Raw genomic sequence first — 72,089 nt, 5'->3', positions numbered from 1 at the left:
ATACAACAATAAATTCCAACTTACAAAATACAAGCCCCATCTCATTATAAATAATCATATGGGGTTCATAATTACAACATTCATAATTACAAAAACTAAAAAAAAATTACTTATCTAAGCAACAGATTACTCACCTTTCTGGTCTGTTATAGTCCTTAATATCTTGTTCATCTAAGGGTGTTAAAAACTTAACATTCTTTTTAGGCGTAACAAAAACCATGTCTGAAGGTCGCACTTGAGAATCATGGTAGTTGGTTCCAGATTTATTAATTATCAGCATGTTCGCTGATCAAATTCAATAGAAAGTTCACTTGAAGAAGACGATCTGGATGACAAATTATTCGCCGTGGGCGTTTTTTCGATCCATTACGATGTAGTTGAGCCTCCGAAAATGTTTGAATATCTATGTTGTGCTTTGATCAATTCCTCTTCTGTGTGTAAGGTAAAAATAAATTAGAAATTGATCAAACTCTAAAATTCAAGTTCCATTATGAAGGAATCCAATATGAGACAGCTATCCTCTTAATATTCATCGAGCCTTTTTAATGTTTATTCATAAGATACACAATCACATTGTTCCTATTCTCCAGACTACGGGTTTTATCAATTCTTCTTCATCAATTCGGTTCATAGTTATCTTCATCGATTTCATCTTCAATTTTTTGTTACAATTCTGTTTTTTATTTGTTCCAATTTCAAATATGGAGAATAGGTTCCATTTTCGATCTCAAATTAATTTCCAATTCTTCGTTATGATTTCAATTTCAATCACAAATCAATCTTCGATTATTTTCAAGAATATCTTATGATTATTCATATCTGATTCTGTAAGAACCAACCATGAAGGCATTAACCAGCCGGGTACACAGTGATCTCATCTGTTCGATTACATAGAATGCAATCTTACTTAGTCTCAACGAACCCGTATATATTATGTAATTTTTATACTTTTGCATACCGAGATATCCCCATTGCAGATGCTCTAATATGCCAGATTGAAGCACAAAAGAGGTTGCAAGATTCTGTTTGAGGTATGTAACTTTTACACCCTTTGTAGCATAAAAAATGATGTTCTTACTTGATCACAAACGTGTCATATAATAAACGGTTTCAGGCAAAAAAATCGCAAAACCATCTGATCGTGGAATAAATAATAGCAATGCATCAGTGTTATCCATATTATCTCTGTTTGGTGCATAAATTTCATAAAACAGATAAGAGAAATTAAACTAATATCTAGAAATCCCATATAAACACTACAAAAGATACCATTTACAGTTAATAGTTTCTGTTTGTGCAATATACTGACTTACATTGTTATCAGGTTTACATGGTCATCTGACCGTCTCATTGTTCAAGTTCTTGATGACTCCACCAACAGATCTGTGTGTTCCCTTAGACGGCCATCTGACCGTCTCATTGTTCAAGTTGTTGAAGTCTCCATTCACTGACGATCTGTGGTTGTAAAATTTTATCGTTTTTAGTAAATGGGTCAAACAATTTTTAGTGAAGCGGTCAATTATAATTTTAGTAAACGAGCCAAAATTGTCGTTTTAGTGAATGAGTCAAAATAATCATATTATGTTAGAAAATCAATCCCAAAATTGCCTTCGAACTTTAGCTTCGATCTTATTTAAGAGTTCTACAATTCCTCATCTTTTGAATATCATTTTGTAAGAACTAAATACCTAGGTTATAACTTTTCCTAGATATTCATCATGATTTAAGGGTATAGTTAAGATGAATACAGAATTTAATTGATGAACAAATACCTAGAGAGATTTTCTTCTGAAATCCTATGAACAGTCACCGATCGTTCTTCAATACCCTGCATGATGTTAACAGGTCATAGTCATGAAAGATAAATCCGAAAGACTGGAATTTAATTATAACAAAACCACTTTCTAAAACAACTTAAAAGAAAAACGATGATGAAAAGAAATCAAAATCAAAATCCACTAACCGATTTTGCAAGATCAGGAGGAATGTTTACATGGAACATGATGATGAATTAATCAGATCTGATCGATCTAGATCTTGGTTGTCTAACGGTGGCGTGTTCTGACTGTAGAATGAAGGGGTTTTATAATTTACAATTTTAATCCCATTATTTTTCATTCTACCCCTTTCTTTACTCCCATTTGTTTATTTCTACATTGGTATTCTTTCATATTTTAATCGGTAAGGTTATGTTCTTTTTCTTTTCCGGGTAATTAAAGTTTATACAAGAATTTTATGTTCTTCTACCAAGGAACACAAAGATGGAATCATGTAACATACTTAGGCGTGTGAATAAATCATATAGCATTAAAAGTTTATAAAGATTTTTTTTATCAAATTCAAATTAACATTTAATACAAACCAAACTACATCTAGATAATGGGTAAGCGAGCAACAAGCTGCGCCGCTATCCACTTTTGGATCGCAAAGCCTATTCACTTATGAAGATCGTAAGTGAATGAGCCTGTAATCTTAAGTTTATATATGTGTAATTAATATTCCTTGAATGAACATGTCAATAAGCTAAAACCCACAGGTTAGTCATGACAAATTATTTGATCGTGTAATATTTGAATTACGTTGAAGCTAGGATAGTTAAGCTTGGGAGGTGAGTTGAAGCATACATGGGTGTTAGGGCACTGATTATCAAACAATCCCGTGACTCAACTAAGGGCAATTGCATGCTTCATTGAATTCAACTAGTCAAAACAGTCCTATGAGCAATTATTATAGCAACCGACAAACTAATTGTTATGATCAACGTAAAACTAAACCGACTGAATGCACAACAATACTAAATATCAGGATTAATCATATAGTAGTTACAAAGTATTCGTTCTTAATGCTTGAGAAAACTAAAAATGATACAAACTTTACATCTCGGGTATGACTCGAAGGATTTAGCCGAGCATCGACATCATGGAATAATCAATTATGATGATAATGAACATAGATATGGTCTCGGTATTATTCGTAGTGATGGATTTGTCCTCTCTTAGCTCTAAAAACTGCCTGAACTGGAACTGGTTGTTGAATCATAGGGCCGTCCAAAGAATAATAACATAAAAACACTAACATTCCCGTCTTCGTCACCCATCGTGATACGCGATGGGTCTTCTGGGTCCATCACGTATCGGGATGGACTAGTCAACGATATTAAAATAATCCCATTGCGATACGTGATGGGTCTTCTGGCTCGCGCATCGTAATGGGTCTTCTCATCAGATTTAACATATTATTTTTCTCTTTTCGCGTGTTGGATGTCCCGAGTCTTCATCCCGTGCCTTAACACGTCAAAATTAACTGCTTTAACATCTATGACCTGAAATACAATAAACACGTATGAAGTATCGAAGTTCCCACAATAAACAGTTAAAACTAGTAAATAAACGAACTTAGCTATATACAAATTAACCAACCATCAGCCACTCCGACCACCCGCACGACTGATGTTGTGGAGTTTCTTATGTTCATCAACACTCAAAAGTTTATTCATAGGGATTGGTTGAAACATGCCAAATTGTCTTTGAACCCTAGGAATATGGGGTTCGACGATTTCCCAACAAATGAGATACGTCTCACTCCTCCGACATTGTTCACCATTTCTACAAATTTGGGGAAGCCTATGAAGGTCATCATTGTATGGCTTCCACATGTTGTGAAACTCCGAATAAGAATTGAACTCCAAACGATAGGCACTAAGTACGTGTGACATTGCCATCTTTGGGAAAATATTATTTATACAACTAAATTATATTAATAACACTTTGTAATTTTTTCATATATTTTGCTACAACTATATACAAAAATATAACGCATACCGTGAAGCTAACGGTTTATTCCAATTAGTTTGGCGTAAGTGTTTGGAGCTGTGCTAGGAAATCTTTCCCATGCCCATAACTAAAACAAAAAAAAACTCCACCAGCAATCTCATTCGTATCAATATTGGTGGCTTTACAAAGATTTCAGTACAAACAAGATAAAACCACGCTACCCCAGCTAAGCTCGCCGCATGCAGCTATCTTTTAGGTGATTTAAATATTTAACATGCACCCAGTTGCTTGAATTTTCAGGATATAGTTGACCACCAATTAAAGGAATTATTATCGTTCTTGCTCGCCGGAGACATTGTAATTCTGATTGATTTTCAGAAAATTTTACTTCCATTAAACATTTTAGAATAAAAGGCATATTTATTTTTTGCCTGCTTATGCCAGTACCATTTTCTAGTCGAAGGTTAAAGAAAAAAATATTTCCTGGATTTCTTCAATGGTCCAGTGATGATCATTACCACATACTGCATTACCGTTAATCCGTAAACCACACAAGACTTATACGTCTTGTAATGTTACTATTACCTCCCCAAATGTGATGTGTAATGTGTGTGTTTCTGGCCGCCATCTTTCAAAGAGTGCTGATATTAGAGCATTGTCAATCCTACGGTTGTCACACTCCAAAACACTAGCAAAACAGGCCATACGAATATAATGCAACACGTTCTCTGTAATTAGATTTCTATGAATGTAACCTCATAATTTTTCATCACCGCGTCTAACTCTTAAAAGCCCGCCTTTTGGTACATCTTTTGGCTGTTGAAACACGTAATCTGCTATGTGGTTACCACTTAAAAACAAGTCATCTTCCAGGACCGGAAGTAAAAATGTCTTGCCATTTATACGTAATTTGGCAGGGAGTTTAGGAGTGAAAATTGGAAGAGAAAAATGAATTTTAGGAGTGTGAAAATTTGCCTTACAAAATCCTACTGAGTGAGTTGTGTAATAGAATTTCCTTAAATGTTATGGTTGGGGTTGTTTTGGATGTTATACAGGTTGGATGGTTGATTTTGTAATAAAGTTGGGTGGTTGATTTGCAATAAATATTATGGTGTTAATTGAAGTATTTTTCCTTCTTTGAACGGAAGTTTAAATTAAAGGAAGTGTTTATATATGAGAGCATGTTCCCAACGTTTGACTTGTACTTTTTTCAGACTCCCCTCCATTACAAATGGAGGTAATGGAGGGGAGATCCTTTTTCATACTCCCCGCCGTTACAAAGGGAGATGAGTACCTTTTTGCAGTCCACATTTCAAATGGAGGGAAGACCACTTTTTCAAACTCACCACCATTTATAAGAGATGGCACAACCTCATATCACACTACCTGACACCCCTATTATATATAAAACTCCCGCCATTACAAATGGAGGTAACCCCTCCTTTTGTGATTTACCCTTGTATTTTGCCCCCCTTAAAAAATCAAAAGATTAGTGCCACCAAATGACCCCGACACCAATGGTGTACCTCTGCCACTGTCACTCATAGATTGCCTTAAGGATTTGGGCATACTAAGTTATCTTTTTGGTATCCAAACCACCTTAAATAGCAGTATTCTCCATCTCTCTCGTTGTCGATTTACCACACATGATACTGTGTCTTTCATGGGCATTGAGGCTGAATGCCCTTGCTCATTCAACCACTAAAGCTTCGTTGGGTCATGCCGATACCATGGTAGCTTCGCATCACACTTCCTAATCCACTCGCCTTGGTGACATTTATCTAGCAACAAATCTAGTTTTACATCAACACACAAAATATCTTGAGACTGATTTCTACTTCATTAATCATTACAATCATTTCTTAGTCTTTGACTTCGCTATGCACCAAATTCACAAAACTTGCAAAGATTTTTAAAGAATCGTCAAGATCTAGCAAAGATACCAAATTTACAAAACTGGAACGCATTATAAAACCGAATCATTTTTCTTTATATAAACTGATGATTACTATCAAGTGATTGTTTTTCCTACCTTAAATATACAACGGGTTACAAAAACACATTAGCTATTTACATTAACTCTTAACACTTACATCTCTTAATATGTATGCATCTAATTTTCTCATCCTTTTATACAAGGAAATACATGACCTGACTTTTTATTTTGTTTTAGAGTCAATATCCAATTCTGCTTTGCATTGCTTTGCACATGACCGCAATATACGATCTCCTTCATTACCATGGTTTCATTATTGGTGTTTATGATGCTAATATTTCTGATATAAGAAATAGAATTAATAGATTCACTTAACATATCAAACTTTCCAAATTTAGAAAGTGAAGTTGTCCAAGTGGGCCCCCACCCTCAAACCATGTCATCACCTCAAACTTATGTTGGCCCAAATCAATTTCTTCAAAATGCTGCCAATTTTTCTTCATTTGGCTTCGGGTATATGACTCCCGAGTCTCCAGTTTACCCGTATATGATACCAGCTGGATATTACCCTCAACCGTTCGCATATGGTTTCAACCCGCAATAATTTTAGAGTCAACACCTTTACAAACACAACAAAAGATACTATTTAAAGTTAATACTTTCTGTTTGTGGTATATACTGACTTACATTGTTATCAGCTTTACAAACTCGATCTCTGTTGGATTCGTGTGTTCTCTTACATGGCCATCTGACCGTCTCATTGTTCAAGTTCTTGATGACTCCACATAGTTCACTGGGGATATGTGCTTCTTCAAATTTATCAATTTTAGTAAACAAGGTAAACTCATCATTTTAGCAGACAAGCCAAAATGCCATTTTTAGTGAAGCGGTCAATTATAATTTTTGTAAACGAGCAAAAATTGTCGTTTCAGTGAACAGGTCAAAATAATCATATTATATTAGGAAACGGGTCAAATTTGTTGTAACCTTCGAATCAATCCCAAAAATTGCCTTCGAATTTTAGCTTTGATCTTAACAATTGTTGTTATAACCTTATTAAGAGTTCTAAAATTCTTGTCTTTGAATTTCATTTTACAATTCATGATGAATATCTTTTGTAAGAATTAAATATTATACTGTAGATCCAATTCTACCGTAGATCCAATTCTTCAAATTCTTACGAATGATATTCATCATGATTTAAGGGTATATATAGCTAAGATGAATAAAAAATTTAATTGATTGTCAATTACCTAGAGAGATTGTCTTCTGAAATCCTATGAACAGCCACCAGCCACCGATCGTTCTTCAATACCCTGCATGATGATACCGATTCTATGTTAACAAGTCATAGTCATGAAAAATAAATTCGAAAGACTGGAATTTAATTATAACACAACCAATTTCTAAAACAAGTTAAAAAGAAAAATGATGATGAAAAGAAATCAAAATCAAAATCAAAATCCACTAACCGATTTTGCAAGATCAGGAGGAATGTTTACATCGAACATGATGATGAATTAATCAGATCTGATCGACGGTTGTCTGACGGTGGCGTGTTCTGACTGTAGAATGAAGGGGTTTTATAATTTACAATTTTAATCCCATTATTTTTCATTCCCCCCCTTTCTTTACTCCCATTTGTTTATTTCTACATTGGTATTCTTTCATATTTTAATCGGTAAGGTTATTCTCCTTTTCTTTTCCGGGCAAAAGGAAGCATATACATTAACTTTATGTTCTTTTACCAAGGAACACACAGATGGAATCATGTAATATATTTAGGCTTGTGAATAAATCGTATATCATTTAAAGTTTATGAAGATCGTAAGTGAATGAGCATGTAATCTTGAGTTTTGTAAGGCCCGGTTTTGTTTATTAGTCTTTTGTATTTGTATTGTGTTAGTTTACGTTTATGTTTTGTTTACTTTTGTATGTATTGGGCCCGAGGCCTTGTGTAATTGGAGCCCATTGTGCCATTATCTATGGAAGAGGTGTATGACAATACACACACTATATAATGTGTGTATGGCATACACCATATTAACCTTTGCTAAATATCATTACTTACAAACACTCTTTCTCTCCTCCCTCTCTCTAAACTTTCGGCTCTCTCTACCACTCCACAAGATCCGAGATCTCGGTCCTTGCTAGTTGTTTCCACCAACTAGTAGAGAGGTTGATCCAAGACGATGAGTAATTAGTTTGTTGTATTGTTTGATCCGGTCACGGGACCTATAATTGGTATCAAAGCTTCCGGGCTCTACTAGTTGTAGATCTTGGGTCACAACCTTGAATTTTGGCCTTCTGTGTGTGAAAAAATGAATTTTCAAGAAAATAAGTGGGCTCGGGTTCATAAGTTATCAAAGTTTAATGAAAATAAGTTTGTTCATCTTCAAAAATGATAAAGTTTGGTTGAAAAGCTTGTGTTTTTGGTGTTTGAATTCTCAAAATTGTGTTTGTGTTGTGCATGTGAAAGCCTACTTCAAAAGTTGTGTTTTTCATGTATTTGGGATTGTTTGAGAAATGTGACAGAAAGGAAGTTGGTGACTTACCTCTTTTGTTTAAACATTTCGAATACAATTGAGTTGTTAGTGGGATTCGAATACACCGGGTTCGATTACAATTGTTCTACTCGAATACAATAGACCATTCGATTGCAATCTACCCATTCGAATACATTGACATTTGATTTCTATTTGAATACAATTTGGTTTGTTGTCTTTCCAAGCCTAAGTCAAATAAATTGTATCCTTTTCAGGCCTTACTCGAATACAATCTTTCACCCGCATACAACTGTTGTTCATTACTTTCTGTAACTAGAATACATCTCCCTGATCACATACAACTAGCCTATTCGAATACACTGGTTAACTCGATTACAACTAGCCTATTCGAATAATACAAATCAGTAACTCGAATACATCAAGAAGTTTGAATAGATTCACTGTTTCGATTACAATCCTTCCATACTCGAATACAATTAGGGTCTGTTTGGTATGGGGTAATGGAATGGACGACGGAATGGAATGGACAAAGGAATGGAATGGGTTATTACCATTCCAATAAAATGTTTGGTTACCACATGGGAATGAAATGAATCTTTACTTTGTATTGTTGGTAGGTAAGAAAAAAATAAAAAAATAAAATTAAAATGGTAGTGAGTGGTGGTAGCGGTGGGAGCGGTGGCGGTAACGGTGGAGATGGTGGTGGCGGTAACAGTGGAGGTGGTGGTGGGCAGCGATGACGGTGGGCGGCGGGTGTGTTGGTGGGGTGATGATTGATGGATGCGGTGGGTGGCTGGAGGTGGTGGGTGGCTGGCACTGATGGCGATGGTTTGTGGAGGTGGGTGGTGGTGGCGGAGGACGCCGATGGTGGGGATTGGTGGCAGTGGCGACGGTGGGCGGCAACGGTGACGGTGGGCGGCATGTGTGATGGTGGGGTGATGGTTGATATACGCGGCGGGCGGCTGGCGGTGCTGAGTGGCTGCCACCTATGGTGATGGTTGGTGGCGGCGGTGGACGGCGATGGTGGTGGCTGGTGGCAGTGGCGGTGGTTGGTGGCGGTGGTGAGTGTTAATGTTGGGTGGTGGTGTTGTTGGGAGGGTGGTGGAGGTTATGTAGGGTGAAGGAGGGAATGGAATGAAAAAAATACATGGGGTATGGATGGAATGAAATTGGGGTATTTTAGAGGGAATGGAATGGACTAGGTAATAGGTCATTCCATTCCTTTGGTCAACCAAACACACTATTTTCCATTCCCTCACAATGGGTCATTCCATTCCGTCCTCCATTCCTGCATACCAAACGCTACCTTAGTAACTTGAATTCATCCCATTCGATTACAAACTTTGTTTGATCCATTTATTCTAAGGCAATTGTATTCTAATCAAGCTCAATTAGAATACAAATTTGATTTGAATACAATTTCCATTAGAATACATTGGACTTAGTTTTTAGCAGATTTTGAACAATGGCAAATCCTATTCCTACAAGTGCTGAAGCTGTACAGTATGTGATGTTTGAAAACGAGGTTGGTACAACATCTAAGCCTTCTAAGCTGATGAAGTGGGACTGTGATTTTGATGAGTTTAAATGGAGATTCCAGAATTACCTCAAGATTATTGATTATATCTTCTTAGACCCTTCGACCATGGTCCACATTGTCCTACGACAACCGGTACAAATGGTGATGTTTCTAAAGTAGTTGCAGATTATGATGAAGAAGATAAGAGAATGCTCTGAAGATCAAAAAGCTTTTGGTGTTCTGACCGTATGCCTTTCATGGGAAATTGCTTTGACACTGAGAGACTACACTACTGCTAAGACTTTGTGGGATGCCTCAGTGAACAAGTTTTGAAGGCAACTTGGAAATGAGAAATAGCCGAAAAGGAATGTTGAAGGGAGAGTTCAACATGTTTAACTACATTTAAGGAGAAACAATTGATAGTCCCATATCAAGGTTCAAACTGTTGATTACCAAAATCAATGGTGCTGGAATTGAATACGATCAAATTGAGATAAATGACAAGCTTCTCAACTCTCTTCCTTACTCCTGGAGTAGCAGTGTTATCAAAATCAGGAGAACTTCAAATCTTCATCTCATGAGTTTATCTGATCTGACCTCCGTTATCAAGTCTTTCATGATGGACGAGAAGTTGAGGATGAATAATCATATCAGCTCTCTTTCAAAGGCTAGTATGGCAACAGGAGCAGGTGTGAGCTCAGCCTTCTTAAGTCAAGCCAATAATACTACTGCTAAGAATCCAAGCTCAACCTGGAATCAAGCCTACCCCGAGCACTCTAGCTTACTCTGCTTCAAAGCCCCTCTCTGCCATGACTCCAATGTGGCTTTGTTTCATGCCTTTATGGCAAGTCACGAGGAGTTGTTACAAGGAAAGCTTCTTCCTCCTTCGTTTGAACAAGGAGATCTTCCCGAGATCAACAAGTATGATCTCAAGAAAATGGATATCAAATACCAGATGGCCATGGCCGTTCATCATGCCACAAACTTTATGAAGAAGTACGGGAAGAATAGTTTCAAATATGATGGGAAGAATCTCGGTTTTTAGAAGGATAAGCTTCGTTGCTACAACTGTGGGGAGCCATGTCACTTTTCATGTGAATGCACCAATCCTCCAATGGTTGTGTGAGATATCAGATGTCTGTCAATGAAAGTGCTAAGAATTCTAACAAGAGAATCATCTCAAACTACTCCTCAAAGTCAAGGGTCCCAATAATCAATCAAGGAAGCTCATCAACAGGAACTTCGAGTCAAGCTCTAAGGTGATGATGTAATCGAAGTTACAAATGTGTGCGAGTTAACCAACTTGTAATGGAATGAACATCATGTATTCAATTGAGACTGATGTAATCAAATGGAAGGTTGTATTCTAATCTACCAATTGTAATCGATCAAGCAATTGTATTCGAGACTTGTAAGCTAAATAAGGATATCACCAACCACTTTTCTGTCACCTTTTACAATACACACCCAATTGCATGAATAACACAACTTTTGAAGCAAAACATCACATGCATCAAACACAAACACAACCTTTTGAGATTCAAACACCAAAACACTAACTTTTCAACCAAAACTACACATTCTTGAAGATGAACAAACTTTGTTTTCTTGAAAATTTTAAGGACTTATGAACCCGAAACCCACTTATTTTCTTGAAATTCCGTCTTTTCTCACACACAAGACCAAAATCCAAGGTTGTGACCCAAGATCTACAACTAGTAAAGCCGAAAGCTCTGATACCAATTGTAGGTCCCGTGACCGGATCAAACAACACAACACACTAAGAACTAGTTGTCTTGGATTAACCTTTTCACTAGTTGGCGGAAACAACTAGTAAGGACCGAGATCTCGAATCTTATGGTGAGGGTAGAGAGGGCAAAACTAGCGAGAGTGAGGAAGTTAGAGAGAGTTTTGAGAGAAAGGAAAGTATTTTTTGCAAAGGGTTACACGAGTATGGTTTTACAAACACTATATATAGGGTATGTTTGGCATGAAGCTTTTAGGAGCTTTTAGGAGCTACAAGCTTCAAGCTTTTAAGAAAAAGCTCATACTCAATTAAAAGTTCTGTTTGGTTCAAGGAGCTTGAAGCTTTTAGGTCAGGAGAAAAAGCTTAAAGCTTAAAGCTTCTACTAGTAGTGTTTAGAAAGAGCTACAAGCTTTTAGTATGATAATTTACTTAAATAACCTTCCAAAATAAATACATTTACTATTATTGATTTTAGTTATGCCCATTTTAGTAATTTTATACGTTTTATTAAAAGCTCCAGCTACTCTGCAAAACATCTAAATATATCTAAAGAGCTACAGCTTCCAGCTACCAGCTAGTTTTGCCAAACATACCCATAGTGTGTGTAATCCATACTCTATTATCATTAACAAATGCCCAATGGGCTTCAAGTAAATCAAGGCCTCGGGCTCAATACATACAAACGTAAACAAACATAAACGTAAACCAATACAATACAAATATGAAAGACTAATGAACAAAACCAGGCCTTACAGAAATAAAAAAATATTGAACTAACGACGAAAAGTTGAGGCACTACCCCTGGTTATTAGCTAAGTTATCCCCAGATTGGCATATTTCTTTACACTTGGTGACAGAATAAAGTTTATTTTGCATCAAATGTTAAAATAAAAAGTAATTAGCTGTAAAAGAAATGTGAAACATAAGAAAAATACCAGAAAAAGTAACAAAGAGATTTGGTTCCGAAATAAAAGGCTATGTGCGATATTGTACATAATCTAATTCTAAACATAGACATAATCTTGTTAAAACAAGTAGTTACAGTGAGAATTCAAATTAAGAAACTAGTACTGCTTGCAGACATCGACATAAATTCATTGTTGAAATGCTATGAACAATTAACACTTATTTTTCAACCCCTTGCTAAATCAAGTCTAGAAGACATCATTACACAACATCTTATTATCTAAGCAACGCACTTTTCTGGTTTTAAACAGTCCTTGGTATCTTGTTCAGGAACACAGTATGTAATCAATGCGCTCAAATGTATAATAGCGACACTCCTACCGCGATCCTGAAAGGCCCGGCACCACTCGACAACATTTGCTGGGAGTCGAGGGAGACCAAGGATAATGTTCTTTCTAATGGTTCCTTAGACCTCAATTAAAGCGGGTATCCCAGATTTCCAAACAGGGCGAACCAACTCCCCAAGGCTCGTTTTGATGCAAATCTCTCTCACACCAGCAGCTCTGATGAACAACAAATAATAAAATCACTTAAAATATCAGAACTGCATCTCTTTATTATTCTGACCATGATGAGTTGACTGTCTTAAGCCATCATCTGCACCTTCACGCATTCCATTTTCCTTTGCAGAAACTGATGTCCTGCGATCTAGAAGAAAAAAGAGCCCGTAAATCATTATTATGCAATAAATGAGAAAAAAATTTATAATAATTATATATAATGGAATAAGGAAATATACCATTAGAAACGCGATGAGAGATTCACCCTTTCCTGCATCCCAGGTTTCATCTGGGCTCTGTAGATTCTTTATTCAGATTCTTCAAAAACAGAGTAGTTTAATTTCATAAACTATAAAAGGACCCAATAATACTTCTAATATTAAACAAAAAGTAGAAACTTTACCTCCTTTTTGTGGTCACACCCCACGAGTCTCAAAAATTAAAGAAATGGGAACTTTTCGTTGCAGTTACTTATATGTTGGTGTCCATATCAAACCCGTCTAAATGCAAAAGGCCTAACATTTTGCATCTAATAAACTCGATTGCTCTAGGTCTATTACGCGGTGCATGGAAATATAAAGTGTCAAGATTTGGCGTGTTGAGTTGCACATTCTCCAAGGTACCACAGTGGCTCAAGTAGATGATACTCAGCTTCAAACTATCAAACCTCAGGTTCCTCATCCCTGGGCATTCTTTTAGAGCAAGAAACTCAACTGAGTGAAAGCCATCGTCAAAAGTCTGCAAACTCTAGCTCGTTTAATCTGATATCGGTCAGCCAGAGGGTCTACTACCTCTAAGAAGAATCTGATAATTCCAACACAACTTAGGGGAGACTGCAAAAATAGAGTACTTTAATTCCAAAAACCTCAAAACATAGTGAAACTTAGCAAAAAACCACTTTAAAGCAGCCCTATATATACTTAAATTATAATGTAAAGAACGTCCCACTATATGTATACATATCCATCCAACCAATTCTACAGAAGTATAATAATTTATTATCTTCAGCTTGATTGATGATTATGTAACTAAATTATCTTTATACAACAAATTACCTCATTTTAATAAAATAAGAAAAGTACAACAATATTTGCTTATATTTTACATTACCATTCATTTTGTAGGTTTTCTTATGATAATCATAAAAAGATTAACAGTTACCTAATTAATGAGTTTGTTCACTGAAATCCTACGAACAGTCACCGATGGATCTTCATGCCCTGCATGATACCGATTCTAATCAAAACGAAGCTTAATTACAAACCAAACAAGATAATAAGAAAATTGATGAAAGGAACGTAAATGAAAACAATATTACTTACCCATTTAGCAATATCAGGAGGCCTGTTTTCATGGAACAAGGACAGTAAAGCAGCGGCCATCTAGGTTGTCTGACGGCTGCGCAGCCGTATATATGAGCAATATATGTATAACCTGGCAAAAGAATAACAACGATATATATATAGAGTAGGGTTTTATAATCGTGTTACCCTAGATACAAAGATTTTATACTTTACCATTTTAATCCCAAATTTTTCATTTCACCCCCTTTACATATATTTGTTTTAACGACCGATTTTATTAACACACCAGCATCTCTACTAGCAAGATGCTTGTCTATACATATACTGATATAGATCGAAGTACGAACACATTCAAAACAACGTTCACACCCAATACCCGTTTGGTTATATCTATTAATTTTGTTCGTTGATATGCTAAACTAGTAATTTTATATTCTTTTCTTTTTTCACGTAACAATCGTAATCGTTAAAAATACTAGTAATGCGAAAGCGTATTAACTTTATGTTCTCCTACAATTGAACGTACAGATGGAATACACTAAAGATGCAAAGGCATGAGAATACTGAGAAATTACCAAAGTAAGAAGCACATATAGTATGTAATATTGAGTTTAGAACCATTTAAACCATTTAATATTCTTCGGTCATGAATAAGGCGTTCTTTGGCCTGTTAGCAGTGGCTTACTAGATTCATCATCAAACACAACTCATTATCACATAAATGGGTTGCTAAAAGATAATGTGACTTTGTGTAATGTCATCAAACAAGTTTATTAACACGCAAAATAACTTGTTATAACAGAGTGTGACTTGGTGTAATCTATTGCATTACCACATTACGGCCCTTTAAATGTGATTTAGTGAGCTTATCATCAACATAGTTTATTAACACATAAATAAGCAATTTGTATAGAGTGTCGGTTATCCTTGGTTATCCGTTGGTGATCATCAGTGAAATTCTAGTAGGTACCTTGACCGGATCTAACAACACAACAACTAGTCTACTTGAACCTCTACACTAGCTAGCGGAAATCACTAGTGAGTACCGATATCTCGGATCTTGTTTGGTTATGTTTATTACCGTGATGGTAGGGAGAGAAGAGAGAAAAGAGACTTTGTGAGTAAGGATAAGATATAAGAAATGGCAAAAGGTTATTTGTGTATGAGTTACACACTATATATAGTGTGTAATCTCATACACTATTCTTTCATTATTTACGGCCCAATGGGCTTCATATTACATGGCATTGGGCCCAAACATACATATAGACAAAGTCCAACTAGCTAACATTACATAAACGACATATTGCATACAAATACGAAAAACTTAATACAAAATGGGCCTAACAATCTCCCTCTAGTCTTTGGTATTTGTTCCGTTAGCTTCCATCTTCAACGGACTCGGACTCATACTCAAACACCTCATGTTCATCAAACGGTTATTTTTCAACAAGTAAACCGACAAACTTGTTGAACTTTCCCACGATGGCGTTGGTATTGTCCTTGCGCACATCCTCAACAGTGCACAAAGGAGATCCATGCGGCCTTAGCAGACCTTCCTTTCCAAATCCTGATAGCTCGTGTTCATCAAAGAATCTAAGGTGATGCATGCTCTTGCAATGAATGATCACCTCACCCGTTTCGTTATCGAACTCCCACGAGATGAAGTCTAAAGAAAGTTGTTATCAAACGTTATCCCATCCATGATAGGCTCTCCATGATCTTCAGGCATCTTGTACCTCCATCCTTTAACCAGTTTTTGTAACCGGATTGATCTCTTTTGACTTGATAGCTCTTCCTGGATTGAGAGCAAACTTTGGATAGCCTTTCCCCCATTCATGCTTGAGAAAGCGCTTAAACCAACCTTGTAGTGTGTCCTTCTCTTCTCCTCCACCAACTTTCCTTCTGAAGTAGTTCACATCAAGAACAGACTGGGTGTGCATATCTGCATAGGACAGCTATGTGAAGTCACCGTTGGCACATCGGACAACCCATCTTTTGCTATCTTGGTGCCATTTTGCATAGAGGATAGGATTAGCATCATGGTACGGCTTCAACCTCCATCTCAAACTTGCCATGCGGCTCACATTGTAGTATTATTATTTCATTAGTATTATTATTTCATTATTCACAGCCAATGGGCTCCAACATACATGGACTTGGCCCAAACATACAAAGAAACATAATCCGACTAGCTAACATGCATAAACGATGAAGCATAATCAAATACAAAAGACTAAACATGAAATGGGCCTAAAATTACCCAAAGACCACAAGCATGCATTCGTTGTTCATCAATTCATCAACAATGGATTTCTCATAATTCTAATATGATTTCATATATAGTTAGCACACTTCTAACCCAAAATAACAATACATTCTAGTTTACAAACCCATCTTATCATAAATTCGATCATAATTACTCAAAAAATTTAGAAATCTAGGTTTTCTTCTTTAATGGTAGATAATTTATCTAAACCTTTGATTGCCAACACAAAATTTGTAAGAATTTGTGTTTCCCGTCTTATATTTACCTTTTTTTCCCTTCATTGAACACCTAGGCTTGCTAAAGCAATTATTAACTTTGTGATATGATTAACATCTCTTTATTAATGAGTTTATTATCCTAAATATCTTAGAGCACCTCAACGACATCTCTTCTTCGTCTCTCATATCCCCCACCCCCCACTAAACTCATCACCTCTATCTTCCATTTCATCTCTCGTTCCTCCACTTGTGCAACATGTTAGATCTAGAAGCTAATTCTTCTTGGTTTTGGAGATGCTCTTAGTCTTATATATTCCCTCTTTAACCACTAGACAATCGTATTCAACAAATAACTATGATAACGGCACACAGTTCACCTTGAATAAATAATTTGATGAACTTGATAAATAAATTAATTAACTTAAAATGGGATGTTACAGTTTATTGTTTGCAAATCATATCGTTTTGTACATGTTATCTATCACCTTTCCGTGAGTTTAGAGTCAATACCCAATCATCATGTGCATTTCTTTGCATATGACTGCTAACACATGATCTCCTTCATTTAGCCTTATAAAGAGTTACCGTATGAGAATGGTTTGAGAAATGGAAGCCAAAGTCAGGCCGGACAGTTGTTTCATAAATTGATTAAATCTTGAACTAGATATACATATTTTACAATACTAAGAAATACACCAAACTAGAACTTATTTTGATTAATTTTATGCTTATTCTACTTTCTATGGATTCAAACATGAGGATTTGTTGGCGTAAATTAAAGGATACGTTAGTTAATATAATTTTACTTGTAAACTTGGACAACATTTCCTAAATTTGGACACATTACCGATTTGGAAAATTTGATGAAATCACATGCTTTGGTTGCCCTACATCTAAAGAATTGTCAAGAATATATTTGCAAAGACACCAAATTCACCAAACCAGAACGCATTATGAAAGTTTAGTTTCTCTTTACATTTTAAAAAAGAGAGTGACTTCACTTATGGAAATTTTACTTTGAAGTGATTGTTTTTCCTATTTCTAATTTATAACTAGTTGATATAACAGAAACCGCCCTCACGCTACTTATTTCGAGTATAGTATGATAAAACCAGTGTAGTTGGCACATGTCTATACAATTGGTAAGATCCAGGACAATTGGATCTCTTTCATTCCTCGCAGTCAGAAGGTGAAGTGCTCCACTGTTTCATTCAAGAGCCTTCATGACTGGTCTGAGAGGTTCTTTTACATAAGGGCTGGTGTGATCCCCATCCGTATGACCATGCGCTCTATCTCTTCTGCGCCTGCGGATGAGGGTGTCCTCAAGAACCCAACTGGCGCCTGGGTTAAGAAACTGACCGCCGAACCATCCCCCGCGAAGAAAATTTGCGAGGAGGCGCTGGTTGGGGTCGGCATGAGTAAGCTTTGGGCCGATAGCGCGCTTGAGCCCGTTATCCAAGTCGACGGGTTGTGTAAGTTTATTTCATTGGTTTATTTATTTTTTCTGCGCGAACATAATTCTTTTGCTGATATCACTTGATTTGTTTTTGCGCAGTCACCAAGGATTATGTCCTTGCCGCTTATGATGAACAAGTGGAGGGTGGCTCCGTCGCGCTTGGCGCTGGGGAAGTTGGTTTCCCGATCGCTTCGATGACATGTTCATCCCAGTGGATCTGGAATTTGACTTTGACAGTGACGCGCCTGGTAAGCCTTCGCACTTATGCTCATTCCTTTAGAATACCCAAGTTTATTAACAGTTCTGTTGGTTGTTTTTGTAGATGCGCTTGAAAACTACGAGCTAGAGCTCGCGGAAGAGGAGGAGGAGGAAGAGGAGGCGCCCCTACTAAAGCGCAAAGCTAAGGGGAAATCTGGCGCAGGGGCCAGTAAGAAACAGAAGAAAGATGACACCCCTGTCGCTCATCCCCATGCTCAAACGAAGGGACCTAAGGAAACCCAAGTGTTTACCACAAAGGTTTCTTTAGCTTCCCTGCCTGTGAGAGTGGGCAGACCTCCTGTCCACTTGAGGTATGGTGGCGTCGCCTCCTCCTTTCGCGCGGCTGAAGAGAGAAGCAGTGCCGCGCCTGCAACAGGTATACTTTATTTATCTTCATCTGGCTGAATTGTTATTAAACCTTTCCTCTTTGAATGTTTGCAGAACCGGCGACGGTTGCAGATGAGCCACAGGCGCCACAAGGTGCTGAGGCTACGCCGGGGGCTGCTTCGGAGTCCCTTGTTCTACCCTCTGAAAAGGGTAGAATGAATTTTATGGCGATGTTCGCCGCGCGAACAGAATTGCGTCAAGGTATGTTTTGCACACTTGTCTTCTTTATTTTTCTTTTGGATTCAGTCATAAACCATTTTTCCTTGTTGATTTGTTCATAGGAGTTGTAGCTGGCGTACAAGTTGCTGGCGACACTCCTGGCGCCGTTGCGGCGCCGCTGGTTCTGGTCCTGCTCCTGCTAGTGCTGATTCTCCCCTTATTGGGGTTACCAAAGAGCAGGAAGCCGTATTGCGCGCCGAACTGGCGGCGTCGAGACCTCCCTCGCCTCCTCCTACGCGCAGCCCTCTCCGCGAGGCTGGTTTGGAGCCCCCCAGGTCGCAGGAGAAAAGGCCTATTCAAGAAGATGAGGAGGATGAGGGGGCTCAAGCTGAGGGCTCCTTGGGAGACCGCGCCAGCCCTGCGATGCCACAAGTCTTCGCAGCGCATACTTCTGGTGGGGCTGGCGCTGACTTTTCTGCTTCATCCCCGCAGGTATGTTTTAATTTGTTGCTCCGCTGCGCGTACCTCCATATAAGTATGTTTTATGACTTAGAACATTTCTTGTGTTTTGTAGGAAGGTGACCACGTTTATCGCCCGAGATGGAATATTAATGAAGAAAGTTCCTTCCAATCCATGGGCGTATGCGAGGACTTCTGGGCTCATGCCGTGCCTCCTACTGAAAGGAGGTATCAGGAGGAGCGCACTCGTGCTGACTTGCTCAACGATCACATTTTCGCTGGGTCAGCTTTCTTTGCTGCCTCCCAAGAGCTTCATCGCGATTATATTAAAGTACGCGATGCTCTTGTGGCAGCCCAGCAAGAGGCTAAGGTGGCTGCCTGGAACCTTTCTGATGCTCGCGCACGAGCTGAGAAACTCCAGGCGGAGCTCAGCGAAAATAGAGCAAGTGCCAACACCGCCTATATTAAGCGCGGGCATGAGCTCCAAGCTGCGCGGGAGAAGCAGCAGTTGGCGGAGGCCGAAGTTGCCAAGTACGCGCGTAGAGTGCGTGTCTTGGAACAGCAGGCTGAGGTGCGTGACCAAGCTATCGTCCAGAGTATCACTGAAAAATCATCACTGGAGAGCGAGGTTGCGCGCCTGAAGAAGGAGTTGGCGGCCGCGCAGGCCGATAGAGATGAGGCCTTGGCGACGGCGGCGTCCAGCCAGGAAGCACTTGGTGCTGCGCAGGCGGAGAAAGAAAAAATCTTGGCGGCAGCAGCGTCTGATAAGGAGGAGCTACAAAAGACTAAGGAAACTGTTGAGTTATTAAACTCCCAGGTTCCTGTCCTCGAGACGTCTGTTGCTGGCCTAGCGCAGGATCGCCAATGGCTGGTGTCACAGGGCATAACTCGCTGCGCTTTGGCGATGAAATATTCCGCCGAGTTTCAGGCCCTTGTGATGGACTGCAATGCCGCCGCGCGCTTGGTGGGCCGAGCTGAAGGGTTTACGGATGGGTATGACTATGGCATGTTGAAGAAGAACCCATCCGAGTACCCTTACAAGAGCGACGCGGCCTGCGCGGACATGGCCGCGGTGGGGGAAAAGTATATGAATACTCCCATCCCCATCCTTATGCAGGTACGTTGACCTTAATGAGTTTTACTTGACTAATTTTTCCAAGTGTTTTGTACTCAATATTTTTCTAATGATTTTGCAGATAGCTGCGCTTGCTGACCAGCCCGACCTCGGCGCGCTAAAGAAGTTGCTCGATGAATGCGAGAGGGCTGGTGGCGATGATGGTGGCGCGGGGGATGTTGCCCCTGCCAGCGGCTCTGGCGCTGCGAATAAATCTGCTCCTGCCACCGTCGTGATTGAAGACTCCAATGAGGAGGAAGAACTTGACTACGGTCAGTTCGGAGATGAAGAGCAGGCCGCGTCAGATGCTGCGGGGGATGATGAAGGTGATGAAGTGGCTGACGTCGACGTGGAGACTTGAGAAGCCCTTCATCAAATTTTACATATTTAATTTTTTATACTTGTAATTTGTAACTCATCATACTTGTAAATTTCAATCCAATGGAATGAAACTTGTTTTCTCTTTTTCACATCTTGCGCATTTCCATTCATCTCTTCATGTTTGCTTGTAGATATGAGATATGCTTGCACGTTAAAATAAGAACAAGGTTGTAAGGAAATTATTCACTTAACCTCTGTTCTATTTTGTTTGTGGTTTCGCAGTATCTTGCTCATGCTGACATGCGCGCTAACTTTTCATTATTTCTTTTTTGCGCGTCGTTGTCGCGCGGTATTTATATGGAAGTATGAGTTTAGCCATTACATGTCAGCGTGTGTTACTCAGATATCCACTATGATTCCGCGCGCGACCTCGACCTGAGACCTTAACATGATATGGCATGTACTTTGCCTTAGTTGTGTTTAAGGATTTTTATGATCAGGCTGCGCGGGATGTAAGATGGATGTTTGTGAGTGTTTTGAGCTAAGGCTGTTTGTTTTGGGCTAAGGCCCTGACGTTTTTAGAGTTAAGACTCATTAACGTGTTTGAGCTAAGGCTCGTAAGTTTGGGCTAAGGCCCTGGCGTTTTAGAGTTAAGACTCGTTAACGCGTTTGAGCTAAGGCTCGCGCATGTATGTTTTACTTCGCTTTATTTTGCTTTGAAGTCAATATAGTGTTGTCATATTGTTCCAAATTAATAAAGGAAGTGTGAAACATGTATGCAAAGGTAATAGAACAAATATTGAAAGATAGCGCGACAAATATTGAAAGATAGCGCGAATCATCATTCATGATGGCTTAAAAGCCTTGATTACATATTTGAACTTTTTACATGAAGCATTTTCTAAGTTGTGCCGCGTTCCACGCGCGCGGTATCTTTTTTCCATTCAAATCTTTTAAAGTGTACGCGCCTTTCCCCAAATCTTCTGAAATTTGATAAGGTCCCTCCCAATTGGGGGACATTTTTCCTGGGGGTATTGCGCGACTAGCTTCATTGTTTCGAAGGACAAAATCATTTTTCTTGAAGTGGCACTCTTTAACGCGCTGATTATAATATTTTTCCAGCTTTTTCTTGTATCTGGCTTCATTAATGATAGCCGCTTCTCTGCGCCCTTCAAGCAAGTTAAGGTCCAATCTTCTTTCGCGCTCGTTATCAGTTTTGCTCATCATGAGTACCCTATGGGATGGGCATCCAATTTCTGCTGGGATCATAGCCTCTGTCCCATAGGTTAGGCTGAACGGGGATTCGCCATTGCTAGTTTTGCTTAATGTCCTGTGCGCCCACAGGACATTAGGTAACTCTTCGACCCAAGAATGGGATTCTCCCTCCAACCTTTTCTTCAGCCCATTTAGCAAACTTTGATTCGCGCGCTCCACTTGGCCATTCCCCTGAGGGTGGTAGACGGACGTGAAGATTTGGTTGATGTGCAATTCTTTGAGCCAGCTTGATATCTTCCTGTCAGTGAATTGTTTGCCATTGTCGCTCACAATTTCCATAGGAAGGCCAAAACGGCAAATGATGTGGCTCCAGATAAATTGCTTCATCGCCTCAGCTGTGATTTTTGCTAGTGGCTTGGCCTCAACCCATTTTGTGAAATAGTCTATCGCCACTACCAAAAATTTCACCCGCCCTTGCGCTTGCGGCAGGGGCCCCACAATATCAATGGCCCATTTGTGGAAAGGCCATGCGGAGGTCACTGGAATCAAGTTGTTCTTTGGACGCATGGTGTTTGGCGCGTAGCTCTGACATGCCTTGCATTTTTGGATTTCTTTTAGCGCATCCAAGTACATGCCTGGCCAATAGTAGCCTGAACTCATTGCCTTGGCAACCACCATGCGCGGACCAGCGTGTATTCCACAGATTCCTTCATGAATCTCCCTAATCACATAGCTTGCTTCTTCCGCATCCAGGCATTTCATGAGCGGTCCAAGATAAGAGCGCCGATATAATGTACCATCAAGTAGTTCATAGTTCTGCGCCTTGTGTCTTATCTTTCTCGCATGTGCGCGATCATCCGGTAACGTCCCCTCCTTCAGGAATTCCATTATTGGAGTTATCCAGGATGAAGGGGTTGTATGAATTACAAGGACCGATTGCGTTTGTACTGACGGGTTGCTCATCACTTCCACCCTGACATCTTTGCCAAAGTGATCAAAATTTGTTGATGCCATCTTACTCAATGCGTCAGCGGACTTGTTTTCGCTGCGCGAGATGTGTATGATTCTGAAGAAGTCAAACTGCTCAACGAACTTTTTTGCCTGCTCTAGATATAGAGGCATTGTTTTCTCCTTGGCGTCATATAGGCCGTTGACCTGAGCAGCTACCAAGTAAGAATCAACATGGGCCTCTAGCCTTTTAACTCCAAACTTGCGCGCAATGCGCAGACCAGCCAGCAGGGCTTCATACTCAGCCTCATTGTTGGTACTCTTGAAGTCCAACCTAATAGCATAAGTATATTCATGATTATCAGGGTCCACCAATTTGAGGCCTGCGCCGGACCCCTCGCTGTTGGAGGCTCCATCAGTGAATAGCCTCCAAACATCTTCTTCATCATTTGCTCGCGGAGGGTCTACCTCGTGCTGAGCTTCTTCAATCTTTCCCTCTGGGATTTCTGTGATGAAATCCGCCAAAACTTGACCCTTTATCGCTGGACGGGGCTTATAAGTGATCGTGTGTTCACCTAATTCCAGCGCCCACTTTGTCAGCCTTCCGGAGAGCGCGGGGCGTCGCAAGACTTGCTGGATGTTGTAACCAGTCAGAACTTCAATAGGATGACCATTGAAGTATCTATGGAGCTTGCGCGACGCGTGTGTTAGTGACAAAACTAACTTTTCCATGATGGAATAGCGTGTCTCAGGGTCTGTGAGCACCCGACTCACATAGTATATTGGCGTTTGGATCCCCTTGCGATCCGCCAATAATACTGCGCCGATCGCGCGGTCTCCAGCTGACAGGTATAATGTAAGGGTTTCGCCAGGAAGTGGAGCTGTGAGTGCTGGCAACTTTATGAGACATTCTTTTATCTCAGTGAAAGCTTGCTCAGCCTCAGGCATCCACTTGAATTGGCTCTTCTTCAAACAGTTCCTCAAGGTGTTAACGAATGGAGTAGATTTGCTGGCGTGGTTCGCTAGGAACCTGTTGATTGACACCAATCTACCATTCAGCTTCTGAACCTCTTTCATGGTGGATGGTGAAGGCATGTCAAGGATGGCTTCCACCTTTTCAGGGTTCACCTTGAAACCATCCTTAGTGACCATTACACCAAGAAATTTCCCCTCTTCTGCGCCGAAAGTACATTTGCTCGGGTTGAGCTTCATGTTAACCTCCGTTAGGCGCTGAAGAGTTTCCTCGATGTCTTTGAGCATTTGTCTCTCCTCCCTACTCTTGATCACCAAATCATCAACGTAGACTTCTAGATTTCTTCCGATTTGTTCACTGAAAACCGAATCCATAAGTCTCTGATAGGTTGCGCCCGCATTCTTTAAACCAAAGGGCATTTTTGTGTAACAAAAAACACCCTTGTCGGTTCTGAAGGCAGTCTTGTCTTCATCATGTGGTGCCATTTGAATCTGGTGATAGCCTTTGTAGGCATCCAGGAAACATTTGAGCTTGAATGGCGCAACGGAGTCCACCTTTGCGTCGATGTTTGGGAGGGGGTAACAGTCTTTTGGACATGCTTTGTTGAGGTCCTTGAAGTCAATACACATTCTCCATGACCCGTTGCTTTTCTTTACCATCACAGGATTGGCTACCCATGTCTGGTATCGGGTCGGGCGGATGATGTTTGCGCGCAACAGGTCCTCCACTTGCTCATTCATGGCCTTCGCCTTTTCATCCCCCATGATTCTCTTTTTCTGAGCAATTGGCTCCACCGACTTGAACGTGTTAAGAGAATGTTGCGCCAAGTCTCGCGGGACCCCTGTCATATCGGAGTGTTGCCACGCGAAAACCGACGTGTATTTTGTGAGCAACTTTTTCATTCTCAATCTCGTTTCGTCTGAAATGGTAGCGCCAATTGTGACCGTTTGCTCTGGGAATTTTGGGTTTAAAATCCACTTCTCTGGCGCATTGTCAGCCATTGGAAGTTTCATTCTCCCTTCCCGCGGCGTGCTTGTCACTGCGCACAAATGATCGCGGTAAACAAATGTTACGCCTGTTGGTGTAGGGAACCCCAATGCGCCGTGCGCTGGCGACGGTACAGCATTAAATTGAGCAATCGTTCCCCTACCCAGGATCATATTGTGGCATGACGTGGTGGGCAAGACCAAGAAGTTGACAACTTCGGCTCGCTTGTGCTCATCATCCCCCATAGTTAGTTCAAACTGAATCTGGCCTAGGGGATGTATGATTTCATTTGAGACACCACAGATTGGTGCGTTCACAATTTCGAGCCGCGCTTGGTCTGCCGGGTCTAACTTTCTGAAACACTGCTCATACATAATGTCAGATTCGCTTCCAGTGTCCACCAGGACCTTTGACACTTCGTAATGAGCAATGTGTGTGGTGATGACGAGAGGACTGCTTATTGAAGGGCCTCCCCTGATTCTTGGGAAGATGACTTGCTGCTCGCGCCAATCTCCGTGGATTTGCGCGCTTCTCTTTTTTGACGTCTGCCCTTGTCGTCCCCCCTCAGCCACACAGATTCTTTTGTATTTCTTGCTGGCAGAGGCTCCTTCCGGTTGCTCATCTTCTATTCTTTGGTTTTTTACCAAGTGAGCCAGCCTGCCTGACTTTACATCCTTCTCGATCGCATCCTTTAAATGATGGCATGCGTCGGTGTTGTGGCCCGGGGACCTGTGAAATTCACAATATTTGCCACTGTTTTGCGGTCCCTTGTAGTGTAGTTGCTTGGGGGGTTTGAATTGGACATTCTCAGTACTTAACACCTGTGAAGGTGTTTTAGTGAGGGGCGTCCATATTCTTGGCAGAGGTCTGCTAGGATCTCTGCCGCCCTCCCTCTTGTCACCCTCCCCGCGATTACGAACTTCTTTTTGGGGCTGTGGTGAGGTTGGTTGCGCTTGTTTTTCCGCGGAAGAAAAACTTGTTGGCTGCAACCTGGACCATACAGAGTTCTGTTTGGCCCTCTTCTCTTTGCTGCGCGGTGATTCTGCCTGATGCGCTCTTTCTCTTGCCCTATCTTGGGCAATCTGTTTCTCATTTCTCGCGAAAACTCGCGATGCCTCCATTAACTTGGCCCACGTGGTGGGCATACCATCTTTGCTTACGAGAGCCCGGCGGAGTTGATCACTGCGGGCGCCTTGTATAAAGGCCACGCGCAGGAGCTGCTCAGTTATACCCCCGATTGCCAGGGATTCCTGATTGAAACGAGTGATGTAATCTTCAATCGTTTCATCATTCCTGCGTATGTAGTGCATGATGTCATCAGGATCGCGCGTGTGCCTGCGCTGCTGTACGAAGTGGGCTTGGAACTTTTCTAATAGTTCCTCGAACCCATCAATCTGCCCTGTCGGCAAGCTCTCGAACCATACCCGCGCTGCGCCCGTGAGGCAGCGAGCAAACATATGACACCATGTTGGCATCGTCCAGCTCTCTAGGTTTCCCGTGTTATAGAAACCTTGCAAAAAGTCATCTGGATCTGTTGTGCCATCATATTTGCCCAGACCACTTGGCATCTTTGTCTTGTGCTGGATGGGAGCCTGCGCGATGCGTGCAGTAAACTTTGAGTGTTTTACCAGGATGGCTGGTCTGTAGGGCGTGGTTACGTCTACTTGCCCTCTGACCGGTGGGCTGTACGGCATGTGCAGATCCAGATCTGCTCTGGCTCCAGGCGCCATGTTCACAGGCGCGCGGAGCTGTGAGCCTCCTGCATGAGTATCCCGTGTTTTCCTCATGCTATGCACTTCTTCATCACTGAACTCAGTGTGTGCAGTGTGAACAGAATGTCCTTCTTCCGGCGCGCGCGGCCTCTTTGTAGTCTGCTTATCAAAAGCTTGCCTTTGTGTTTGGTCGGCTAGCTTCTTCTGCTTGACCATTTCGTTGTACTTTTCAATCAGACGCCGCTGCTCGTTTATGAGCCATTCATTCGGATCATTTGCTTCATCTTCTGGACCCATTGGTCCTTTCAGCTTCGCGCCGGCCATATTTTGTAACGTGAGATCGTCTGGAGGAGTTTCAGTCTGGCCGTGAGGGGTTGTGACGAAGGGACGGTTGCTGGTGGTACGCGTAGAATCACGCGGAACCCTCAGAACCTGCTGTCCGTCGTTAACACCCTCACGCTCAATATCCTCCAGAGCTTGATCAACGTTACGAACTCCAGAAACCATGGTGATTGATTTTTTTTTTTTTTTTTTTTTTTTATATAGATCTGATGAGATCTGATTGCCGTTTGTAACAGTGGATGGCGCCAATGAAGAAACGTGGATCTACTCACTGGTAGCAGATCTACTTTCCTCGGGTGTGATTATACTATTTCACCGACGGTTCTTCTGGATCAGTGTTCTTCCACCTACAAAATGAACAGCGCCGTTACTTACCCCTCAGAAAGGGACAGAGGGGTCCTCTTTGGGGTAACCCTCCGGCGTGAGAATCAGTATATTTGTGGAGAAGATAATAATGTGTCAGAGAATCTCCAGAGTATTTGCTTAATTGCTCAATACCCTTTGGTTATGAGACTGTGTGATTGTATGTAACTGACTGTGAATGAATGTGATTCAATATGATTGAATGTGTGATCACTGCTTGTAACTGTCAATGATTGAGTATGAATGTCCCATCAAAGTGGAGTTGATGCTGTATTTATAGTGCTAGGGTTACCACCGGTTGGGCTCAACCTCGTTGGCTTCCTCCAATCGCACTGCGCCACGTGTCCTCTGGGACACCTGGCGCTTTCTCGTTGGTTGTAATCACGTGGTAACACATGTGTCATGCTGAGTTGTCGACCTTTCATTTGGCAGCTATCAACATCAGCATATTCTTTCTCCTTAAAAAGATGCCTTCTGGAAGGTTGTCTGACGTGCACAATCAAGGTTGCCTAATCCTGATTGGGATAAGGACGAGGTTGATTATGCGCACGTGTGATATGCGCCCATCCTGAGGATGCGCGAGGTCTTCTCTTTATTCTCACGCGCAGATATTTCATGCACAGATGTGATATGCATGAGCATGTGATATGCGCCGCGCGCTGATGCGCTGCGCGCATATGTGATGCGCGAGCATGTGTGTCTGGGCAGATGTGATATGCACGAGCATGTGATATGCGCCGCGCGCTGATGCGACGTGCGCATATGTGATGCGCGAGCATATGTGTGCCTGGGCATATGATGCCTGAGGATGTTTTGTATGCGCCATGCGCATAGGTTTTGGCTTTATGTCTTCATAATGTCTTTATCTTGTGGGTTGACCCGTCTTGCTCGGTGTTGAGGCGGGTACATACCTCTTCAGGTGACAGAATAAAATCTATTTTGCATCAAATGCTAAATAAAAAGTAATTAGCTGTAAAAGAGAGGTGCAACATAAGAAAAACACCAGAAAAAGTAACAAAGAGAAACGGTTCCGAAATAAAAAGCCATGTGCAAAATGCGTATTGTAGACACAAAAATTGTGCGCATAATGTAGTTCTAAAACAAAGACATAATTTGATTTGTTTGTTAAAAAAAAGGTAGTTACAGTGGAAACTCAAATTGAGAAACTATTACTACTTGCAGACATTAACATAAATTCATTGTTGAATTGCTATGAACAATTAACACTCATTTTTCAACCCCTTGCTAAATCAAGGTCTCAAAACACAGTGCTCTTATCAAGGAAAAAAAAACACGCCTGTCAGAAAGATCAAGGGTATAAATAATAAAAAAATTACATTAGGGTTGATTGAAGTCTAGAAGGCATCATTACACACTCAAAAGACTTTCAAGCTCCTTGACAGCATCTTATCTAAGCAACACACATTTCTGGTCGATCTTTAACAGTCCTTGATATCTTGTTCGGGTACACAGTATGTAATCAACGCACTCAAAAGTATAATGGCGACTCGACAACACTGCTAGACGAGCCCTATAGTTCCTCCAGGCAGTTAGGACTCATTTAAAGCGGGTATTCGAGATTTCCAAACACAACGAACGACTCCCCAACGCTCGTTTTGATGCTACATCAGCAGCTCTGATGAACAGAAATTAATAAACGACTTAAAATACTAGAACCACATATTATTCATTAAAAACAAAAAATCTAGTGAAGTAATTACCATTTAACCACAATTCTCTTTATTTTTCCGATCCTGATGAGTTGACTATTTTAAGCCACCATCTGCACCTTTACTCATTCCATTTTCCTTTGCAGAAACTGATGTCCTGGCATCTGGAAGAAAAAGAAATCATAAACAAATATTATGGAATAAATGAGATAAAAAATTATAAATATATTTAATGGATTAAATGTAATAGTGTAATATGAAAAATTACCATTAGAAACGCGATGAGATGAGTAGTTCAACCTGCCACCCCTATTCGCCCTTCCCTGCATCCCAGGTTTCCATCTAGGCTCTGTAGATTCTTCATTCAGATTCTGCAAAAATTGAGTAGTTTAATTCCATAAACTACATCCTAAAGGATACCAAAACGAGGGTGACGATTGGTTCGAAAGACTAATTAAAATGTTGCAGTGTCGCTGAAAGGTTGAGGATGTGTACTACCTCTGAAAAGAATCTGATAATTCCAACACAACTTAGGGGAAACTGCAAAAATAGAGTAGTTTAATTCCAAAACTAGAAAAAAAACCTAAAAATATAGTGAAACTTAACAAAAATCCACTTTAAAGCAGTCCCATACTTAAATTGAATATGTAATGAACGTCCCACTATGTATACAATACATATACATCAAACCAATTATCTACAGTATTTCAGTATAATAGTTCATTATCTTCAGCTTGACTGATGATTTTCTAGTCCTTTATACAACAAATTATCTCTTTTTATATGTTATCATATTAAAATAAAAACAAATACTTCTATATTAAACTAAAAGTAGAAACTTTACCTCCTTTTTGCGGTCACAATTCCTCTTAAATTCATGAAATGGATCTGAGCAACATAAATCAAACCTTTAAGTTATGATAATTTGTTTACACAATATGCAATAAGTATACATGTAGTATGATTATTACCCGTGATCTCTTTGAGATTTTGGATCGTCTTCCGTACATTGTTCGGAATTGAAAACCTCCGCCCATCGTTAGTTAACAGAACAAAAACAACAATAATCAGTTAATCAATTAGTCAGTAATCGTTACGAACAAATGATTGATTGCTCAAAAGGCGAAAAACCTAAAATCATATCATAGAGTTCGACAAAACGATTCCAATGTCGCTAGTTTGAGTTCAATCGAAGTCCTCCTATTACTTACTATTTTTAGATCGAAGTTTATGTATACTAACTCAGCACTTTAGTTTAATAATGAAATAACATAAGTTCAACATCTGTTTATATTTTTCATTACTAATCATTTAGTAGGTTTAATGATAATTTCCACATTAACACATAAAGCTTAAAAGTATACATATAACTAGTTTATTAATAAAAGGTTTAACAGTTACCTAGTGATATTGTCTTCTGAAATCCTACGAACAGTCACCGATCGTTCTTCAATACCCTGCATAATGCTGCCGATATTAATCATAACGAAGCTTATAAACCAAACAAGATAATAAGAAAATTGCTATTCATTTTAATCACAATGAAATACCACTTACCGATTTTGTGATATCTGGAGGCCTGTTTTCATCAAACAAGGACAACAAATTAAGCAGTGGCCATCTAGGTTGTCTGACGGCTGCGCAGCAGTATAGGAATATAACCTGACAAAAGAATAACAGTGATATATATTGTCATATAGAGTAGGGTTTTATAATCATGTTATGTTACGGTACACAAAGATTTGATACTTTATAATTTTAATCCCAATATTTTCATTCTACCCCCTCCATTTACTCATATTTGTTATTTTTGTTTGTTTGAGTGACTTGAGGTTATTATAAACACACCAGCATCTCTACTAGCAAGATGCTAGCTAGTCTAGACAGCTACATCGAACACACCCAAACAACGTTCGTACACAATACCCATTTGTTAGCTCTAGATTAATTATGTTCATTGATACGTTAAAATAGTAATTTTTATATTATTTTCTTTTTTCGCATAACTATTGTTAAATATACTAGTCATGCGAAAGCGTATGCATTAATTTTATGTTCTCCTACAGATGAAATACATCAAAAATACGTACATAGGAATGAAAATATTGAGGAATCTAGTTACTACAAAGCGATTACAATAAAGTGGAAGGCAAACGGGTAGCAAGCTGCGCCGCAACCCCCTTTTGAATAGCAAAGTCAATCCTACTAAAAACGAAGCTTTGAGACCTATGAGCTGAGAGAGGTTTCGTTATTACACGCCGAACCCTACTAAAAAAATTCACAGGCCAGAAAATCAAATGTATCAAAAGCAAATGGGAGAAAGACATGTTGATTCTCTAAACAAGTTTTCTCGTGTTTAACAGCTTTGCCCGATTCAGCCTTCATCGCAGTCTGACCCACAACAAACCCACGATCCTGAGCCCAACAAGACGAGACACTCCTGTAAGATCCCACATGCATGTTTTCCCCTGCCCACCCGAACACAAGAATATCAACCGGTCGTAAAGTAGACCTCCCTTCAAGAGGAATCATAAAAGTAAAAGGACATTGTACGCAATATTGAGTTCATAGCCATTTAATATTCTTTGGACGTAATAAGGCATTTTTAAGGACTGTTAGCGATGAATTGCTGGACTCATCATCACATATATAACTTGTTGTAACATGATTGTGTGACTTAGGGGGTGTTTGTTTTTTCTTCAAGCATCTTCAAGGGAGCTAATGTCTGCAAGCGCGCAGACATTACCCTTGAAGACTGTTTATTTTTTTTCTTAAAACAGATCTAAAGTTATCTTCTTTCATCTTAAAAGAAAAGTTAGGAAACCTTGCTTAAAACATCTTCACAAAAAACCCTACCATTCTCCCTTTGCAGCCACCCTCTCATCCACTCTTCCCACCACCGTCCGCCACCACCACCCCTAATAAGGGTATACATGTGCTGACTTCAAATCATATCGCTCTTGTTTTCACCTTAATTATTGATGAAAAGTTTAGTCAATATTGAATCATATACGATCTCCTTTTAGCCTCAAAAAAGTTATCGTAAAAGAGTGCTTTGACAGATGGATTGAGTGCCAACCTCATGATCAAGCACTTGCACATTGATTATGTTATGGTGCAGCGCCCGAATCTAGAAATTAATGTACATTTATTGAATATAACGAGGAATAAATATAATAAGGATGGATTGAAGACTTAAAACATTTGGAAATAAATTGAAATTATATATATTTACACATCATATAAAATCCATCTCGGGCTTCATTGTGGAAATCCTATGGTCATTAAATGCTCTTAATGTCCCTGGCCTATTTCTATCATATCTAAGCAACAAAGTACAAACACTTTTCTGATCTTTTGCAGTCCTTGATTTCTTGTTCATCTAAAAGGGTGTTAAAACCTTAACATTCTATGTTATTTTACTTTTTTCATTGCACTCGCTGTCCGGTCTAGGAATGAGTCACGTTAGAAGAAAAACACAAATGAAACAGCTATCATCTCAAAATTGTACCATACTAATAAATGCAAAAACTCTTGAGGATCTAACCAAGGAAAGTCCAAGGTTTTTGCAGATCCAGAGACCTGATCTAGTAGGGCCAGCACCACTGTATGTTGAAAATAATTCACATGAGTAATTGGCACGTGCATGGGTTTCTCTCAAGTATCCGTTATGAAGTTTAATAAGTCAAGGTTGGATTAGTTGAAGACCTAGTATTTCTGCGTATTATCAGCTCTAGTTTGTTTCCTATTTTCTTGTTAGTTTACGTTATGTATTTGGCTATTTAAGCCTTTGCTATTTTCAGTTTTATGTACACTGCAAATTTGATTTCAATTGAAAGAGAGAAAACCCTATTTGATTCAATCTTGTTATCTTGTTTGCTCTTGATATCCAACATTGTGGTATCAGAGCACTAGGCTGCGTGATCATATCCCTACCCGTGAGCTTCCTTTCTTTTGTTCAAACCCTAATCATGAGTGAGCCTACTGCAAATACCTCCATACCGGTCTTCAAGGGAGACGGATACGAACACTGGAACATCCGTATGAAAACAATTCTCATGTCAAAAGATTTGTGGGAATTGGTTGAGACGGGTGTCCCCAAAGGAAACGCTAATCAATTGAGAGAGGCCAAGAAGAAGGATGCTAAAGCCATGGCACTGATCCAACAAGGGGTTGCCGATCAATTGTTTTCAAGAATTGCTGGTGCGTCAACTGCTAAAGAAACTTGGGATACCTTGAGAATTGAGTTTCAAGGTGATTCACAAGTTAAATCCGTGAAACTACAAGGTCTGAGAAGGGACTTTGAGAATCTCAAGATGAAGAATGGAGAGATGATTGGTGACTATTTTTCAAGAGTCATGAGTATTGTAAGCCAGCAACAGGCTTATGGAAAAGCTGTAACGGATCAGAAAATATTAGAAAAGGTGTTGAGAAGTCTGTCCCCGAAGTTTGATTACGTGGTACCTTCAATTGAGGTATCATCAGACCTGTCGACTCTAACTCCGGTAAAGTTGATGGGATCTCTTTAGTCCCAAGAAGAGAGGATGTTGGGGAGAAATGAAGAAGAGAAGACTGATCTGAAGAATGATGAACAAGCCCTTCAGGTTATGCAAAATGCTATAAGAAGCCCGGCAGATAGGGGCAGAGGTGGTGGTCAATTTAGAGGCAGAGGTAGAGGAAGATTTGGTGAAAGAGGTCGAGGACCCCAATGCCATCTATGTAAAAGATTTGGCCACTACAAGAAAGATTGTTGGTTTAATGAGGAAGAACAACATGCTAACTTGGCTGATCAAGAAGAAGAACAGCCTGGGAATGAAGATAAAATGTTGTTTGTGGCTTGTATTGATGGGGGAGATAGGTGCTCTCAAGACTTCATGCTGATGGCAAACACGGAGTCTCACACAACTAATGCCCTGTGGTTCATTGATTCTGGATGTTCGAACCACATGACAGGAGTTAAAGAAGGGTTTGTGAGGTTGGATGAAACAGTTAAACTCCAAATAAATCTGGGTGATAAGAAGCAAGTAAAGGTTGAAGGAAAGGGGGATATACGAATCAACACTAGCAGTGGAGATTCAAAAATTTTGTGTGATGTGTACTATGCTCCCAGATTAGAGTATAACCTCTTGAGTGTAGGACAACTTATGAGAAGGGGATTTGTACTACACTTTGAGGATGATGAGTGCATCATCACTCACAAGGCAACTCAGACTGAGATGATCAGAGTCAAATTGGCCCCAAACAACATGTTCCTGCTTGATGTGGCTAAAACCAAAGATTATACAAAGCCGTCCAAAGGTGATGAGGTGTCAAGACTATGGCATGCCAGGTATGGACACTTGAATGTTGAAGGACTGAAGTTACTTCCTGATAAAGGAATGGTACATGGCCTGCCTCCTATCAGGGCCATACATTATTGTGAAGGGTGCATACTCGGCAAGCAAACAAGGTTGTCATTCCATGTGAACACTTGGCGAGCTGCTCATAAGTTGGAACTTGTACACTCGGATGTGTGCGGTCCAATGCAGATTCCAAGTCTTGGTGGAAGTAAGTATTTCATACTATTTGTTGATGACTTCTCTCGTATGTGTTGGATATACTTTCTTGAAAGAAAGGCCGAAGCTTTCTCAAAATTTAAAGTTTTTAAAGCCATGATTGAAAAGCAAAGTGGTAATCAAATTAAGGTGCTAAGAACTGATAGGGTGGGGAGTATTGTTCAAATGAGTTCAACTCATTTTGTGAACTCAATGGGATAAAAAGGGAATTAACGGCTCCTTACACTCCTGAACAAAATGGCATCTCTGAAAGGAGGAATAGGACCGTTCTAAATCTGACAAGGAGCATGTTAAGGGCAAAACATTTGCCCAATTATTTTTGGGCGGAGGCTGCAGCCACTGCAGTCCACATTCTTAACATGTCTCCGACTAAATCCCTTGATGATAAAACACCCTTTGAAGTGTGGATGAATAGAAAGCCAATTGTCCACAACATGAGGGTGTTCGGCTGTATTGCATACGGTCTAGTTCCTGCTCAGATGAGAAGAAAGTTTGATCAAAGGTCTGAGAAAAATATTTTTATCGGGTATTCAAGTCAGTCTAAGGCTTTCAGGTTGTATAATCCCATTACCAAAAAGATAAGTACCAGAAGAGATGTAGAATTTGTTGAAGAAGAACAATGGGATTAGAAGGGTAAAACTGACAATGAGTCATATCAGTTGGTTGAGGATGACTCAGAAGATTTATCGGATGAGGAGTATGTTGAGCAACCTGCTCATAACTCTGAAGCTGGGCCATCTTCTTTTCAAGGTGAGAATCCTTCACCTTCTTTTGTTACACCAGTTGATGCAGGGTCCCGAATTGCACCAACAGATACAAGCACTTCACCTTTAAGGGTACGAAACTTAGAAGAGGTTCTGCAATCCTGCCAATTTGCCTTATCTACCACCGATCCTCAATGTTACAAAGATGCTAGTCAAATGAAAGAGTGGCAGAAGGCAATGAAAGAAGAACTTGATTCGATAAATCACAACAATACTTGGAAGTTAGTTAAACCTCCAAGTCACAGAAACATTATAGGGGTGAAGTGGCTCTACAAAACTAAGTTGAATCCTCAAGGGGAAGTGATCAAGTATAAAGCCAGACTTGTGGCTAAAGGCTACTCTCAAAAGGAAGGTGTTGACTTTCAAGAGACATTTGCTCCAGTTGCCAGGTTTGAAACTATCCGAATTGTTATTTCTATTGCTGCATATATGGGCTGGTCTCTATTTCAGCTTGACGTGAAGTCAGCTTTCCTAAATGGAGAGCTCAAAGAAGAGATCTTTGTGGAACAACCGGAAGGTTATGAGATAGAAGGGAAAGAAGATCGTGTATATGTCTTGTTTAAAGCCTTGTACGGCTTAAAGCAGCCCCCGGGCCTGGTATGCGAAGATTGATACCTATTTTGTGTCTCATGGGTATCAAAGAAGTGAGAATGAGCCGACTCTATACACCAAAAGAACTAGTGCAGGTAATGTTATCTATGTGTGTATCTATGTAGATGACATTATTTACACTAGTTCTTGTTCCATGTTGGCTAATGATTTCAAACAAGGCATGATGACTACTTTCGAGATGGCCGATTTGAGGTTGCTTAATTACTTCCTGGGCCTAGAAGTGAAGCAAACAAGACAAGGGGTATTTGTGTCTCAAGAAAAGTATACTGCAGAATTACTAAAGAAGTATGGGCTTGAATCAGCTAATGAAGAAAGTACTCCTATGAATTCTCAAGAAAAGCTGCAACTTGATGATGGGGTAGATAAGGTTAACGCTACTATGTATCGAAGCATGGTTGGTGGTCTAATGTACTTGACTCACACTAGACCTGACATAATGTTTGCTGTAAGTTATGTCTCAAGATTTATGCAGTCTCCATCCAAATTGCATATGGGTGCTGTCAAGAGAATTATGAGGTATTTGGTAGGAACAAAGAAGTTTGGTATATGGTACGGAAGGGCAAAAGATAAAAGGGAGATTAAGTTGATTGGATACTCCGATAGTGATTGGGCAGGTTGCGTAGATGATAGAAAGAGTGTTTCAGCTCAAGTGTTCTCAATTGGTAATGGTGTGGTAACTTGGAATACAAAGAAACAGCCCACAGTTGCATTGTCTAGCACTGAGGCCGAGTATGTAGCAGCCACTAGTGCTACATGTCAAGCTATTTGGATAAGAAGGGTTCTACAAGATCTGGGCTGGGAACAAACAGAGGCTACGGTTGTGTTTTGTGACAACAAATCCACCATTTGTTTAACTAAAAATCTTGTCCTTTATAGTAGATCAAAACATATTGAGCTGAAATATCATTTCATTCGTGATATGGTGGAACAGGAAGTAGTAAAGTTGGAGCATTGCACCACCAATGATCAATTAGCCGATATTCTAACCAAGGCCCTTCCTCAAGAGAAATTTGTATTCTTCAGGTATCAACTGAGAGTTATGGAATGTGAATTATGGGGGAGTGTTGAAAATAATTCACATGAGTAATTGGCACGTGCATGGGTTTCTCTCAAGTATCCGTTATGAAGTTTAATAAGTCAAGGTTGGATTAGTTGAAGACCTAGTATTTCTGCGTATTATCAGTTCTAGTTTGTTTCCTATTTTCTTGTTAGTTTACGTTATGTATTTGGCTATTTAAGCCTTTGCTATTTTCAGTTTTATGTACACTGCAAATTTGATTTCAATTGAAAGAGAGAAAACCCTATTTGATTCAATACTTGTTATCTTGTTTGCTCTTGATATCCAACACTGTACACTGCTGATTCAAATCCTATGGCTCATCTCACACAGCTAGGGCCCATGTTCTTTCTAAGTTACATTGGGCCTCAATTAAAACTCAAATACTTTCCAATCACGTTCTGACTCTCCCAAGGCTCTTTTGATGCAAGTATCTCTCGCACGTGCTTTGGTAGCTAATTGATGAGCATAAGGACTGGGTTGTTTGATTGTATGAGAATGACATGGTTATCTAAATGCTGATGGGTAAACATTCGGGCATGGCACAAGGATAGTTGTGCGTGAAATTAGGTGAACATCGCTTACTTACGGATGTTTATTTTATACCGAGTCTTAAAAGTAATATTATTAGTCTTGGTCAAGCCTCGGAACACGTGTGTGATATTCATATAAAAGATCACAACCTTATAATGCATGATGGACAAGGTACGTTATTGGTGAATGTGACTCGATCTCCTAATCGGCTATATTGGATACGCTTGAAGATTGGTAAATTGATTAGTTTATGTAACATCTCGTCTTAAGCGGAAACGCCTGAGTGTGATGTACATATTGCTCAAAACAAATGTGACACTATTAAGTGACAATATTATCATTAATTAATTTTAACATGAAATACACAAGTTCGAAGATAAAGAAATACAAGAAAAACAAGAACATTTATTAAAATACCCTAAGTTCTAATGTATTCTCCGAGTAACATCCTCTAATAACGGTACATGTAGCATATATATAAAATAAAGTCAACTAAATGAATAGTTGGTGAGTTCACACAATTTTTTATATAAATACGTAAAAACCATATAATTCCATGAAACTTGTGAAATAATAGCGGTCATTTGCAGTTAGTAACAACCAACGTACTTGGATCGGGGTCCCTTTTCCGCTCGAAACAAAATGGTCCTGAGTGCAAAAAGGGGGGCGTGTGATCATACTTATTCAGGATACCACATGCAAGTAAGTTTTGAGAAATAGGTAAACACACAAGTCAATGATATGAACTGTAGTATTGTAAACGAATAAGTAAACAGTTGTATTGATAGTATTGATAGGATATGTTTCCCCCAAAATGTGTAAATGCGTTAAAAAGGGGGTGTGAGAAACTCACTTGATAAAGTGAGCGAACGAAAGATGAAATAAGTAAACAAGCGAGCTGAACCAGACGAGTTCGGTTCGAGGCAGGATCCCAGAAAATAATTTTAAGACCAAAATAATGTTGAAGGAAAAATAAAAGAATGAGTAAAAGTCATGGATTTGGTTCAGAGTTTGGAATTTGGAAGGCCGGAAAGAAAAATATATATTTCACTATAATTAGTGTAGATTTTCGATAGAATCGGTTATAAGTTACTCGTTTTTAGTTTTGTTAAAAGTTTTAGTTACAATAGTTGTTAGTCATCTTAAACTGGTTTGACTCGTTCCAAGTAAATGAACCGGGCCTAAAATAATTTAAGCGAGTGGTTCGGTCTTGTTCGGACGCAAATTTGACAAAATATTAAATTTGGTTCCAACATGTTAATTTTATGATTTTAGAGTTATAAATATGAAATAAATATGCTGTAACATCCCGAAATTTCCAAAATGATATTAATTATATTACTTAATAATAGAGGGAAAGTTGACTCGGGTTCGGGAAATAAATAATAGAGTAGGAGTTGGTATGAGTCGAGCTAGTGTTAGATTAATTGAGATGGGTTAAATGAGAATGGGCCTTAGGTCCATGGGCTTTAAGGGATATAAATATCCCCTAAACCACCATAAAACCCTAAACCTCATCTCTTTCCATTCTAATCTCTACACATTCAAAACACACACACCATAAACGAGCAGGATCCGAGAGAGAGTAAACGTTAGTTGGTGCTAGATCGTCGTGACGAACCAAAGCAACAAGACCAGCTCGTGTTCGTAAGTTCGACTCGTTCAAGGTACGTTTATGGTTAGAAATCGTTCGTATAGGTTCGGTTTGATTTGAGAAATGGTAGATCTGAGTTTGTATGGTAAAAACGAATCCAACAAAGCTAAACTTACTGAAAATGGTTATGATTTGATGGGTTAATCGATTGATAAAAAGGACCCGTAACCTATATGCCTAAATCGCACCCTCTAAACATCGATGTTAGGTCGATTTGATAGTTGGGGTTTGTAGGCGCTGGTCAGACGATTCCATGGGTACCTAAATCGAGTTATTTGGTTAAGGAACGAAGGATTTAAGAGCGAACAGAACCTGCAGACGACAACTTCGCCTGCAAGCTAAGTTCGCCTGATGAACTTCGCCTGCAAGCTAAGTTCGCCTGATGAACTTCGCCTAAAGCTAAGTTCGCCTAAGGTTTAACTTCGCCTAAAGCTAAGTTCGCCTAAGGTTTAACTTCGCCTAAAGCTAAGTTCGCCTATGGTTTAACTTCACCTAAAGCTAAGTTCGCCTAAGGTTTAACTTCGCCTAAAGCTAAGTTCGCCTAAGGTTTAACTTCGCCTAAAGCTAAGTTCGCTTAAGGTTTAACTTCACCTAAAGTTAAGTTCGCTTAGAAAATAAATTAAAAACCTAATGGAAAATGTGTTAAGACAGTTAATGTAAATAAAATTTTTCCAAGCTGACCCCAGCCAGGGGCTCTGCCCCTTGGACCCTGCTAGGGGCTGCCGCCCCTAGACCCCGCTGCCAGGGGCGCTGCCCCCGTACCCTGTTCGTTGTGGGTAGTAGTTAAGACTGGAAAGATGATATGAGTAGTGATAGTTGTTTGATACGTGTACTTGTTTACAGTCAGCCGTGCACAGCTGAAGAAAGGGATTACGATTAACGGTGAACGTAACCGTGTTCAGGTGAGTTTCTAGCCCCATTCCTTGTTATGTTTTCGGGGCTGTGTGCATACTCGATGTGTTGTTAATACATTTATCCTAAGTGATAAGTGTATGTCATATGTGATATGTGTGATAGATATGAATGATTGTTTATCGGTACGCGAACGATCTTCGGATATTGCGCGTACTGTCAGGTTAAAAATAAAGGTACGAATATTATATATCGAAGATGTATGAATATTTCAAATGAATACTTGTCGGGGCGTGAACGATCTTCGGATATTGCACGTAAAGACAAGGGGTATGGTTGTTAAATGAATGAGGTAAAGAATGCCTAGAGTGTTCTTATGTTATAATATAAGTATGTGTATATAGGTACACGAATGGCATGTGAGTTCTACGTTCGACATAGTAAGTTAGGATGGCAAATCCCTCTAGCTTCTGTCGGACATAGACTCGGCAGGTGATGGCGTAGTTAAGGACTGCGAGCCTTATACGTGAAGTAGATGATATATGTAAACGTAGATAAGGACTGCGAACCTTATACGTAATGTAGATAGGCGTCAGCATAGGAAAGGACTGTGAACCTTATACGTGCTGATTTTGTAGCATAGGGGAGGACTGCGAACCTCGTACGTGCTATGAATTAGGTTGCAACATAGGGAAGGACTGCGAACCTTGTACGTGTTGTGGATGTACTATGGTATAGGGAAGGACCGCGATCCTTATACGTACCATAAATGGTGAACATAGGTAAGGACTGCGAACCTTGTACGTGTTCACGACCTTGAGTACAGGTATAGACGGTGAACTATGAACGTACTCTCGGTAGACTGAGGTTAGTGATTGTAGATATGTATGTATGTATGGTAGCAAGTATGTATGTAGAACAGAAGGGTAACTAGTGAAGTATGGATATGTATCTACGGATATGTATGTATGTGTATGTATTGTATGGCGTTCGATTAACTAGAACTCACTCAGCGTAGCTGACTTTTAGTATGCACGCAGGTGAGCTGATTATAGAGTTAGCATGAGGATGACACACGGCATGGATTGAACGGCTGGCATCTGAAGAAAGAAGTAAAGATGTTTTAAATATAAAGTTTTGTGTTATGGTATCAAAGAAAAGATTTAATGTTTTGTAACAAATGATTGATGTTTTATATTCCGCGAAAAATTTTAATAAACTCTGATTTGAAGAACTGTGTTTATGAGTAAATCCGACGCTAAAGTAGGGTCACCGGGTTCGGGGCCTTACATATGCTATGCGTATTAAAAGATTAAAAAGCTCCAAACTTGACTCAAACTACAACATAATAAAACGGGGTTCGTTTTTTTATGAACTAACACCATTGTCAAGGCATCATACGGTATCACATAGAAATTAATTTGAACATATCCGAGGAAAGGCCAAGAAAATAATAAGAAAAAATCTTGAACTTCGACAATTGACTTTTGAAAGTAAAATAGAAAGAAGATGCGATTAGAGAGAATAACACCAATTTCTTATGAATTATGTTAGGGCAAAGATGAATGTAAAAGAATAGATCACTATTTATAGGTGAATTCATCAAGAAGATGTTTCAATAGAATCAATTGGTCTAAAATAAATGGGTTGAATATGCATGATTATGACCATAATTATAATTAATGAATTATAACATATGAATAATGATAAATTATGATTATGACCATAATTATAATTTCAAACATAACATTAAGGAATTGAATTGGTCTTGAATATGTTTGAAAAAAATGAAATGAATGCATAAACATATGAAATGGAACTTTAGATAAAAGTCATAAAATTAACATTATCATAAATTAAAATGTATAACAATAATTAATGAATATAATTATATAAAATTTCAAAATGGGTCAAATTTCAAAAAGCAGATTTTGAAAATTAACGAATGTTATAGTTAACTAAGCCGAATTGAAGAAACAAGTTGGTTGTGACATGCTAGGCATGGCCACTTGAACTTTGAATCCATTAAGCTAATGGCTAGAAGGGAGATGGTTGAAGGGATGCGTGGCGTCACCCATGAAAAAAAGTTGTGTGAATCTTGTTTGGTCAGGAAGCAAAAGAGGCAATCATTTCCTAATTCGACGGCGTTAGGGCAACTCGAGCCCTAGAACTTGTGCATGTAGATCTGTGTGGACCAATTACCATTCACAATAGCGGGTAACATGTACGTTTTGTTTTAGTCGATGATTACTCATGATTTGTTTGGATGTATTTGTTGAAGGCTAAAATAAGGCGTCTGAAGTGTAACATCCATCAATTTTTATACATGTATTTTTTTTTGTTTTACTCGATTCGGGCTTATTTTTAGATTCTTCGTTATCAATAAAAAAATTGCATTTATTAGTATGTATTGGTGTTAAATTCATTTTATATTATATTAATATATCATTTAAACATGTCAAACAACCCTTAAAATCACTTATGTTGGCTTAAAATAACATTTCTAGAAGTTCATGAGCTAAAAGTGACAAACTGGGAAAGTCAGAATATTTTATCTCCACGCGTGGCGCATAGGAAGATACTCGCAGTGACCATATACCAAATCTCATCTAATTCGATTAGTTTCTAGATTGTTCTTTAAGATATAATAATTACCAACATTCCTAACGATAAACCCTAACTTAATCTCTCAGATTGGGCTTTAATTTGCTATTTAATCAATTTGTGGTAAAAACCTAATTCAAGCCCTAATCCATCAATTAATCGATTTCTTGAGCCTGATCCTATATAAACCATCCTTAACTTCTATAAAACATTTACTCTAACTCATTTATGGCATCATCAATCGAATTTATATGTTAATTCTAGGAAAATCTTTCGATGTTGACTTTTGAAAATCCAATGTTACTCTTTTCTCGAATCTTCCATCTCCATTCGTGTTTCGGGTAAGTTGTCTTCATGAAAAACGTTGTTTCTATCTACCTGAAGCCCTCAAACAATTTTACAAATTGATGGATCTTTGTTGGTCAATTTAATCCCGACCCATTTAAGGTTCTTAAAAGTCAATTATCATATTTTTCCAATCAACCTATATTCTTGTCGGAATTAGCTTTCAATCCAGAAGATTTTTATTTGTGTTTTTTATGTTTTGCTTATGACATACCAGGTGCCAAACTCAGGTCGTTGTTCGGATTCTGACCCGCATCAGCTCGCTTAAAACTTGTTTATTTCATAACTCGAGTTCTAATTATCCGTTTGCTGTGATTCCAGCGGTGTTATTCTCGATTTTGACTCTAGTTTATTATCTCCAATATGTAGGTATTTTTTGTGTAAAATGATTCAGCACATTAATTTCCTCGTTTATTATTATTATTTTATTATTATCTTGCCTCTTTAATAAAGGTTAGTAATCGCGACCCATTTTACTGTTTTAAAACTCTTTTGGGACTTTATGTGTACCATATTAACTTTTCATATACATATTAATACCTCAATTGTGGGTTGATCAATTAAATTCTCATATGTTACATGTTTACTTGCTCAATTGTTTATTTATTGCATTCGGAGAGGTCCATCACAATATATCTCATTTAGTATGATCATACGCCATCTTAGTAGCCATAGCCCATGTTAGTGAGCCATTGTCAAACGACACAATTATTTTTCAATATTAAATTGTTGATAGTCATGATATTAATTTGTAGTTTTTCTCATATATTATATTTATTATCAACTGGTGATTCCTTGCTCAACTTTATGTTGACAAACCTATTGTATTTTGTACACATATTGTAGGTTATATACATGGTTGAAGTGAAGATATGAAAAACTAGTTGAACTTTAGGGTATTAAATAATAAGACAAATATTTGGATGTTTTGTTTATTTTTGTTTTGGATTATTGTATTTTGTTGAGATAATGTGTACTTGGTTTATATAATAAAATAATTTAGATACTGTCACTAATATTGTTATGTTAGTGTCTTGTGAGCTGTGAGCAATCAGCTCGCGCCCCGACATTCCGCCTTAGGTTGGGGTGTGACATGAATCCTTCAAGAAGTTTAAAAAATTGGTTGAAAGTGATATTGAGAAAAATATCAAAACGTTTCATAATAACCGAAGTGAGTTTACCTCACATGAGTTCAACCAGTTTTCTGACATGAAAGGCATTCAAAGATATCTGACTTTGGATTATTGTATTTTGTTGAGATAATGTGTACTTGGTTTATATAATAAAATAATTTAGATATTGTCACTAATATTGTTATGTTAGTGTCTTGTGAGCTGTGAGCAATCAGCTCGCGCCCCGACATTCCGCCTTAGGTTGGGGTGTGACATGAATCCTTCAAGAAGTTTAAAAAATTGGTTGAAAGTGATATTGAGAAAAATATCAAAGCGTTTCATAATAACCGAAGTGAGTTTACCTCACATGAGTTCAACCAGTTTTCTGACATGAAAGGCATTCAAAGATATCTGACGACACCGTATACATCTCAATAAAGAGAGGTGGTTGAAAGACGGACCGAAACCTCATTGGAGTTGGCACGGAGTATGTTAAAAGCAATGGGTGTTCCGAATTACTTATGGGGTGAGGCAATCTGACATGTAACATACATCGAGTATCAGATTCCTACTAGTGTCCTAAAGGCGAAAACGGTATACGAGATGTTAAAACAAAGAAACCGAATATTTCTCATCTTAAAGTATTCAGTTGTGTGGCGTATGCAAATATAGTGGGAACTCACTTGAAAATTCTTGACGATCGGTCGAGGAATTTTGTGCATATCGGAGTCGAGACCAGGTCTAAAGCTTACCAACTATTCGATTCGAAGATCCTGAAGGCTGTGATATCTCGTGATGTGGTTTTTGACAAGAAGAAAATGTGGGTTTGGCCTAGTTTGGGTCTAAACAATGAAGATATAGAGATAGCACGCACCAAGTTTGTTTTGGGTTGATTGGAATGGGGTTATTAATACTGGAGTTAGGCAAGTTATTACCGAGCCTATGGGAAGCAACAACATTAGCGACGAAAATTCGGCTTTGTCGCCAAATTTAGCAACAAAATCAGTAAAAGCTTCTTTAGCTTTTGTCGCTAATTCATATAGTCCATCAACCAGTTTATGATAATTGGTTAATTTGTATATTGTTTAGCTCGTGTATTCATTAGTTTTAATTGTTTATTTTAGGAACTTCAATACTTCATACGTGTATTATTGTATTTCAGGTCACAGGCGTTAAAATACTCAATTTGGACATGTCGTGACACGTAATGAAGACCGGGACGTCCAGCACGCGAAACGAGATAGATTAACTAAGTTTGCTGGTGACAAGACCCATCGCGGTACGCGATGGAATTGCTTGAGGACACATCGCGTATCGCGACGGGAGATTTTAATGAGTTGACTTATGGTCCATCGTGATACGCGATGGACCAGTGAAGACCCCATCGCGTATCGCGAGGGGGTGTGCAGACGGGCTGTTAGGGTTTTATACCCATTTTTCATCATAATCGATATATCTTCGTTTTTATCAAAGGAGGCGACTTTCAGAGGTTCCAAGGAGTGATTCCATCATCCCAGATCGTACCAAGGCCATATACATGATCCATATCACCATTATTGACAATTAGATGATGTCGCGGCTTGGCTAATCTCCTAGAATCTCACCCGGGATGTATAGGTTGTAATCTTTTCAGTTTTCTCATGTAACTAAGAACACTATGTATAATTGTTGATGGTTGATATATGATTATTGATGTTTGGTATTTCTGCGTGTTCAATCGATTTAGGTTTACGTTGGACTGAACGATTTGTTACCGCTTGCTAGATAATTGATCATATGACTATTTGATTAGATTGAATACAATAAAACATATGATTGCCCTTAACTGAGTCACACTAACAGGGACTGTTTGATAACCGGTGCCGTGTGTAAAGCGATTGTTGATGTCTAAGGTTTTGTCTGATTGATCAGTCTGTAGTTAACCATTAATAATTCATCTGTTTGGTTGCATAATATTGCTATAGATTGCTTACTTGAATTCCCGAGTGTGATTTGCTCTTGTTAATTGATTGAAACTTGGTTATTTGTTTGCTTGCTTAATTCTAAATTCAAACTATTGCTTGTGTGATCAGCACTAAAACCAAGTTACTTCATAATATTAAATCTGTTACACGATTTGCACTGACCTCATACTCTTGGTGGATACGATACCTTATTTAGCCTATCTACTTAGGTTATTTAGATTTTTGCATGACTCGAACGACGGTCATCAAAATGGCGCCGTTGCCGTGGAGTTAGTGCGCTTAGTGTTTTTCGTGTTATTTGATTTTTGTGTTTAATATTAATTTTATTCTTAATTTTGTTTTCAGTTTTTTATTTTTCTATTTTACGCAGGGTGTGTTGTTTGTGCAGATAATAGGTTTATGCACACCCGCCACTCGGGCAGACAGTCACCATTAATTTTCGAGCCCGAAATTGAGAGAGTAGCTCGACAGAACCGAGCCCATAACAGAAATTCAGAAATGGCAGATCAAGACCAAAACCAGAACGATAACCAGAACCAAGACCCACTCCCACAAAATAACACGTTTCACCCAAACATCATACCTCCACCACCAGACTTTAATAACCAAAACAACTCTGCTCAAGCTTCCAGAACCCGAAACCGAAACCAAAACTGAAACCGACACCAAAACCAAAACGTTGATCAGACTGAACAAGCAGTTCCACATAACACCCCTAACCGCAGAGTTAGGCTTAACATTGATGATGTTATTCCTAGTATTCCGATAGATGATGAAGAAGAGGGGGGAGATAATAATGAGAACGAGGGTTTTGAGATTCAAAATGAGGTGACCGGTGGGTTAGAAGAAATCGGGCAGTTGAGCCCGAGAACGAGGTTGTTGAGCCAGAGAATGAGGGGGATAATAATTGGGATAAAGAGGTGGAAGAGCCAGTGAATCGAAGACGAGCTGAAGCGGTTAACAGAAATGGTTTGGGTCGAAAAAGAATGAATTGGGTGGGAAGGCCCGAAAGAGTTCGCCATATTCTGGTTAACCGGGGCGGTTTGGTGAATCCCAGGGGGCTAAGAAGAAATTTTGTGGCCCCGGTTCAGGGTATTAACAGTCGGTTCAGGCCGGCTATCTTAGATGGGGCATCCCCGTTGATCCCATAGGAACGAGTGTCGGGACAACAAACTTTTAAGTCCCGGCCATTGTTCCACATTTTCAAGGGATGGCTTCGGAGGACCCGTATTCTCACTTGACCGATTTTTCGGCTATTTGCGGGTCGATTGGAGATGGTACGTTTGATCAGGACGAGGTCCGGTTGCAGTTATTCCAGTTTTCCCTAAAAGACAAAGCAAAACTCTGGTTTAACTCGCTACCGACGAACAGTATCAAAAATTGGGCCGAGATGCAGCAAGTTTTTCTGAACGAGTATTATTTGCATTCGAAGACGAGTGAGGCCCGCATGGAAATTCGCAATTTTTCACAGTTATTGTTCGAATTATTCCATGAAGCTTTTACCAGGTATAAGGATATGATCAGAAAATGCCCACACCACCAGATTGAACTGTGGGAACTGGTAAAGTGTTTTGTTGATGGTTTATCATTCGAGGACCAAAAGCATTTGAAGGCATCGTGTAACGGTCAGCTGTTGAATCAACCGGAAGAGATGATTGGGATTTCTTGGAATTTATCTGTGAAGATTCAAAGGCAGAAGCAGCAGCTGAGAGACGAAGACATGGTACTTCTACCAGGTTAATAAAGTCAGTCACGAGTGAGTCTGAAAGAATTGCTGAGTTAGAACGTGAGCTGGCTGGGTATAGAAGGGTAAGAAGAAAGAAGTCGGGAAGGTTGGAGTGAAATTCCCGGTTTGTGAAGATTGTGGTAAGATTGGGCATAAGGCAGAAAATTGCCCCGAGTTTTATGATGACGAGGAGGATGAACCCGAGGAAGTTAATTATGCTTACGGGGATTCCAATTGTAAAGGGTTGAATTCAAACACCTATCTCCCGGGCCTGAGGAATCACCCGAACTTTCGTTACGGGAATGCATCTACACAGTTGAACCCGAACTTTCAAGGATCGAGCCAGAATAGGTCGCAGGGTAATTACTGCCCGGGTGATTATTAGCAGCAGCAAGGTTCAAATGATCAGAATCGGGGGTATAATAGAGACGATAACCTAGGTGGAAATTCATCGGGTAATTAGGACCGGCAGAAGGGGTCCTCGGGAAATGCGGATGAGTCGGTGCCCTCAAAGTTGGATGCATTGATGAAGTTTATGACAAATCATAAGGCTGAAACGAAGAAACAGTTTGAGTTACATGATAAGTCAGCAGAGGTAATGTTAAAGCAGATTGGTCAGCTCGCAGTAGATATAGCAAAGTTGCAAAAGAGTGCAGGTCAACTCCCGAGTGATACTACAGTTAACCCGAACAATTACTACTCAAGCTCCAAGAAGGGAAACAATGTGCACATCAATGCTGTAATTCTTTTAATTACCTCATTTTGAAATTTCTAGTGTTAAAGTGGATTCACAACCACAGTTTGTTGAGGAGGTGGTGGAAGATGTTAGTGGTGAGAGTGATTGTGTCGGTCAAAATGACTCAATTTTCCAAAATGAATCAGAACCAAAAACATATAAAATGTCTTTTTGTGAAAATTGCACATGTGAAAAATGTTTAAATGGTAAATTGACCAACATGAGAGATGAGAAGGTGGAGAATAATACCACCTCAAGTAAACTCCAACACCCAGGAGTGCCGCTTTTATCAATTCAAATTGGGAAATTTAAAACTGATCGGGCACTTCTAGATCTTGGAGCATGAGTTAGAATCATGCCCGGTAGTTTATATGATCCGTATGAATTTGGCCCATTAGAAAGGGTAAACACCACCGTGGTGTTGGCGGACCAAACTCATACACTTCCCCGGGGCATGGTGACTAATATAATGGTTCGGGTGGAGGAATTTTTCTACCCAGTTGACTTTCTTGTACTTAACTATATGCTAAACGTGTGAATAATACACAACTACAAGTCATATTGGGTAGACCATTCCTTGCCACAGCACATGCGGTGATTAATTGTGCTAATGGGATATTAGAAATTAAGTGTGGAGATCGTAATAAACGGTTACCCTTGTTTGAAAATGCTACTAAGCATGTTGTTGACAAGTGTGAATCCTTGAGCAAGGATCACACAAAAGAGAAATGTTTTGTGACTGAAAAGAATGAGCTAAGAAATAGCATGAATGTGAAAGGATGGAATGAGATGTTGCATGGAGTTAGAGATGGTGAGGAAGCAACTACAAGAAAGGGAAAGAAGACGAAAAAGAAAGAAGTAAAGAAACCAGCAGAAGTAAATGAAAAATGGCAGGATCATGGTGTGCCAAAAGGTTGGGAGGAATCTTTTGAGGAGCGTGCATGTAACGGGGCTGCACGGGGCAGACCAGACGCCCACCTTGAATGTCATAAAATTTTCAAAAGGGTGGTATTTGTACATTTTGTATATTTTTAGTTTACTTTTTTTTATATATTACTAATTGTATTTCAAGCGTACCATCATAGCAAAAGCTAAGTGTGGGGATACCGCACCACGAGAAAAGTTGGGATTTTGATGAGTTCGGTAAAGTTTTTTTCCTGAAAATGAGGTTTAAGTTAAGCGGCCCATAGTGCTTTCATGTTCATTTTGTTGTGGTTAATCCAGGTACGTGTATATTATCTTGTAACCGAACTTTGTGGGTGTAGTTCACTATAAACCCTCACGAGACCCCACTCATCCTCCCGGGCTGGTTTAATGGGCTTGTTGCATATGCTAAATGCAATCGTGATTCCTACGAAAGTGAGTTAGGTATTTTAACGTTTTAACTTGTTTAAGAAAATTTATTATGAAACGACTTAATTTGGCTCACAGAAAATCATTTTTATAACTCTTAAAAGACCTATATCTTACACTTGTAAGAAGCTTGCTTCTACACGTCTCCAGATTTTGCAGGTTCGGTTGTCATTTTGGGACTTGGTCGAGACGAGAGTATACAAGTGTTTATGAGAGTTCGTGAGCCGACTGGTCCTTTTCCAGTCTCATTGATATCAGATGATTTTAGTTTCATAATTTATTTTGTCTTATTAGTTTAAATGTTAAAAGTAAAATTGTATATTTGCTAGTAGAACCGTCACATTTGAGCCCCGAATTTTTAAAATTGCTTAACAATCAAAAAGTCAATTTCAACCCCGTCCCTCAAATGTTCGTTAATTGTTTAAATATTTTAACATTGAGGACAATGTAAACCTCAAGTGTGGGGATGGGGAATTTTAAAAATTTTAACCCGATAGTTCCTCGAAGAGTGTTCGGAAACCAAAGTTGTTAATTGTTAATTATTTCCATTAATGCCAAGTATAGGTTTCTGGTCATGGTTGGTTTTTCAACTTCTGGATAGTCTTACTCACAAATGTTTTTATAACGAGAATTTGAAAATGGGGTCGTTTAGGCGGGGATAACGAGTCATGGGGACAAGTACACATGTTTATATCGGCAAACTTATTCCTCCGGTACGTGTGTGAGTTGACCACATATATATAATACACATATAATACATAGTACACACATGTCATTTGAGTGCTTTCATTGATGTTCATGGATCATGGGCTCGTAGTTGGCAAAATGCAAAAGTGATAGAGACAATTAGGTTAAGCCTCATCTGGATGAGCGAGAGTGTGGGTACGGGGGGTTGGGTCACATACATTATACATATGAGCGTGGGTAATGAGAGGGGCGGGGGATTGGTTCCCTTAGAAAACATTTCTTGGACCTATTTTTCATTTGATTAACCCCGATATTATGTTATGAGACGATCCAGCTTAATAGGTTTCTTTGTATTTGTATTTGTTTTTGTTTTTGTATTTGTTCCATTATTAAGCATCACGTTATTATGCTTAAAAAAATTTGAGAAAAAAGCCAGAAAGATGTCTGTTTATATTCAGTTACGCAAGTAGTAGTTCGTCTAAGTCTGTAAAAAAAGATGAAATCAGTATGTATGTTAGTTTTGTTTATTTAGATGTTTTGTAATAAGCCGGGTCGGATCATTCAAGCTACTTGAAAATTTCCCTTCCATAGTCGTACACCTAGCCCTGTTACAACCCTTTTTAAGTCCTCTTGATTTGCATTTGTGTCAAAGCAGTTTTATGGATGGATACTTGTTTATGAGTGATACCGAGAGCAGAGTGATACTGGCACATATTTTGCTAGTCCAATTATTAACCGAGAGGAGAGATGTTATATTATGAGGGGTATGAGCATGTGTGCCTTAACCGGAAACAAAGTACACTCGTCTGGGGGGCTCTATTGTTTTTATTATAGCAATTAACCTTATTTGTGGGATGTCAATCTAGAAAGTGTCAGTCTGGGAAACTAGGTATGACCTTAAACCTTACTATTATTAATGGCGATAATTTACATACCTATGATAGAGGTTGATGTTTGCTTTAGAGTTTTCTTGAGGGCAAGCAAAAGATAAGTGTGAGGATGTGATGGTTGGTTAATTTGTATATTGTTTAGCTCGTTTAATCATTTATTTTAGGAACTTCAATACTTCATACGTGTATTATTGTATTTCAGGTCACAGACGTTAAAGTACTCAATTTGGACCTGTCGTGACACGTAATGAAGACCCGGGACGTCTAGCACGCGAAACGAAATAGATCAACAAAGTTTGCTGGTGACAAGACCCATCGCGTACGACAAGACCCATCGCGGTACGCGATGGGATTTCTTGAGGACTCATCGCGTATCACGATAGGAGGTTTTAATGAGTTGACTTCTGGTCAATCGACCAGTGAAGACCCCATCTCGATACATCGCGTATCGCGATGGGGTGTGTAGACGGGCTGTTAGGGTTTTATACCCATTATTCATCATAATTGATCTATCTTTGTTTTTATCAAAGGAGGCGACTTTCAAAGGTTCCAAGGAGTGATTCCATCATCCCAGATCGTACCAAGGCCATATACATGATCCATATCACCATTATTGATGGTTCGATGATGTTGCGGCTCGGCTAATCTCCTAGAATCTCACCCGGGAATGTATAGGTTGTAATCTTTTCAGTTTTCTCATGTAACTAAGAACACTATATATAATTGTTGATGGTTGATATATGATTATTGATGTTTGGTATTTCTGCGTGTTCAGTCGGTTTAGGTTTACATTGGTCTGAACGATTTGTTACCGCTTGCTAGATAATTGACAATATGACTGTTTGACTAGATTGAACATGATAAAACATATAATTGCCCTTAACTGAGTCACACTGGTAGGGACTGTTTGATAACCGGTGCCGTGTGTAAAGCGATTGTTGATGTCTATGGTTTTGTCTAATTGATCAGTCTGTAGTTAACCATTAATAATTAATCTGTTAGGTTGCATGAGATTGCTGTAGATTGCTTACTTGAATTCCCGGGTGTGATTTGCTCTTGTTAATTGATTGAAACTTGGTTATTTGTTTGCTTGCTTAATTATAAATTCAAACTATTGCTTGTGTGATCAGCACTAAAAACCAGTTACTTCATAATATTAAATCTGTTACACGATTTGCACTGACCACATACTCCTGGTGGATACGATACCATATTTACCCTATCTACTTAGGTTATTTAGGTTTTTGCATGACTTGAACGACGGTCATCAGTTTAGCGACAAATTCTGATGCTCTGGTAGCTAATTCCAGCAACTCAACAACAAGTTCAGCGATACCATCACTTAACGAACCAAAAATTAACGTACGAAGATCCTTACGCATTCCGATTTCATCGGTTAAGCTCAATGATTATGTCCTATGTTCAAAAGTGGAGGACACTGAACTTCTTTTGTTAGAAGAATGTGAACTAAGGAATTTGGTGAAGAAAAATCCAAACCGGAGTGGATAAATGCTATGAAAACGAAACTCGATTCCATAAAATGATACGACACATGGAAGTTGATCGAGTTATCGAGATGCTCTAAAGCAATCGGATTGAAGTGGGTTTTCAAGGTGAAAAGAATTTAAGATGGTTCAATTAATAAATATAAAGCAAGACTCATGGCAGAGGGTTACGTGTAACAACACAGAGTCGATTTTAAAGTGGTCTTTGCTCTGGTGGCGAGACTTGAAACCGTTCGTACGCTCATTGCCATTGCAACTACCGAAGGATGGCAGTTACATTATTTGGATGTAAAGTATGTATTTTTACATGGGGCTACAAGAAGAGGTTTTTGTCTCTCAGCCAGATGGGTTTGTTAAACCCGGGCAGGAAAACAAGGTCTACAAGCTAACCAAGGCTTGATACGGTTTGAGGCAAGCACCGCAGGTATGGAATACCAAGCTTGACAGTATTCTAACAAGTTTGAAATTTGTGAGGTGCTTGAAAGAACAAGCGGTGTACCAGATATTGACTGGAACCGACATTATTAATGTCGGTGTGTATGTCGATGATTTGGTCGTTATGGGTTCGAACAACGATCACATTAATCAGTTCAAACTTGCGATGTCCAAGAAGTTTGAAATGTCTAATTTGGGAATGTCCACTTACTATCTCGGAATCGAAGTCTCAAGGATAGAGAACGAGATTCAAATCCGTCAAAGTGATTATGCTCGACGGTTATTCAAAGAAGTAGGGATGGAGGATTGTTATCCAAAAGGTGTACCCATGGATCCTAAGTGAAATTGTCTAAAGCTGAGGATGATGTTGATGCAAATGCAACGAGGTACCGAAACTTGGTTGGGTGTCTTCGTTACTTGTAAAACACTTGACCTAATTTGGCGTTTTCTGTTGGCATGCATGGTTAGTATATATATATATGCAAACTCCAAAGAAATCTCACTTGGCGGTAACTAAACAAATTATTCATTTTATTCAAGGAACTGTTGGATGGGGAATTAGGTATAAACGAGGTGGATCAAAGGAGTTGATCGGGTAGAATGATAGTAGCCATAATATTGGTGAATATTATGGAAGAAGCACTACCGGTCATGTTTTTTATTACGGGCGAGCCCCGATTTCTTGGTGCTCACAAAAGCAAGCACCGTAGCGCTTTCATCATGCAAGGTGGAGTACATGGCGGCAAGATTGGAATTGACCGGAAGAAAATTGCAAGTGGTGTTAAAGATTGATAACACATCGACAATTGCCTTGGTTAAAAATCATTTTTCATAATTAGAGCAAGCACATAAAGTCACTGTTTCACTATATACGAAAGTTTATGGAGCGGAACGAGGTAGCGGTGGAGCATGTTAGTGGCAAGGAACAACGATCTGACATTCTTACGAAAGCACTTGCGATAATCAAGTTTGGCAAGATGAGAAGATTGCTCGGTGTTGAAGATTTCCTAGTTTCGAGTCGGAAATTAGCGGGTGATTGTTGGAGCCCGTCACATGTAGGTGACTCGGTAGGACCTATTAGGCCCTGGAATTTATTAATGTTGTAATGGGTTTATGGGGTTGTAACTAGCATTTTTTTTATATTTGGTCATTGCTTGTTGGCCAAGTTTGGGTCACCCTGTTAATACATAGCCATGATAGGGTTATTGTATGAGAGGATTATTCTATTCAAGTTTTGAGACAGTTTCTTGATTATAATAATACGAGAGGTTTACCCTAATATCTTGTGCTCGTTTGTGTTTATGTTATCAGTTCGTTCTTGATCCTATATACAATATGCACACAAACTATATACTCATTACAATTTTGACACTAACTACACTAACAAAGTTTCTAATGAACTTTAAGTGATCTTTAATAAACCAATAAGATGTTTAACGAGATCGTAATTTAACCAACAATCACACCCTTAAACTCGATCTTGCAATACGACTTGCTATTCCTTCATAGTAGTGTAGTTTGACTCCAAACGAGATGAGCCTCGTGATCCTTCCTTTTTGGACATTCACTTTCAAAATGTCTGACCTCGTTGCACTTATGGCATTTCACATGGCATTTATCTTCCCGGATAGGTTCACCTAATCTTCCACGGCTGTCTTCCTAAACTTGTTCTCCATCTTAAGCTTAAGCTTTTCTGAACCAACAACCTTTACCCCGACCTTGTCCAAAGTGTCCTTCGTTTGAACTCCAGTTGTCACAATGCTTGCATTTATGTTCTTTAAACTTTTCTTTACCAACTGTATTAGTGAACATAAGTTTGTTATCTTTACCTTCCTCCTCGGTTGACTCTTTGATGCATTCTTTATAGGCTTTTAGTCTTCGAATGACTTCTTGAAACAACATAATATTCATATATGCAAATTATGTTCAATTGCAGCAACAATATGAATGTACTTCTTAATTTGGAACAGATTAAGTAGTTTTCGGACATATTTTTTATTATCAACTGTAGATCCAAGGTTGTTGGCTTGTGACACAAGTTGACAAATTTTTCCAATGAAGTCATTGATATTGTTCGTGTCTTTCATTCTCGAAGCTTCAAACTCTAGTTTTATCTGGTCGTTATCATCAATTTCATTCCAATTTGATCGATTTTCTCTGGATTTCAACATGAGCTACCATTGGAGCAAGAAAAACAAATATATTGTTTTATGTTTTATCATTTAACATACCATTTCATAAATAAGCAAAACAGCAATATGAGTTTTTCCACATCATGTCTCCAGATACACAGTAATATTCTCCATTAATTAATACCTTTCGGCATAACTCAATTTGGTACCTGCAAAATCCCCATTATATTAATTCTTGTCACATTTATATCCAAAATGCCCCATCACAATATCTAGCTATATGAAGAAACACATTTGCAAATACCAAATATATTAAGTTAAATATAAAGACAAACACTAATTTGAAATTACATATGAGGTATCAAATATTAAGACAAACACTAATCAATCTTATGGGAAAAAGACATACCAAATGTAGTTATTCATATTGCAATGGTAAATGTTGCAGAAATATAAAATATTACAAAATTATTTAAGTAAATTGGATTAACTAATAACAGTGTAAAATTGTTCCTAAAAACAATTTTTATATATAATTATATATATATATATATATATATATATAAATTTGTTATAATTTCAATAATCAAAGTATTATGTATTATATGACTAGGTTAGTTACCCGTGTAACACACGGGTTAGAATAAATAAATTTATTTAAATAATAACACAATGTAAAATACAAAAAATATGTTCAAAAGATATAAAGATATATTATATATGAAAGAATAAATTATACAATACACAATATGGGAATAAAAAGTTGTTAGTAATTCATGAATCTCTAAATATTTCTTTTTACGCAATACTTGTAATTTTATTTGTAACTTTATTTTCTATATAAAAACTTAGTAGTTTCATATAGTTTCTGTTTATAACACTAAATAATGCAACACATAACTATTATGAGTTAAAATAAATTGTTTCAAAAACAAACCAACCATCTATAATGATTTACCTTAGCTTTTATTAATCTTTAATGCAAAACAAATATAAAGTGAAAATTTCATACTTTGAAATCAATCATTTTATCTAAAGTACAAGATTTTTTTAAGAATGAAACTGTTAGTTTCAATATTACTTTCGAATATGATTTCGGCATCTATAACACGGTTATCATATTGTATTTTCACATATAGTTTAGTTTCATAAAAAAATTTTATGAAAGGAACGTAAAATCAAATACCGCTTACCGATTTTGAGACATCTGGAGGCTTGTTTTCATCAAAAAAAGGACGGTAAAGCCATCTAGCTAGGTTGTTTGAGGGCTGCGTAAATATAACCTGACAGAAGAATAAGAGAGAGATATATAGAGTAGGGTTTTATAATCGTGTTATGGTATAAAGATGAAATATCTTATGACTTAAATTCGTTCCTTTTTCATTTCACACCTCCATTTACCTCTCATTTGTTTATTTCTACAAATTTGTTTGAGTAAGGTTGTTAGACAAAATATCAACAATAATGGGAGTTGGGGGGGGGGGGGGGGGGGGGTTGTAGAATAAAAAAGATCGAGATTAAAAATGCAAATGCTTAAGAAATATACAATTAAGCAATAGAAATTAAGTGATTCAATAAAAATAAACCAATACTTAATAAATTACATGATTTTATAAGTTCAAATTATATTTTCTAATGAAATAGTCATAGGAATACGTGGTGTATTATCACACAATTTCTTCATAATCATTAATAAGATAAAGCTAGTGGTTTTATAAATTTCAATTATATATTTTAATGAAATAGCGAATTCTAACAAAAGATGATAAGATATTTCGTTATAAATAACATTAAAAAAAACATTTAGCGTGAATAAAACACGAGTTTGTATTATAGCTTCGAAATAGATTGATAAAACTCTATGGATTTATGGAGGTTGAAGGAATATGTGAAAATAGAATTGTTATTCATTCAAAAAAAAATTTTCTTTATTATCTTAGACATATACGACATTCATCTCCTACACTCAAAAATGCATATAGATTGACTTCATAAAAAAAGGTAGATACGATTTCATTATATATATAAATATTTTGATTATATTACCATAAATATCGGCATGTTTTTAATCTTTATAATTTAGGTAATTGATATTTGATTAAATGATTGATTGATATGTTTTAATTATACTACCTATATACTTTCATTAAAAATAGAAAAAAGTTTGAGCGGGAAATTTCGGCTATGAATGAATCTCAAGTGACATGAGTTCCCAATTATTATCTTTTATTAGAATGAATAGATCTTTGTGAGGTAACATGATTGCAAAACCTTATTCAATCTATGTTGTTGATCGATCAGTTTCTACCTATATTCTGCAAATACCTATATTCTGCAAATGGCATAGTCGTCAAACAACCTAGATCGGAGCTACTTTATCATTCTCTTTTGATGAAAACATACTTCCTGGTCGACGGTGTTCAAACCAACCACCAACGAACGTTTCCATAAAGTGGTGTATTTTGAGAACAAAAACGTTAACAATTTTAGGTATTTTCAACAACATTCTCATCAACGGCTACAAGATATGAAATGAAGTAGAAATTATGACAACGGTTGAAAACGAATACCGTCAATTAATAGGCATGAGTGTAGGGCTATATTAGTATTAGGATTGTGCATGTCTTTATTTATGCTATTAGTCGGTGTATTACATACCTCAATACGTTTCTTTTGTACAGACGAAATGTAAAAGTTTGAGAAATTGGGACCCTATATAAAAGGTCACTTAACTCATTTCTCCACAACCAACTCTCCAACTCACTTTGAAATAAAACACTCCAACGAAATAAAGAGAAGTTCTTTCTCTACCAAACACCTAACTTCAACTTTCTATCTCTCCATCTTTTGTGTTAATGCAAACAAAGATCGAGTGTTGTTAGTGATTTACGCTAACTAACAACACTGATTGATCTGAGTAAGGTTGTTAGATCCATCCAAAGAGGACCTACAAGTGGTATTAAAGCTTTCGGCTCAACTTTTATGGTTTTCGGATCAAACTTTTCGAGTTTTAATCTTAGTTTTGGATAAATTTGAGGTTGTTTTTTTGTTACTCATTACTGTTGAAGTACTTTACATTCTAGAGGTACCCGAAAATAATCAAATCTAAGTTTTTGGTTTTCGTGTCCCGGTTCAGATTTAGTTTAAAAACTCAGATCTACGCCAATCTATTATTTTTTAGTCTAAAGTTTTTAGACTTTATTGTTAGTTTGTGTGTTATCTTCAAAAAAAATCTAATCGAGCAGGTTTGACCAGCCAAGCCGTCAACCTTGTCGAGCCGCCCTTGTCGAGCCGCCTACCTTGTCGAGCTGCAACTAATCGATCTAGTCAAACCAGCCGCGTTGACTGTTGACTTTGACAAAAAAATTGTAATCGAATGGAGTCTAACCGTAAACCCATTGACTTTGACAAAAAAAATTGTAATCGAGTCAGCTAATCGAGTCTGGCCGTTGACTTTGATCGTTTACTCGTTTCCTTTGAACAAAAAAAAATTATTATTTAATTTTCTTAAAAAAAAATGTTTTGCAATTCTAAGATTGAAGGAAGTTTAAATATGAATGAAGGCCAAAATGACACTTTAATAGGAGAAGTTAACATGTTCAAACACATTAAAGGAGAATAGTTTCCTATCTCGTCAACATATTTGAGTCACTCGTTACTCAACTGAGAAGTGTCGATATCACAAATAAGTTGTCTGAGATCAAGATAAAGTTGTTGAATTCACTGCCTTACACACGGAACAACAGTGTGATTACCATTAAGAGAACGGAAAACCTGGATACCTTAACACTCTTAGAGTTGACTTTTACCATCAAGTATTGGTGCAAAGAAAAAAATGCAGAGACAAGTGTAAGCAGTCAAGCAAGTCCTATCATCCCTGAGTGTGCTGCAGGTGGAGCAGTCAAGAAAGTCTTATCCTTCCCGAGGTACACACACTTGTGCTTTCAAGCTTGTATAAATAAAATTAAGAACTATAAAACTCATAATGTTGCCTTAATAGATGAAAATCTTATCCTTAAATGTCATAACGATGATTACAAGAAGGCTGAAAAAATATTTGCCACTAACACTACGTGAATATCGACCTTCGGCCACACATGTGGGCTGGGTGATTTGCCACACTCCGGCTTAAATGTGTGGCTAAAAGGTCTTTGACCATGTTTGAAAACCTTCCAGAATGTTTTGGCCACACATATTATTCTTCATGTGACAATTCTATACCTACTCAGGTACTTTTCGCCATACCTTTGAAAAAAACTGTGACAAAAACTAGCCACATTATAAAAACGTGTGGCGAAATGTGACCTACAGTCATAGTTTGTTTGATCTTTGATACATGTGACTAAAAACACATGCATTAGCCACAAACTGTGACATTTAACTAGCCACATGTTTTAATAGTGTGACCAAATGTGACAAACGGCTACTGTATTGATAAGAGATGTGTCTAAAAGGTAAAAGATATAGCCACTTATATTACGTTGTGTGACCTAATGTCACATTTTCTAGCCACATTTTTAATAAAGTGGCGAAATATGACGAACAACCATTGTATTTATTAGTAATGTGGCTAAAACGCTTAAAATATATGGCCACTTATACGAGGTTGTGTGACCAAAGAGTAGTTTACTTTTATTTTTTCTAAGTTTTTTATTGTCACGGATACACTTATTATGTGTGGCTATAGGTGATAAATTGTCACACTTAAATATTTTTAAGTGTGTCCGAATGTAATTAATGGCCACTTATAGTAGGTTGTGTGACCAAAGAGTAGTTTACTTTTATTTTTCCTAAGTTTTTTATTATCACGGATACACTTACTATGTGTGGCTATAAGTGATAAGTTTTCACACTTAAATATTTTTAAGTGTGTCCAAATGTAATTAATGGCCACTTATACGAGGTTGTGTGACCAAAGAGTATCTTAGATTTATTTTTTTATAAGTTTTTTATTGTCACAGATACACTTATTATGTGTGGCTATAAGTGAGAAATGGTCACACTTAAATATTTTTAAGTGTGTCCAAATGTAATTAATGGCCACTTATAAGAGGTTGTGTGACCAAAGAGTATGTTAATTTTATTTTTTCTAAGTTTTTTATTGTCACATATACACTTATTATGTGTGGCTATAATTGATAAATGATCACACTAAAATATGTTTAAGCGTGTCAAAAACGTAATTAATGGCCACACGTTGATTTGACGAGTGGCGACGTCATCATTGCCTTTACAGTTTCTCGTGCCGCCAAATTCAAATTGTCAGGGAGATGTACCGGCGGTTTCTGATGGTGTTTAAATACCAATCACAATCACAATCCACAATCACAATCACAATCCATAATCAGAATCCACTATCACAATCACAATCCACCTTTCTTCCGATTATAATTTCCGATAATGGCTGCAGCTTGGCTCGAACGTGCACCGGGTGCTCAAGCCCCCATCTACTACGACCCCATATTTTTCACGATACGATTCCACTTTTTTTCCGGCGCCGTCCGGAGGAATCAAAGGGTGAGGTATATTGACTATGTCAACCCTCAAACCTTCACGTACCAAAAACTTAACCGAATGGTTAGGTGGCTGGGGTACACGACTTTTGATTATTTCAGCACTGAAATGGTATTGCCGGGAATCGAGGTGGCGTACATCGAGTTGAACGAGTTGGAGCACTTCAAGGCGGTGTCTGTTTATGGGGCATTCCATTCTCAGGTGAACCTTCGCCTCCATAGGCTTAGGGACTCCACCTACACCTCCGATGGCATGTACGAGAGGATCATGCCCTCTCATACTCCAGAGGAGAATCCGGATGTAGATTCAGATACGGAATCTACAGGGAGGTCTACGATGGATGTCGATGTAGATTATGAGACGGAGTCGGATGCTAGGAGCTAGTTATAGTTTTATGTAATTTTTGGTTTTCTATATTAATGTAAATGTTATTATTGTAATTTTTATGTTTTGGTATTAATATGTTATGTGAATTGATTAATCATATTAATTTTTTTTAATACATAATCACTTATATTATGTGAATGTTATTATTGTAAATGTTATTATTAACTGTAAAGCGTGGAGCGTTTCTAAAGCGGGATATATATAACTGGTGGCTGAAATTTAATGTCTGGTTTTTTTTAATACCTAATCACTTATATTATGTGAATGTTATTATTGTAAATGTTATTATTAACTGTAGAGGGTTGAGCGTTTCCAAAGCGTGATATTATTAACTAGGAGTTATTATTGTAAATGTTATTAATTATTAACTGTAAATGTTATTATTATATTTTGGTTTATGCGTATGTATAGCGTATTGGATGTAGTTTTTTTTAATTAACTTTAAAATAGATGTTAGTGTGAATGAATAACAAAATAGACCTAAAATTTAATTTTTGGTAATTGAGACAGTAATTTATTATAGTTCAGTTGATTTGTAGCGTATCTAGTAAGATATACTAGTTTTTTTATTTTAATTAACTTGAATGTAGGCTATTATTACATAAATATATTTCCAAGATTTTTGATAGGTATTAAAAGCGTACAAAGCGTGTGATTTACTAGTTTTTTTTATTTTAATTAATTTGAATGTAGGCTATCATTACATAAATATATTTTCAAGATTTTGGACAGGTAGTAGGTATAAATGTAATTAATTTCCAAAAATAATTAGCTTCTGTGCGTTTCCAAAGCGTGTGGAAACCATTTTGACAGGTAGTATGCAGTTATAGTGTGTTATACACTTAACAACCAACTATATAACAACAGAGACTTTAATGACTGCAATAAAACTGGTGACTGGAATTTATTACACTTCTATATATGTTATGTGAATTCCAAACTTGGCCAAGCAGAAAAAATCTAAGGTTTCCACAGATCTTAAACTTCCCAAAGATCTTAGATTTTGATAAAATACTTTCCAAAACTCAATGCCATCACCAAATCTTAAATCTAAGGTTACTGGTGATGGCAGTTTGGAAGCGGTTTTTCAAAACTGAATTTTATTTTTTCAAAGGCTTCTTCAAAGTCTGGAGGGTACAATTTTGGTATGCAGGTTAGTGAAAAGAAGGGCATAATGGTCTTTTTCTATAAAATGAGTTGATAATGTTTTGCAGGAAACCAGCTGTTGAAAAGTATGTTGAAACATAACCAAATAGAGGTTGTGCAAGAAACAAAACCATCAGACGAGAAATGATGACTGTCACCAAACACCCTAGACAACATGATGCATTTTTGGGCTTTCTTTGTATTAATGTAACTTTGATATCGCACGAGTTAGTTATGAGTGTAATGACTTTATTGATCTTACTATGGTACACTACAAGTCAATTGTGACTTTTATCGATGTAACATGATGTATGTTTGAACTTGACACCAATTGACCAAAATAGCCATAAGATGAAATGAATTCAACAAACCGGCCTGTACGTATAAGTAGTAATAGTATTAAAAACAACCAATATTTCTTTAGTTTGAATTAATAAGTACAAAGTAAAGAATGGTGATATCATGTATCACAACTATATTTAAACATTATTTACATCTAACTAGCCGAACGAACACAACTGCTGGGTCGACAACCCCGACATCGGTGTCAATCTCCATTACGAATAGTTGTAGGCTTTTTCCCGGGCCTCCAGTAATCATCAGGGGACTCATTACGAAGCAGTTGATTTGGTTGTACAAGTGGCAATGTATTACCCTCATGAGGGAAAGTTACCGTACTAAATTCCTCATTGACCTCGTCATACGAATGCCTATAATTCTTGGGTGGAGTCATGAGGACAACATGTTTTTTTCTATCCAGCTGATCTTGAACATAAAACACCTGGCGTGCTTGCGAGGCCAATATGAACGGATCATCCTTGTGGCCAAATTTGTTTAGGTCGACCGACGTGTAACCAAGAATATCATGTTTGACATGTTTACGGTCAACCCATTGGCACATGAAGACCGGAATTCTTTTAGTATGATAATCTAGGACCCATATCTCTTGCAAAACCCCAAAATAAAAGTTTTGTCCATACATCACCACTTCTTTTTTGATGTGCATGTCATCCGCCTCTACACCAACCCCGTTGTTCTGGTAAACTCTACCATCATGAGATTTTTGTACGAAATTCAAAACCGTTGATGTCGTACGAGTCGTATTTGTAAACGTTGCGGTGTGCTCCGTGTGCAATCCACTTTATGGTTTCCGATACAGAACCTGGGGAGCCCGCTAGCTCTCTTTCAACCTGAATTTCATTACAAGGATTAGATTCTTCACCTACATTGCAGAAACTATAAAAGAATTTTAAAAATTATAGAAGACTTAATAAATTGATCTACCTTGTCGCGTAACCAGTCACCAAACTTTAAAGTATGCTCCTTCTCCAGCAATGCTTGTCGTTTACCAGGCATTTGGTTTTCAAAGAGGTCTTGTGTTGTCTGCAAATAGGAGTATAATATATTATGAATTAATATATATATATATGGGTGCAGTTACTGTACGCTAATGCCTTAACGTACGATATATTCTGATTTAATATATGGGTGCGTTTGCTGAGCGTTTAAGTTGATTTAATATATGGGTGCGTTTGCTGAGCGTTTAAGTTTTCTATATACAGTAACTTCACCCTATATATATATATAATTTAGAGTATATATGTTAGTAATACTTACTCGATATACGGCGCTATTTCAGGCGTATTCTGCAGCACATAGAAATGTGCTCTCTTGAAAAGATCAGGAGAAACTTCAACTGATTTAACGCCTGTGACAGGAATTGTCTCCCCATTATCATCATGCTTATCATGTGGAATACCAACAGTACTCTTGATGTTTTTTTGGTATTTGCTCAGAAACTCGATTGTTTCTTGCGCAATGTTCTCCTCAGCAATGCACCCTTCTGGATAAGTTTTGTTTCGCACATGCCCTTTGATAACCTTCATACACCTTTCAAAGGGATACATCCAACGAAAGCATGGTGGCCCACATAATTTTATCTCTCTTACAAGGTGCACGGTTAAGTGAACCATGACATCAAAAAATGATGGCGGAAAGCACTTCTCCAGCAGGCACAGTGTAACTATTTGCTCTTCCTGCATGTTATCAAGCTCTTCTACAATGATTTCTTTGCTACAAATTGATTTGAAAAACAAAAGCCTGATTATAGCATTTCTCATTGGTTCTGGCATGATGGACCGTATTGCAAGGGGCAGAAACTGTTGCATAAGCATGTGATAATCATGTGATTTAAGGCCTTGTAGCTTCCTTTCTTTAAGATTCACCAAACTAGAGAAGTTAGAACAATACCCTTGTGGAGCCTTCAGTTTATACAGTGTTTCAAGAAACATGTCTTTTTCTTGCGCTGATAATGTGAAGCATGTTGCAGGCAGTTCTGTATTGTTGCCTTTTGCTTTCGGTTGCAACTCATTTTTAATCCCTAAAAACTCCAAATCCTTTCTAGCTGCCAATCCGTCTTTTGTCTTACCGGGAATGTTCAGCAATGTCCCGACAATACTTTCTGCCACATTCTTTTCAACATGCATCAAATCAATACAATGTTGGACAGGTAAATACTTCCAATAGCTGAGCCGTTGGTACCATATGTTGAACTTCTTCCAATATTGGTGCGGCGTTGTGTTATCCCTTTTCCTCTCACTCCCACTTAGGGATTCAGATCTCTTTCCCCATTCATTGTTAATGTTTTTGACCTCGTCGTATATCTCTTCCCCTGTCATAGGCTCTTTAGCGGTTCTCATCTCTTATTTTCCGTTGAACGTCTTTGTTTGTTTTCTGAAAGGGTGGTCATGTGATAAATACCTTCTGTGGGCAGCATAACTCTGCTTCTTTGTGTGATAAAGCCGAACACACTGAGTGTCGCCCCGACACACCACACGACCTTTGAATCCACTGTAAGGGCAACCACATAGTGTACCAAGAGCAGGGTAATCATTAATCGTCCATAACACAACTGCACGTAGTGTAAACATTTCTTGTTTATATGCATCATATGTTGGCTCCCCGACATCAATTAAAGATGCTAGATCGTCAATTAAAGGCTGTAAAAACACATCAATATTGTTTCCTGGCACTCCGGATATTAATAAGGAAAGCATGATGAATTTTCTTTTCATACACATCCAAAGTGGAAGGTTGTAAATGACTGCTAAAACAGGCCAGACACTGTGGTTTCTGTTGCCTCTATGTACGTCGACCCCATCAGCGCAAATCCCTAGATGAAGATTTCCTGGATCGCTTCCGATGGTATCGGAGTACCTGTCATCTATGGCTTTCCATGCTGGTGAATCTGATGGGTGGCGTAAAACACCGGGTTTATTGGTACTCGTGGCGTGCCATGTTAAATTCTCTGATGTGGTCTTTGATTGAAAGAGGCGCTTGAATTGTGGAATAATGGGAAAGTACCACAGTACCTTAGCGGGCGTGTTTATGTAAGTTGTGTTAGTCTTCTCATCCACCTTCCACCTTGACTTGTTACAAACTAGACATGCTTCCAAATCCTTGTAATCCTTATAGTAAATAATGCAGTCATTGATACACACATGTATCTTTTCGTATCCTGAGCCCATAGCCTTCATCATCCTTTTGCCCTCTTACATATTATTTACCATTTCGTTATCTGCAGGTAGCATCTTTTTCAACAATTTCAGAAGTTCATCAACGAACTTATGAGATACCCCGTGCTTGCTCTTCAAGTTGAGTAGTTGTACTAATGCAGACAACTTGGTGAAGTCAAGACATCCTTTATATAGGGGCTTCTCAGCGTCAACAAGTAGTTGTAGAAACTGTTGATACTTCTTGTCGCCTTTGAAATTGTCTTTTGTAGCATTTACCATTTCTACAGTTTCACAGGCATCTGTTGGAATGTTGGTGTCAACAAACCCAGTATTATTATCATAATTAGTTGGAATGCAGGTGTAGGCAAACCCAGTATTATTAACATTAGTTGGAATGTTGGTGTCGGTTTCTCCATGTTTTATCCAAGTAGTATAACTCTTATCAATTCCAAACCTGTACAAGTCATGTACTACATCGTCTACACTAAGAGATACGTGGTTCACACACCGAACACATGGACATGAAATAGAAATTGGTGGTGATGTCTCCTTGCAATTACGAACTGCAAAATGTAGAAATGCCTTAACACCATCTTTATATGCTTTACTGCACCTGTCGCCTACTGACATCCAAGACTTATCCATCTTCTAAGAAATTTTTTATTAACTGTGTCATCAACGATATATATATATATATATATATATATATATACACATACACTAATTAACGCCAATAAATGTAACCGACTAATTAAAAGCAAAAATATTTGGTACTCACCTGAGATTAATGAAGCTGTTTGGTAGGATTTATATTGATGAGAGTTCAATAGATACACTAGCAGATCATTTATTAAAAATGAAAATTTTAATAAATACTAATTGAATTGAGATTATAAAGCTGTTTGGTGAGATTTTATTTGGTTCAGTAAATACTAATTGATTTGGGAGTCTTCCAGAAGATAACTCGATTTATTGGCGGGTAAAAATGAAAATTTTAAACTTCTAAATTTCGTTATATAAATATTAGAAGAGGTTCTATTACGTTCTCAAGGTGTAGCTCAAACGGTTGAGGCATTTGTGATTAAACATATATTGCAAATACCGCGGGTTCGAAACTCTGGAGGGAACATATTTTTATTATTTTTTTATAATAACCACTTTTAAATGAAATAAATACACTATGATTTTGAAAACACTCAAACTAAACTACTCATTAAAAGGCATTTAAATCTGTTCAGAAACATAAAAATACATCATAATAGCTGGTCTAAAATCATAACAAAGTTTCTTAGCTTTTAATTACAAAACTAATTAAAAGCCCTAAAAACAACAAGAAGCAAATAAAATACAATATCTTCACTTTTTTTTCTGATTCAATCAGTGAAGCTACAATCCTTGCAAGTTGATCCTCTAATGACTTATTGCCCTTATCAAAATAGGAATTATGTCTGTACATCTTGTGCACACATCAGATCTTGTGGACGAAACACAATCAGACCATGTAAAGAAATCACATTTTTTGCCCTTAGTTAAAAAATATAGAGTTTAGGGTCAACAATTGTAGATGAATTCCAACTTTATTTGCAATTTCACTAACCTGAGATGCACAATTATAGAACCTCGGACCTGGATTTTTGGTGGTCCTTGATGTTCTTAGAATGACTTCTTGACCATAAAAACAATAAACCTGAGATCGATTGTTACTGGATGTTGTGGTCCGCGATGAGGTTTCTTCCATGGTGAAAAAGGATTTTTTATTGAAAACAAAACTAGATATATAAGTATATATATATAGGAGGGTTTAGAAAGGAGTTGTTGTACACATGTGTGTTACCAGCGTTTTAGGATATTTATATATGTCTTTTGTCACACCCTCAAAATTCACTAACGGAGTTTTACCGTCAGAGGGTGTGAACTAACAGGATCGGAATCATTAGTTATAATCAAACCATAAAAACATTAAGTGAAAATAAGTGCGGAAGCGTAAAAACATAGACCAAGTGTTGCGCCACACAGGACGACATAAAAACCCACATAGTAACAGTTTAAAACAAGTTTGCATAATCAATAGTGTTCAAAACAATGCATGCTCCTATACCGCGCGCCCGCATCGGCTACCTGAGAATAACATACTAAAAGTGTCAACACGAGGTTGGTGAGTTCACAAGTTTATATAAAACAAAGCGTTTTGCGTTCAGTGTTTTGCGTTTAGCGTTTTGCGTTTACCATATAGTGTTAAATCAATTATATATCGATAGGTAGCTAGCCTATACAACAAGTATTACTAAGTGTTCAACACCGAAGCTGACTGTTTATCATGTGCCTTGCCACCAGGTCTATCCCGACCATGGTAATGTGTTAGCCAAAATTACACCCACTCGACCTCCAGTCGAGCTTAGCGTTGGGTGGGATTTGTCAAACCCAGTAGTACTACTCAACAGTGACTCGCTATTTTCCAATACTAAACGGTTCGATGTGTAGGACTTCAATTGTTTCGTTTGCCACTTAGCCTTTTCAAGTGATATATAATCTACTAACAAAATCTAAAAGCGTTTTCGGAGTATGTTATCTCCCCCAAGTGAAAAGCGTTTAAAGAGTTTAAAAGGGGAAAGTGAAACTCACTGTTTGCGAAGAATTCCCAAAAACAAGTCACCCAAATGATGCATGTCGCAGAAAACTCTCACTAGCGTTCTATAACAACAAGGAGATTTTCTAAGAGTCGGAACTATTATCGAGTCTCTAGACTCGGCACATAATACCTATGCACAAAATACGTTTCGTGTTTCGTTTGTGACTCGTGTGTGACTTAACAAGCACATTTGTGATACGTTACGTGTGTGAACAACTATTTACGTGTCAAGTGTTAATGGTGTACATATTTAGCAAATATTCCCCGCAAGGGCAATTTGGTCAAAACATAACAATCATCTAGTAATTATTCCCCGCAAGGGCAATTTGGTCAAAACATAACAATTATCTAGTAACAGCACGTTTCATGTATTTTCACAAAGTTCAGCAACTAGTTTCATCAAGACAGAATTTTACTTGAAAGATTACTCTATTCAACAGATCATAGCATCTCAATTAATTCACCAAAAATCATCACAAAAGCATACATGAATTAGGTTTCCAGAACATATTTTATTGTATTTTTATTCTACATATATTTCTCACAATGATCAAAACATTACAGCAAACTCACAGCAATCAAAGTCATGCGCAATAGAATGTTATTTGTTATTCTCGTCACATGAAAATCCCAATTAATGCAAGACAAATCGGGTTGGGTTCTTAACTCAACAAGTTAACTTCCAGAAGTGGAACCAACCCATTTGGTCTTGTAGTTCATGAGTTATGATATTTACAAAACAACCTAACAGCAGGTCTCACAATTCAGATTTGCACTTCAGTTTTGTAAAATCATAAGGATTAACTTTTACTCGTCCAAAAATTACAAACTTGGACTTTATAGAAACTAGACTCAACATAGCACCCTGTAGTGTTAACAACTTCAACCAATTTCCACATTAACAATTCGTTACAGTTGTCTAAACATAACTTACAATCTGTCCAGTACCAGTTTTGACCTTTAATCACATTTAAATCGTTTGACCAACCATAACACCTTCAAATTAGACGTGGTTGGACTTTCTGAAAACTAGACTCAGAGTACTACCTTGTAGACTCATAATTAGCTCAGTTTGCTTTTATATTCAACAAGTTACACATCGTTCAAGTTTAACAATCACTGCTGTCAAAACTCAGCAAGCATAAACAATCATCTAACATGCATCCTAAGCATACGACATAACTCATAACATGCAATACACATAATAAATCATAGAAATCAGTAGTAACCCTCTAGGGTTTACAAACAATCAATGATTCAAAGATCTTTCACCGTTTAAAACCACATATGATCATCAATATCAATCACTAACACATAATCAATCATCCTCTAGCAATAATCAATCATAAAACACTTAATACATGATATTCAAAAGTTAGGGTTTCATAATTATACCTTAAAAACGCAGAAATAACCAAGGGAAACGTGAGAGGTGCTTAGAAACGAGTGTAGGATGCTCCGATTATGAAGAATGAGATCAAAACGGGTGTGATATGTGTGTGTGTGTGGCTGCCGATCGCAAAGAGAGGGGAGGGGGGGCTGGCCGTCGGGTAGAGAGAGAGAGGGAGTGTTAGGGTTTAGGTTAATATTATTATTTATAATAACATGTTACATCTAGGTCCCTCAACTTCTAATAATTGCTTTTCTAGCTTAAATTGACTTGTTTGCATCTTGAGTTAACGTTTCATACAATGTTATCACATAACACATAAGTCTAACACATAATTATCACATAATTATTGTTTTGACGTTTTTCGTTTATTCACCAATTGTTTGCGTCAACTCGTTTGCGTTTCGGTGCAATCCCGAAAGACTACACATGTAGTAATTGTCAAGCGTCATTTAAAACCTTATTTTAAATGTAATGAGATGTGCGTTATAGATCCAGTGATCTTAAGTTTGAATTGACGGAGTTTGAGTTAACGGAGTTAACCTGAAATTGACGAGTGCCACATCATTCCCATGTTAAAGAATTTTCGTCCCGAAAATTTGAGTCAAGTCGTGATGAGTGTCTGAAAAAGAAAAATTTTCAGTTTGTCATATCTTTGTACAGTAGCGTGTTGCAAGCGTAATAGACTCTTTTGAACAAATATATAACATATTTTAAGCTAATTGATTACACGCATTTTTAACAAAGAAAGATGAGAACCATTAATCCATATTTACCATTCATCAAAAGATGCATCACAAAAAGTACCATTAATTACAATACATAAAGCATTTTAAGATAATTCATATATTTACCATTCATCAAAAGATGCCTTACAAAAAGTACCATTAATTACAATGCATCACAAAAAAACCAAAAAGAGAGAAGCTAACATCACCATCACTCCGCCTTGTCCACAGTCTCTGCCCCCATCTCCTTAAAACTCATGTTGGTTGACACCGTAGTTATGGTGTCAACCAGGGTCTCACACACTGAGTCGTAGCATTCAGACTGTTGTTGCTGATAATCAGCAACCATTGCTCGAAACTCAATGTCGTCTTCCCACAACATGAGGTTACAGGATTGGAAGGTGTTTGTTTTTTCCCAAGCGAGTGTAGCTCTAATCGCTTCGACTTTCTTCAACAAAGAGTCTTCTTTCTCTTTCTGAAATCCATCGTTTTTTTCACTATGGCCTTCACGGTTTTCTCAGAAGTATTCATTTTTATTATCTTTCTGAAACTGTTAGTGTGATTGAATAAACTTAATGTAGTTAAGTTTGATTTGTAGTAAGATATAGTAAAATCTAGTAAGATATAGCTTAACTTTAATGTAGGCTATCATTACCATAATATTTTTCCCGGCATTTTTGACAGGTGAGTATAATTGTGATCAATTAATTCTGACAGATGATATAAATGCAAGTAATCTCTAGATAAACAAAAACACATGAGACAAGTTTGTGTGTTTCCCAAGCGTGGGACACCCTTTTGTTTTTTTATTACAGAGTTACTATTCGTCCGGTTGTGTTTCCCAAGCGTGGGACACCCTTTTGTTTTTTTATTACAGAGTTACTATTCGTCCGGTTGCATTTCCCAAGCTTGGGACACCCTTTTGTTTTGTCTGTGAGTCTTTTGGTTATATATACCTACACCACATTTGTGAAACTCATATACCTACATAATTTTAAATTATTTTTTTTAGTTAATAGTGGATTGCTCGTCATCATCATCATCCAGATCCTACAAGGCTGCCCTTAGAAGGCATATTGAGGCTCAAATCGAGGTAGATAAATCTTGTCGGGAAACTCTTACTGAAGAATTTGTAAAGACTAGCAACAGCTTGGATGCCA

General features: G+C 38.1%; 1 protein-coding gene across 1 annotated transcript; it reads left to right on the top strand.

Moving 5' to 3' along the window:
• Positions 1-33,074: 33,074 nt before the first annotated feature.
• LOC143531103 (uncharacterized) lies at positions 33,075-33,632 on the top strand. The gene has a single exon (XM_077026483.1). It carries the CDS (start codon positions 33,075-33,077, stop codon positions 33,630-33,632), a length of 558 nt encoding a protein of 185 aa, XP_076882598.1.
• The last annotated feature ends 38,457 nt before the right edge of the window (positions 33,633-72,089 follow it).

This window comes from Bidens hawaiensis, unplaced genomic scaffold (genome assembly GCF_021521415.1).
Source record: "Bidens hawaiensis isolate Kalapana, Puna unplaced genomic scaffold, B.hawaiensis_p1.1 tig00009085_1, whole genome shotgun sequence".
NCBI lineage: Eukaryota > Viridiplantae > Streptophyta > Magnoliopsida > Asterales > Asteraceae > Bidens > Bidens hawaiensis.
This window is presented reverse-complemented; position numbering and strand designations above follow the sequence as displayed.

Coding starts and splice junctions, on each gene's coding strand:
- LOC143531103 (XM_077026483.1), top strand. CDS start 33,075: ATGAGTGAGCCTACTGCAAATACCTCCATACCGGTCTTCAAGGGAGAC.